The 63,704-nt window shown below is 35.3% G+C and overlaps 3 protein-coding genes across 3 annotated transcripts; 1 reads left to right on the top strand and 2 right to left on the bottom strand.

Moving 5' to 3' along the window:
- Positions 1-42,141: 42,141 nt before the first annotated feature.
- LOC141390751 (uncharacterized) lies at positions 42,142-43,584 on the top strand. Its single transcript, XM_073963705.1, has 3 exons — positions 42,142-42,488; positions 42,543-43,068; positions 43,293-43,584. The coding sequence occupies exons 1-3, from the start codon at positions 42,218-42,220 to the stop codon at positions 43,495-43,497; spliced, it is 1,002 nt and encodes a 333-aa protein (XP_073819806.1). The 5' UTR covers positions 42,142-42,217; the 3' UTR covers positions 43,498-43,584.
- A 3,739-nt stretch (positions 43,585-47,323) lies between these two features.
- On the bottom strand, positions 47,324-49,354 carry LOC141390752 (uncharacterized). Its single transcript, XM_073963707.1, has 2 exons — positions 47,780-49,354; positions 47,324-47,705 (listed from the first exon to the last, which is right to left on the bottom strand). The coding sequence occupies exons 1-2, from the start codon at positions 48,905-48,907 to the stop codon at positions 47,697-47,699; spliced, it is 1,137 nt and encodes a 378-aa protein (XP_073819808.1). The 5' UTR covers positions 48,908-49,354; the 3' UTR covers positions 47,324-47,696.
- A 3,732-nt stretch (positions 49,355-53,086) lies between these two features.
- On the bottom strand, positions 53,087-57,423 carry LOC141404228 (BRCA1-associated protein). The gene is made up of 6 exons (XM_073987613.1): positions 57,138-57,423; positions 56,678-57,059; positions 56,442-56,612; positions 54,421-54,587; positions 53,725-54,349; positions 53,087-53,657 (listed from the first exon to the last, which is right to left on the bottom strand). Exons 1-6 carry the CDS (start codon positions 57,202-57,204, stop codon positions 53,342-53,344), a joined length of 1,728 nt encoding a protein of 575 aa, XP_073843714.1. The 5' UTR covers positions 57,205-57,423; the 3' UTR covers positions 53,087-53,341.
- Between the last annotated feature and the right edge of the window lie 6,281 nt (positions 57,424-63,704).

The following is a 63,704-nucleotide window of genomic DNA, read 5'->3' on the forward strand; positions in this document are numbered from 1 at the left end:
TTTAAGAGAGTGAGAGAGAATAGAGAGCACGTATGCCTTTCTCTTCTACCACAGGCTACCAGCAAAATTTCTGCAGGTAAAAAATGGTAGAACTGATTTTTCGACTTTTGTTTGACGATTATTTCACAATGAAGAAAAAATGGACGAAAACCAGAAGAAAAAGTCGAACGCTGACAAAACTGAATTAAAAACTGTGAAATAAAAGACGAAAATTGATTTTTTATGTTTCTTTTTGACATTAGGTCTGTACGATAACTCAAAAGTTTGTACAAACTTTTACAAAATTCTGTTCGATAACAAACTTGTTCAGTAAAAGAGAAATGAGAAGTGCTTGCAAGTAGTTGCAAGAACTTGCAAATACTTTTTACTTGCGAAGTTATCGAACAGGCCTATCGCTACCATTTGTCCGTTCCTTTACTTTTCTGGTAAAAATGTTCATGAGAGAGCAATTTTGAGAAATTTTGACACTTTTCACTTTTACCACTGTTACCATTAAAAAAGTAAAGGAACAAAGCTGTTACTGTGATTTAAAATACAAAGCAACTTAAATCACAATAAATGGTCTGTTCCTTTACTTTTGAAAATGGTAAAACCGGCAAAAGTAGCAAAAGTTGTAATCTGTTTCCATATGAATTGTATGGTGTCTGAAGTAAAGGAACGCTTTTCGAGTAAAAAGTTGTAAAACTTGAAGATTCTTGCACGTAAAGGAACAGAGCTAATGTAATGTAAAAAGTTGTTAACAGAACTCTGAATGGCCGACCTTCTATAGGCCTTGCAATCACCCTTATAGCCCGTTTCCACGGTACGTCGTTCGTTCTCTATTCGTTGTTCGACCCATAACTACGAATAAATTACTTATTTCCCCACACAAAATTCTATGAACGAACCACGATTTTTCTACGTTGTTCGATTAGAAATACAGTGGCTCCAAGCGAAAGTCGTACACCTAACGAAATTTTTTTAATTGACTTATATCTCCGGCACAAAAAGGGATATGAAGAAAGTATTTACGCAGCCTTTTAGTGCATTTAGTCGACAATTTAGAAACACGATATCATAAAATAATCAACCCGTTTACATTGTTGAAAAATTAAATTAGCTAAAATACTAAGAATTTTAGCACCAAGCGAAAGTCGTACAGCAATTATAAAGACAAAGTATTTGTTAATATAATTAATTCTAGTACATGTTCCTGATTTTTGTTAAATCCTACGATCGATTTAGTGTAACATCTGTACTTCTTTACAATTGAGAGGGTCAATTCTGGAAACTTGTATCAGGTTAAATGGGAAAGAAGCGTAAAAATGAAACAAAAATTATTTTTATGAAACAACATGAGAAAATGATTTATTCAACTTTACAAAAACATTTTTTTTAGATTCAGCAGATATCGAAAATTAAAACTGCAAAGCTATTCAATACCTTGGTGTCTACTAATAAGAAAAAAAAAACACATATGAAATATTTAAAATAACTCAAACATTAAAAAAAAAATAATATTTTCTTTTGGATAGTTTAATATACGAAGTGCAAAATGAGTTGATTTTTAGTGTCCCGACACTCTAATCGATTCAGAAAAATATTTGGAAGCTTATTTTTCCAATGTGCAGTCAAATTTTTACAACATAAATACCTTGTCAATTGGTGATAAAAAAAGGCGTAAAAAAGCTATACATAAATTTATCCAAGAGCGATGTTTAGAATATCAAAACAATAGCGATGAATGCATAAATTTTCTTAAAAGAGTGTAATTTTCATAGATCCAACAAATTCTGTGCGAAACCTGACATTACATTGTGAAAAATCCCACAAATTGCTTCATGTCTAATACACGAATAATAGAACATAACGCATCAGTGTATTTGTGAGTGTGTGGGGCTTATCTTTCAGATTTGAATCTTTGTTTTATATTTTTTTTGAAGTCATTGGGAATCAAACTTTGATATTTTATAATTAAAATGAGTTCTCACTACCTGGCAAATAATGTATTGGTCAAGGTAAGCGTTGTTCTTTCTGCCAAAACTCTGACTTCAAGCATAAAAGCTTATTATTTGCGACCACTGGTATTAAATAATTGTTTCAATAACATGGCTTGGCTGGACTGTAGTCCAAGCTTGAACAATAAATCGTCTATAGTGGTTCTCTAAATGGAAATTGTCTCCAGACGACTTATACTTCCAGACATCCTTATAGGAGAGATTTCCAAAACAAACAGCGACATATTTTAAACTTCATCTGTTCAAAACTGGTCAAAAATATTCTAAATCGATTGCAGAATTCAACTGAAACCAGAAATATGCCGAAGGACGATTTATATTAATAAATATGTTGTCTTTATAATTGCTGTACGACTTTCGCTTGGTGCTAAAATTCTTAGTATTTTAGATATTTTAATTTTAAAACAATGTAAACGGGTTGATTATTTTATTATATCGTGTTTCTAAATTGTCGACTAAATACACTATAAAGCTGCGTAAATACTTTCTTCAAATCCCTTTTTGTATCGGAGATATAAGTCAATTAAAAAAATTTCATTAGGTGTACGACTTTCGCTTGGAGCCACTGTACTCTCTGAACGACGAATAAGTATGTCCCATCCCTAACAAATGAGAGAACTTATAGAAAAAATTAATTATGACATGCCTAAATTCAAAATTTAAAAATTTGTTGAAAACACAAACATTTTTAGAAAAAAGGAAAAGGATGAATGAAAATTAATGAACTAAACATTTTATATGGATGCAGAAGGAAGATGGTTGTGTTTCCTTCTTAATTCCACACACATTTCTTGTCCATTATTTCAAAATCGCGTAAAAAATCAGAAACAAAAAAGAAACAAATACCTGAAAGTCTGTATACACAAATATTGTTTTGACATGTCACGCTCTCTCTTTAATTTTGAAAATAGAAACATATAAAAATATACACAAAATACAAAATTATTCAGAATTTATGAAAAAATTAATGAAATGTATGTAGTTAAATATAGAAGATACATTTGAAGGAAAGTCTAATGCTTTTCCTATTCATTTAATTTATATTTTATGTGTTTTCGGTTAAAATTTTCGTGAAAACAAGGTAACAAAAATGAAGGAAATTTTGTTTATGTTTCTGTTAATTACGAATGGTGTCGTGGAAACGGGTTAATTCGTGTACGTCGTTCGACAGGCGAACAACGTAATTGAAACGCTCGTGTGAACATGACATTATTACGGTTGGCGTAGTCGTAGTTTACATTTTCTATATGATGAAAAATTATATACTACGAACATTTTTTCATTTTATAGCATCATAGGTCCATAAAATCTCGAAAGAAACACATTCATAATTCCCTGGGCGGATTTCTTGATTTATAAATAACATTTATTTTTTTGATACCACAAATCGGTATCACGTATGGCGTTGGAATACGAGGAAAGAGTCGTGACCGATTTTTTAACGACTGGATAAAATAAATCATCATCAAATTTCAAAAAATTTGTTTGGCAATGATTAATGAAATATATTGGAAAATAATTAAACATTTCACTTCTTTTATTTATTTTTGTATGACAAATTTCGTGTTTTTATCAGATGACAAACTTTCTATTGAAAATCTGTTATTGGTACTTTACACGATATGTTATTTTACATATGTGCTGTCACTTTGCATATACATTTTGTATATAAAAAGTGACAAACCATATGTAAAAAACATATCGTAGCTCTGTTCCAGAACTAAAAAGTTTTTAAAATGTTTACCACTTTTACACATTTTGCGTTCCCGTACACAAAATTTATATGAAAATCGTTTACGACTTTTACCAATTTATAAAGTACGGGAACAAGCCAATATCGTGTAAAGTACCCATTATTAGAGTCCTCGTATAACAATTCAAGCAATGTAACAGCCAGTTTCTGTATGTCGAAAGAACAATGTGTGCGAATGAAAAACGCCCGAACTTTAGTTTTTGAAATAGTTTTACCTTTGCTTTTGCTTCAAAACAAAAAACAAATTTGAAAAACACACAAGAGTTTGGACGTGTTTCTTTCGCACACATTCTTCTTTCGACATACAGAAACAGGCTGTTTCTTAAGGTAGAAACACAATGAAATACGCTCAGGCCAGGATAAAGGCCAAGTACTACCTAATTCAAATGAATTAGGCAACATTTGAATTTGGTAGTACTTGGCCTGGGTACATAAGCTACCTCGCCTGCTTGCCTTGCTTTGCTGCTTCATTTCTGACATAATAAAAATAAAAGAATAAGGAAGGCCGAGCAAATTTCGAACTGGGTTGCCCTTTTCTTTTTTATTCTTTTATCACAAGCAAACAAGGCAAGCAGACAAGGCAGCTTATGTACCTAGGTTTTTATTTTACAATTAAAAAAATATTTTTTTTTTTAATTTTGTATGCGAAAAAATTGGCGTTGCGTAAATTTTTCGTGAAACCATAAAATAACTTTACGACAACAACCAATTACGTCAATGACTACAAAAACGTCTACGCCAAACAATTATTTTGATTGTAAAAACTGTAGGGTTGGTTATTCTTCTGGATATAAAGTTTAAACATGATCTACTAAGTCGATGGTCAGACTAGCAAGGTTCCTTGAAACCAATTTCGTTAAAGTTTCTTTTCAAGTTTCGTTAGTGTCCACACACGTTAACGTGAAATTTAAGATTTTTGCGTGTCCTCTTTATTTTACCATTCGCAAAAAGTTTGCATCCGTGGATGCAGTTTAATCAGTATAAGTGTACAGTACATTTGCCGTTGGAGTACATCTTTTCCTACGAATTCACTTATGAATTTTACAAGAGAGCTCGCAGCTAGGATGCACTCCATTTTGCTTCCACAGCACACAGCAAGGATGCACTCCATTTTCGATCCAAATCACAGCTTAAGATGCAGTGCTTTGGATTGAATTTATTTTCATTCTTCGGATTGCGATTTTAATCAGTCTAAAGATGCAATAAAAATGCAAGCCATTGCGAAATATCCCAAAATTATTTGTGTAAAACAAGAACTCAAAGAACTTTATTATATAAACACAAATTTATCATATAAACACAAATTAAAAAAAAAAAGTTTCCATTAAATTCAATCACATTTGAGCTTACTTCCTCCGTTCTCAATTTAATCCAAGTGCATCTGATTTTGCTTCATTATCCAAAAGGTTTTTTTATGTGGACTCCAACTCCGCTACATGAAAAATTTCCGTCTCCTGAATTACCGCAAAATGAAAATGAAAAAGATCGGATCTTTCACGACTCTTTTCGCACTCATGCAAAAGAACCAATCATGATTTCACATGGAATCATTTCCATTTAATTCTGCTGGGTTATTATTAACTCTTTTTATGCTTGTTTTGTTGTTAACGTTTCCTTGAGAATATAAAAATCATGATTTCACATGGAATCACTTCCATTTAATTCTGCTGGGTTATTATTAACTATTTTTATGCTTGTTTTGTTGAAAGAAAATGGAAGAAAAAATCTTGCAACGAATAAAAAGAAGAGGCAACACAACAAACACAGAGAACCATGTACAGTATGCAAAGTTCATATTCGTACACCCCTAAAAAATTAATAAAATCGTTATAAATTCCATATTTTATGTGCAAATATGAAATAATTGATAGGAATTACCATAACGAAGAAAGATTTAAGAATTTTTAATTTATTTCGTCATTTAGTTATAGATGGCGCCTGTGTGGATGGCAAAGTTCGTATTCGTATATTTGGAGTTTTTAAGGATTTTCAAAGCAAAATACCGCAAATTTTTGTTATTTTCTTCTTTTGGAATGCCTCTGCTATAGAAATATGTAAAAATAACCGTAATTTTATTAAAAATTTTGCATGAAAAAAAAGTCGGACGAATATTTGGAATACTTAAAAAAAATGTGCTAGATGGACGAAAATAGCTAATAGCAGTCCTTCTGTAACAATATTCGAGGTCTAATATGAAAATAAATGCTAATAAATAAATCGTTTTATATTTGACATAAAATGTATTGAAGTTTTAGAATACGGTTTCGAAAATCATTTTATGTCGAAAACTGTGAGAAATTATGAAGAAAAATGAAACTGTAGAAGAAGTTGTCACACTGTCTGCGTACGACTGAAATTCTACGCTTACTATGAACGAGAGTTATGGCTGCCAAAATTGCGAAAAAAATGGTTTTTACTTCTTGAAAATTATATTTCTTTACCGAAGGTTCCAAAATGAGTACAAAAATGTCAAAAGAATGAAGTAAATTGTCCAGGAAAGAACGTGGGGTAACCTTTTGAAGAAATGCATTATTTTCTGGGAAATTTTCCTCCATAAAAATTTATTATTCATCGTATGTAGTTACCGATATGTCTTGACATAAAATGATTTTCAAAACCGTATTCTAAAACTTCAATACATTTAATGTCAAATATAAAACGAAACTTGCGATTTTCACCAAATAAAAACCAAAAATGTGTTTACTTTACCTAAGCCCGGATTACGTTTTTTTTGCATTTCCAAACGCTGACAACATTTATTTTCATATTAGACCTCGAATATTGTTACAGAAGGACTGCTATTAGATATTTGGTCTGTTCCTTTACTTTTGAAAGTGGTAAAACCGGCAAAAGTAGCAAAAGTTGTAATCTGCTTCCATATGAATTGTATGGTGTCTGAAGTAAAGGAACGCTTTTCGAGTAAAAAGTTGTAAAACTTGAAGATTCTTGCACGTAAAGGAACAGAGCTATTTTCGTCCAAAATTTTAGAATAATGTCATGTTCACACGAGCGTTTCAATTACGTTGTTCGCCTGTCGAACGACGTACACGAATTAACCCGTTTCCATGACACCATTCGTAATTAACAGAAACATAAACAAAATTTCCTTCATTTTTGTTTCCTTGTTTTCACGAAAATTTGAACCGAAAACACATAAAATATACATTAAATGAATAGGAAAAGCAATAGACTTTCCTTCAAATGTGTGGCAACCCGCTGAATAACTATCAGAGTGGCAGCACACAAATATAACCAGTTGATCTGGCATCTCTTATAAAATATATAAAAAAATGTTAGTTTTAGTTTTTCTATCAGAATCGTATTGTTTTATGTTTCTATTAAAATATTTAACTGAATTGGAGTAAACAATCTTGAATTAATTGTTAGTGTTTTATTTGGCTATTTAGGCGGTTGTTACAGTGGCGACGAGGTAAATATGGAAAAAAGGAAACAAACAACTCGCGTATGCGAATGAATGAAATTCTTTGGAAATGAAATCCGAATTGATGTGAATGATTTTATTTAAAATTTCAGATTGCCAGTTAGGCAAACAAATTCTGTGTTTTAGTTTAAAGAACTAAAATAAGAATAAGCACAAGCGGTGCGAGAAAAATCTGTGTTCCAAGTGGGAATAAGATCTGGGCCAGTTGGGCAAATGTACGATACGATCAATCGTGAGTTGTTGAATATAATGTCGCAATGACAGTGAATGTTTTATAAAAACAGTTTATTTGTTTGTTTTAGGAAACAATAACATTGTTTTCAAACATGAATGAGACAAATGGAATAAGGCCATTTCTGTGCGAAGCGATTGACAAGTCGCTTATTCGTACTGAGTGGGAAAAATGGCTCAGGTCATTTACTTTTTACCTTGATGCAGAGGAAATAACAGATGTGGTCAAGAAAAAGAATAAACTTTTGCATTACGGTGGAACTCAATTGCAGGAAGTTGTGTATAACATACCAGGTGCCTTGACTTGTGCAGAAAAAGAAGATGCTTACAAAATATTAGTTGACAAATTGACTGATTATTTTTCACCGGAGAGGAATTCCACATTTGAAAGACATTTATTTCGATCATTGAAAGCAGAATCTAATGAAAGCTTTAATAAATTCTTGTTAAGAACACGACAACAGGCTTCGAAGTGCGTGTTTGGAACAACAAAGGATGAAATTTTGGAAATAAGTATTAAAGATAAGTTGATTGACGCCTGGGCACCTGCGGATTTGAAAAAGAAGATTTTGGAAAAAGAGCACACCTTGAAAGAAGTAATTGAAATTTGCCAAATCCATGAACAAATTAATGCTCAAACACAATCAATGAATGCCCCAAGCACGAGCGCGGAAATCAATAAAATTTCTGATAACCGTGAATGTTTTAGATGTGGACAGAGCAGCCATGACGGAAACAGTATGAACTGTCCAGCCAGGAAAATGAAATGCAACAAATGTGCCATGTTGGGCCATTTTGCCCGTAAATGCCGTACTACCTCAAACAAACGAAAGTTTTCAACATTTGATAATAGAAATACAAAGCGCCGAGATTTTGGTTTTAACAAAATACGATATATTGATGGCCAATCGGAAGACGTGAATACTAATTATTCCAAATCAAATGATGACTGCTGTTTTAAGATATTTAATGAAGGAGAATCTGGGGCTGAGATAATTCAGTGTTTTATAGGTGGCAAGCAAATAAGTATGTTGATTGATTCAGGATCAAAACACAATCTGCTTTGTGAGGATGATTGGAATTTGTTGAAGGATGAAAATGCAGTCATGTGGAATATTCGGTTTGAGTCAGATCACCAATTTAGAGCATATGCTGGCAATGCGGCACTAAAGATAAAAGTGGTTTTCGAAGCTGTTATTGGGATTAAGTGTAGCTCGAATTTGATGTCAACTTTTTATGTCATTGAGCATGGCGAGCGATCGTTGCTTGGTAAAGATACTGCCATCAAACTGGGCGTGTTGAAGCTGGGTATCGGCATTAATCATGTTGAGAAATTGGAGCCTTTCAATAAAATTGCTGGAATAAAAGTAAACTTGTCTATTGACACCACCGTGAGACCTATCCAACAACCATTACGCCGGGTGCCTGTTGCGGTTGAGGATAGGGTCGAGGCGAAAATTAATGAGGCGTTAGCTCTGGATATTATTGAACCGGTTATTGGTCCTAGCGCTTGGATATCTCCTGTGGTAGTTGTCTTCAAGGAAAACGGCGACATTCGGCTGTGCATTGATATGAGACGTGCAAATACAGCAATTTTGAGAGAAAATTATCCATTGCCAACTTTCGATAGTTTTATGACGAGACTACAAGGTGCGAAATTCTTTTCGAGGCTTGACCTTAAAAATGCCTATCATCAATTGGAGTTAGAAGAGGAAAGCCGCTATATAACAACATTTATAACATCGAAAGGTTTATTTAGATACAAAAGACTGTTATTTGGTGTGAACTCAGCTCCCGAAATATTCCAGAAAGCTATGGAAAGTATTTTGGCCCCGTGTAAGAATGCGCTAAACTATTTGGATGATATAATAGTCTTCGGCGCAACTGAAGAGGAACATGATAAATATTTGCAAGAAGTTCTTAACACCTTTAAAAGCTTCAATGTATCCATAAATAAAGACAAATGCTTATGGAAGGTACAAAATTTAAAATTTCTGGGCCATATCCTATCAACGAATGGCATAAGCGCTGATCCTAATAAAATCGATAGTGTGCTAAATTTTCGAGCACCGAACTCACGTGAGGAGACTCGTAGTTTTCTTGGTCTGGTTACCTATTTAGGTAAATTTATACCAGATTTAAGCGATTTGGTTGAACCTCTAAGAGCAGCCACGAAAGCCAACGAGAAGTTTATTTGGACCACTAGACAAAACGATGCATTTCTAAAACTCAAGGAAAAATTGATTGCGCTTCCAACACTTACTTATTTTTCACCGAACCGACGCACGAGATTAATTGCTGATGCCAGCCCTGTGGCTTTGGGAGCGGTTCTAATTCAATTCACTGGAGACACTCCGTATGTTGTCTCTTTTGCAAGTAAGGCGCTGTCTGAAGTTGAGCGCAGATATTCGCAAACTGAGAAAGAGAGCCTGGCTCTGGTGTGGGCTGTCGAGCGATTTTACTATTACTTAGCAGGGATTCAATTTGAGCTGGAGACGGACCACAAACCTCTCGAGGCAATTTTTAAACCAACATCGAAGCCGCCGGCTCGTATCGAGCGTTGGGTTTTGCGCCTGCAGTCTTTTAACTTCAAAATTATTTACAAAGCGGGAAAACATAACATAGCAGACTCATTATCCAGACTCTGTAATCTGGATACAGCTGTTACTTTTGATAAGACATGTGAATTCAGCATTTGTTCTATCATAGAAAATTCAGTACCACAGGCTTTAACCGTTTTGGAAATTGTACAAAATAATAGCAAAGATGATGAGCTTTTGCAGGCAGTGGAATGCGTAAATAGCGAAGATTGGAGTAAAGCTACTAAGAACAGGTATTATCCATTTCGATTTGAGCTCAGTATTTTAGGAAATTTGCTGCTAAGAGGTACGCGACTTGTGATTCCTGCAAGCCTGAGACAGCGAGTGCTAGATCTAGGCCACGAAGGCCATCCAGGCGAAACTGTGATGAAGCGCAGAATTCGATCGAAGATTTGGTGGCCTTTGGTCGATAGAGATATAGAGAAATACGTGAAAAGCTGTCGTGAATGTATGTTGGTATCTCGGCCAATACCACCTGCTCCTATGAATAGACGGACCATGCCAGACAGTCCCTGGGCTTGTGTAGCAATGGATTTATTGGGCCCGTTGCCAAATCACGATTTTGTATTTGTAGTTATTGACTACTATTCACGATATCACGAGCTAAAATTTATGAAGAAGATAACGTCAACAGAAATTATTGATTTTCTCGAGGAAATATTTGCCCGACATGGATATCCCAAATCAATAACTGCAGATAACGGTCGCCAATTTGTGAGCGAAGAATTCAAGACTTTTTGCGGCACTAATAATATCAACTTGATGACATCACCGCCTTATTGGCCCCAAGCTAATGGAGAGGTCGAAAACTTGAACCGCTCTCTTGTAAAACGTCTTCAGATTGCTCATTCGCAGGGTTTGGACTATGAAAAGGAAATTCGTAAATTTACCCTCATGTATAATGTCACTCCCCATGGCACAACAGGGAAAGCTCCATCGGAACTTATTTTTAATCGGGTCATTAGAGATAAGATTCCATCGCTGAATGACGTTGAAGAGAATGTTATCGACTCTGAAGCCAGAGACAATGACATTGCAAATAAGGATAAAGGGAAACAAAGAGCCGATTCTGACAGAAATGCGGTCGATTGCAACATCAGAGTTGGTGATAAAGTACTGCTGCGAAATACTCTCCACTCTAATAAATTATCCACTACCTTTGGGCAAACTGAATACGAAGTAACGGAGCGAAAGGGCAATGATGTCGTAATATCAGGAGAAGGCAGAGTGTATCGCAGAAACATTACTCATGTCAAGAAAATTCCAACTGATTCATCGCTACCATCTTTAGCAAGACCCACTGGGACTTCGGTTGAAGATCCAGAACATCTTGAACTCCATCATGATCCGGGTGCCGCCAACGATTGTCTTTCCACCAAAGAATCATCACCGGAGCTATCATCAAAATCGCCTAACTTAGATACGGGAGGATCCAGGCCGAAAGTAACGATGAAGCTTAAAAAAAATAGAGGAGGGATGTGGCAACCCGCTGAATAACTATCAGAGTGGCAGCACACAAATATAACCAGTTGATCTGGCATCTCTTATAAAATATATAAAAAAATGTTAGTTTTAGTTTTTCTATCAGAATCGTATTGTTTTATGTTTCTATTAAAATATTTAACTGAATTGGAGTAAACAATCTTGAATTAATTGTTAGTGTTTTATTTGGCTATTTAGGCGGTTGTTACAAAATGTATCTTCTATATTTAACTACATACATTTCATTAATTTTTTCATAAATTCTGAATAATTTTGTATTTTGTGTATATTTTTATATGTTTCTATTTTCAAAATTAAAGAGAGAGAAACATGTCAAAACAATATTTGTGTATACAGACTTTCAGGTATTTGTTTCATTTTTGTTTCTGATTTTTTACGCGATTTTGAACTAATGGACAAGAAATGTGTGTGGAATTAAGAAGCAAACACAACCATATTTCTTCTGCATTATACAAAATGTTTAGTTCATTAATTTTTATTCATCTTTTTCCTTTTTTCTAAAAATGTTTGTGTTTTCAACAAATTTTTCAATTTTGAATTTAGACATGTCATAAATTGCAGTAGTTAATCATATCTAGCACATTTTTCTTAAGTGTTTCAAATATTCGTCCGACTTTTTATTCATGCAAAATTTTTAATAAAATTACGGTTATTTTTACATATTTCTATAGCAGAGGCATTCCAAAAGAAGAAAAACACAAAAATCTGCGGTATTTTGCTTTGAAAATCCTTAAAAACTCCAAATATATAGTGCATATAGGTGTACGAATACGAACTTTGCCACCCACACAGGCGCCATCTATACATAAATGACGGAATAAATTAAAAAATTGTTTTGTTTTTCTTAAATCTTTCTTCGTTATGGTAATTCCTATCAATTATTTCATATTTGCACATAAAATATGGAATTAATAACGATTTTATTCATTTTTTAGGTGTGTACGAATATGAACTTTGCATACTGTACATGGGTTTCACTACTTCGTACCCCTCGCCTATAAACTTGACGTTGCCATGTTGAAATCGTGTTAGTCTGACCATCGACTAACAATTCTATTAATTTTTTTATTTTAGCTTTTAAGGGCCAATAAGTCGTTTCGACACGTCAACCTGCAGTTTTGGATACGACTACTCCAACCGTAATAAGGCTGAATATTATTTCATAAAAATCTTCAAAATTTTATATGAAACCGACCGATTTAACGTAGGAAAAAAGGAAAAAACTCTTCGCGTTTCTGATTCCTGGGATTAAACTGAGCAAAAAACTCTACTGGACCATATGTCTACGATGAAAATCGAGCCTCTCGATTTAAGTTTTTTATCTACGTTTTTTGACATCTTGACATATATCAGCCAAACGATTGAGATTTACGAGCCAACACAAAGACAAAAATTGTAGCCAATACATCGCAAAAGCGTTGGAACGCTTTTTCAGGCAGTTTTGGTCTTAAGAAGGTGCAAACTTTTCGAAAAATGTCGATAAATGGCACTGTGCTACAAAAGTTGACCAGAAAAATATTCAAGCGTTCTGATGCAAAATTCCATCGTGTTGGGATCCATGGAGAACGAAAATGCTTTTAGTTCCTTTGGGTCACTTCCTTTTATTCTTTTATAACGGTAAAAGTAGTGAAAATCTGGGTTTCTTATATTTTCAAATTTAAACGGGCATATCTTATTTTTTCCACAACGGATTTCTTTTGATCATTCTTCCTTCTAAGGGGTGAATAATATCTTTTGAATAAGCTATTATTGTTTTAAATTGGTTAACAAATGGCTAAGTTATGGTGGCTTATGTCTGAAAACCCCCACAAAAAACCTATAACTGAATTTCCCACAATTTTCAAAATAAATATTGAACAAAACAAAACAACATTATATTTTTGAAAATTATGAGAAATTCAGTTATAGGTTTTTTGTGGGCTTTTTCGGACTTAAACCACTATAACTTATCCATTTGTTAGCCGATTTAAAACAGTGATAGCTTATTCAAAAGATATTATTCACCCCTTTAAAAGGAACAAGGATCAAAAGGAATCGGCTGACAAAAAAAATAAAATATGCCCGTTTAAATTTGAAAATATAAGAAACCCAGATTTTCACTACTTTTACCGTTATAAAAAAATAAAACGAAGTGACCCAAACGAACTAAAGGTTTTTCGTTCTCAATACCAAAACTGCCTGAAAAAGCGTTCCAACGCTTTTGCGATGTATTAGAGAGTTCTTAATTACTGTCTTGGCTACAATTTTTGTCTTTGTGTTGGCTCGAAGATCTCAATGGTTTGGCTGTTATATGCCAAGATGTCAAAAAACCGTAGATAAAAAAACTTAAAGTCAAAATCGGGAGGCTCGATTTTCATCGTAGACATATGGTCCAGTAGACTTTTTTTGCTCAGTTCAATTCCAGGAATCAGAAACGCGAACGGCTCATTAAGGTTTTCAAATCGCCCCGGCCTATTGTGCAAACACAATGAAATTTGTCGCTTGCTTCACGCTCAATTTCATGTAAACGAATAAAGGCCTGGTACTACCTAAAACAAATGCGATTTTGGATTTCTTTATTCCTTTAGACAAATTCAAGCTTGGATAAGCATGAATTTCTCATTGTGTTCTCACCTTAAGGTAAAAATACAATGAGCCCGTTGCTTGCTTTGCTCCAGTAAAATAAATGAAACAATCAACCTAATTCAAATTCATCGTGGCCTGTTCTTTATTCTTTTACCCGAAATAAAGCCACGCAAGTAAGAAAAATCCATTGTGTTTCTACCTTTAAGCTGAAAACACATCCAACGTTTGAGTAAAGTTTTGTGTCGTTTCTGATAGAAGAATAAAGAAAAATTGGCAGCACTTTGTCTTTTATTCATCTACCAGAAATTACACAAAACTTTACTCAAACGTTGGATGTGTTTTCAGCTTTATTCATCTACCAGAAATGACACAAAACTTTATTCAAACGTTGGATGTGTTTTCAGCTTTATTTTTCGCCGTCTTCTTCTTCCTCTTTTTTCTGATGTACGCGGATGATTAACATGTTCTATTACATTTTACTTTGTTCTGTTTTTTATTTTAAATTTTAGAGCTTTAAATCAATCTTGTTGATATATTGGACTGTGCAACGTTTGAAACCAACAATTCATTTCTAAAAAAAAACCTGAAGATGTCCAAGGATGAACAAAAACTAGTAAATGATGGAGGATCGACAATTTCAAATATTCACAGTCGCTATAATACCATAATAGAAAAATCTGATTATCGACATCTTTGGGAAATTAAAAATTGGTCTATATATGAAAACGATGAATTGTTGCATTCGCCCGAAATATATGCAAAGAATGGTGACGTGACTTCAGTATGGAATGTGCATATAAAGAAATCAAACACCATAGATATTACAATAATTCTGAATTCGGCAAGCAAATACTTACCTTTCTTTTATTTTCATATATCTGTACTGAATCCTGAAGGAAAAATAATAATGGCGTTTTGTTCTACGAATTCAGTGATAAAGGGTCAAAGTAACATCATGAAGATTCCATTGGAAAAACTGCAATCCTTTTCTCCTGATGCAATAAAGCTTCTTCTTGTGATAAAAAACACCAACGTATACCACGAAACCATATCAGTAGCACAAGATCTAGAAGAGCTTCCCATAGTATCAAACCTTTTAAATGACTTCTCCAAACTACTAGATACGGAAGAGCTTACCGACCTTACTCTTGTTTCTCGGGAAGGTGTTGAATTTAAAGCTCACAAAAACATATTGAGTGCCCGTAGCGAGGTATTCGCAGCAATGTTTCGGAACGATTTGCTGGAGGCAAAAACCAATCGAGTAAAAATTGATGACATGGATGCAGAAACAATACAAGAAATGCTTAAATTCATATATTCCGCTAAACAGATATCGAAGAATTTAGCAGCTAAACTATTACCAGCTGCTGATAAATATGCGTTGCTGGACTTGCGAGCATTGTGTGAACAACTTTTAATGGAAACAATGAGTGTAAATTCAGTAGCCGATATTCTTAGGTTAGCCGAACAAAATTGCCGCGATAAACTGAAGAAGGATGCTGCTAAATTTATATTAGACAACATCAGAGCTGTCAGTAATACAGTGAGTTGGAAAAATCTCCAGAAAACCAATTTGGAGTTATGTTTCCAAGTCTTACAACAAACCGTATGTGAACGTGGAAATTAAGGCTATTTAAGGGTATTGGGAGTTTTTATGAAGCTGAGTATACATACATGTTTTGAAGATTGTCTTTGATTTCTTATCCTTATTTTCTTACATGTAAATATATTTAATGACATACAGCTATATTACATTTCGTCTTTGATATGTTCGTATAATAAACAATATGCCTGTCTGCGTACTCGATAATTTGTAATAATTATTACTAATGTTTCTAAAATTGACAGTTGTTCAATGGAAAAGTTGCTGAAAAAAGTGTTTCAGCAACATTCAGTAAGTACGAGGACAAACCTAATTACTATATACCATTATATATAAAACTCAATTGTCGTTTGTTGGTAATTGAATCAGTTGAAAACGGCTAGAGCGATTTGGATAATTTTTTGTGGAAATGTTAGTCATAGTCCAGTTTAGGTTTTTATGCAAAGAAAAATTGGCCACGCCCACTTTTCCGCCCACTTTTATAAATATGTTATATCTACGGAACTACTCAATAGATTTTCCTGAAATTTGCAGGGAACGTAAAGTGATTGCCCCCGGTTGAAATAGGTCACATATTTGGTTGAATTTCGGATCGGGCGGGGTACCTCCCCTATGTCCTATTTTTGTAAAAATGCTATATTTGCAACAATTACAAATGTATCGCCTTGAAAATTAATTTCCGAGTCAATGGCGATTGTGCCTCCGACCTTACGTGGTTATTTGGGGCATTAAGACTGGACATCGCCCTTTTTTTAATATGTTATATCTACGAAACTACTAAATCGATTTTCCTGAAACTTTCAGCGAATGTACAGGGTTGGTCCCCGATAAAAATAAGCTACATATTTTTTGACTTTCGGATCGGGCGGGTACCTCCCCTATGCCCTATTTTTGTAAAAATGCAATAATTGCAACAAATACGAATGTATCGGTTTGGGAATTTATTTGCGAGTCAATGGCGATTGTGTCTCCAACCTTACGTACTTATTTTGTGACTTAAGATCCGACCACGCTCACTTTCTAATTAGGTTATATCTACAGCGGATTTTCAAGAAAATCGCGATTTGTCTAAACTTTTAAATCTTTATAAATAAAAATCAAATATCGTTCGTTGGTAATGGCATCAGTTGAGAACGGCTGGACCGATTTTCAACCTGGGTTTTTATGCAAAGAAAATTTGACCATGCCAGGGAATGTACAGAGATGGTCCCCGCTTAAAATAGGCTACAAATTCAGTTGAATTTCGGAAAGGGCGTGGAACTTCCCCTTACCCTACTTTTTCAAAAATTTACAATAATTACGAATGTATCTATTTGGAAGTTAATTTGCGAGACAATTGTGGTTGTGTCTCCGACCTTACCTACTTTTTTAGGAACCACAGACTTGACCATACCCACTTTTTAAAATATGTTACATCTACAAAACTACTGAACCGATATTCGTGAAAATGTCAGGGAATGTACAGGCATATTTTCTTGAATTTTGAAGAGGGCATATTTAAAAAAGCGCCTTACCTTTATGAATAAAAATCAAATGCTGTCATAACCCAACATAGGTTTTTTGGAAAGTAAAGTTTACCACGCCCCCGAAAACAGGTTACATATTTTATTGAATATCCCCTATGCGATATTTAAAAAAAACGTTATATTTGCAAAAATTATGTATGTATCGGAATAAAAATGTACGGATTAATCTACAATCTAGGTACTTCTTTGGGGCCTATAGGCCCAACCAAGCCTGTTTTTTTAGTATGTCATAACTCCAATACTACTGAAGGGATTTCCATAAAATTTGCAGCAATAGCTCAATTTTTGCCGTTGTTATGTGGGGTACCTTTCCCATGCCTTTCTGTTAAACGCTATATGTATAAGCCAAACTTATGATTATATCGGTTTCAGCATACATTTTGGTAGGCAATGAAGTTGTGTGCACCCTAGGACCGGACCAGGCCCACTTTTTTAATATGTTATATCTTGAAAACTGATGACCACGCCCACTCTTTTATTATTCCAAAACTTATTCTTAAAACTTATTATTTTTCCAAAACTACTGAACCTAATTTTCAGAAAATATTCAGGAATGTCCCGTGGTCCAAAATGCTATATATTTGTAGACGAATTTCGGGGCCTATTATTTTATAATCGGTGTATTTGTTAAACTTATGAGTGCATCAGGTCGGGTTGTCCCCCGATCAAGAAAAACTATATATTTACAAATGTACTTAAATGGTGAGGTTCAACGGTCCATCAGCCATGAAGAGCTAAAACATATAGGTCTAAATAAGCGGGAGAATTCGATTTAATCATTTTTTTAACTTTTATTATTAGATCGCTTTAGGATAAAGACAGTGACATGGACGATAATAAATCCTAAAAGGCACAAATTGGCGAAAAATCCGACAAAGTCCGTAAGAGAAAAGAAAGGTTACAGAAAAATCTGTTGATAAATTTAAAATCCTTCTCGGTTTGACAATGGACCGAAGAAGTGAGGTAGAAAATACCTACTTTTGAATTAAAACTCATTACGACGGGACAGCAACGCGGACCTGGGTCTGCTAGTTATACCAATAAAGACATGTACATTAGGGTTATAACTACTCTGAATTTTTTGCAAATATCAAAAATACCACCACATAGCCGTATAGAGCATGGAAAAAGTACTCCGCACATGGTACTGTCGTGGTATTTTTTTTTTTTTTTTTGTTATAGCCCTTATTTACTTATGCATATATTTAATACTGACTGACCCGGGTCCGCGTTGCTGGCCCGTTCTTTGGGTGTTCTGTGTAACCCTCAGTAATATATCTACAGATTTATATATCTACTATTGATAACTCCAGAATTTGGAATCGAATTGACGATAATTATGTATTCTTGAAACTTCATATAAGAAATCGATGTTTTTGTATAACCCTCATATCTCCAGATTTAAGATATCACGATACAGCTCGCAATATTTTAGACAGAACTGTATAATTGGTACAGAAGTTTATATTACTCGAAGAATCTTTGGTATTGAAAATGGATTATATATATCCATATTTTCATCTAACCCTATAAAACTGTACCTCTCGATTTCGGTGGTTTTAACGGAATTATCCTACCAAAATGGCTTAACTTTGGTGTTTAGTAATCCCGCATGGAATAGTCGCTGCAGGTCCAAGTTTTTATATAGCCTCCACATAGCTATACCTCCCGATTTTCGGTGTTGTTTGGTTTTAGTATCATTATCCCACCGAAATGTCTACAATTTTGTATTTATGGGCCGATTCCGTACAGCGAGACGAGTCGTGTCGCCTTGCCAAATGCAATTTTTCGATTCCGTATGGCAATATCGCCTGACGTCGTCAAATTTTGTCACCGAAATGTTCATTTTCCGGCGACAACAAATTAGCTGTCGCCGTACATTTTTACTAACGAATAAAATAAAAATAACTTGTTATCGACGATTATTTTCTATCGCTGTACGTAGTGCATTTTTTAAATTTTGTCACAGAGACGATAGACGACGCGAAATGACTCGCCTCGCTGTACGGAATCGGCCCATTAGTCTTCGTTGTGGGTATACAACATTCCAAATCAATATTCATGGCATATTAGCTGTCCCACTTAGTAAATTTAGAAGTCTTATCTGTAAGTATCAAGTTTTAAAATATCGGACGCAATCGCGGTATTCTACTTCCAAAACACCCATTAATCATAGAGGCCGCAATTGCTATTGCATTGCATTGACCAATACGTCTAATAATCTCTGCGATTTTGCGATTTGTTAAAACTAGTTGTGGGGAGGCCCCCGCCCCATCCATTTTTCGTTATTTTCACACCTTATGAACCTACACACAACATTTCATCAAATTCGGTCCAGCACAATACATGCACAACGTTTAGCCTTTAATTGTGATGGTTCGCAAATATGATTTAGATAGATTAAAGATACACCACGTTGTGGGGCCATGACAAATGCACGATTTTTAGATGTTCTTGTCAGGGTTTCGGAGCCGAGCCATTTTTCTTTTCGGCTCCAGGCCAGTTTTTTCACGACTCTGACTCCGAGAGTAATTTCATATACCGCTGAAAATGAATAAAACATGCACCATTTTTAATTAGTTCCTATACTTGGACCATACATGCTTATATGTTGTTTTCCATACGGTATTTTGTAACGCATGTTCCATATTAATTCTGCTGTATATTACAACAGAAAAAAATGTAAAGTTTGAGCCGGTTTTGACGAAATATTAATTCTGCTGTATATTACAACAGAAAAAAATGGAAAGTTTGAGCCGGTTTTGACGAAATATGTACATATCGCTCATTTACTCAAAGGGTGGCATAACTCAAAAAATGCGTTTTCTGAATTAGCAATTTCTATTTTTTCTACGATTCCTACTTTATCTTGTGTCAAACTTTCATGCTGATATCTCTAAAACTCAACGAGTTACAGCTCATTTACTACGAGTATCGCATAATTCAACACAAAAGTTTTTTGAGTTTATGGAGCACTAGAACATTTCAAATCATGGTTGGTCTTGTACAGAAATTTAGCACTAATATATGGCTAGCTATTTGTAAAATATGGTCCAAGTAGTTATCTTAGTTTTTATGTAATAACCCTTTTACGTTGGGAAGTCAAATTTCAATCGCCAACTTAAAACGCGTTTTTCTCGAAACTGAATTTTTTGAGATGTGTCACTCTTTGAGTAAATGAGCGATATGTATATGTGAGGATAAATACGCTCGGATTATCATTTTAAAATTTGGTTGGAAAAAAGTCTGTGTCAAATTTGAATAACCTACCTTATGTCATGTTCACACGAGCGTTTCAATTACGTTGTTCGCCTGACGAACGACGTACACGAATTAACCCGTTTCCACGACACTATTCGTAATTAACAGAAACATAAACAAAATTTCCTTCATTTTTGTTTCCTTGTTTTTACGAAAATTTGAACCGAAAACACATAAAATATACATTAAATGAACAGGAAAAGCAATAGACTTTCCTTCGAATGTATCTTCTATATTTAACTACACACATTTCATTCATTTTTTCCATCATTTCCGAATAATTTTGTATTTTCAATGTATTTTTATATTTTTCTATTTTCAAAATTAAAGTGAGAGAGACATGCCAAAACAATGTTTGTGTATACAGACTTTCAGTTATTTTTTTTCCTTTTTGTTTCTGATTTTTTACGCGATTTTGAACTAATGGACAAGAAATGTGTGTGGAATTAAGAAGGAAACACAACCATCTTCCTTCTGCTTCTTTATAAAATGTTTAGTTCATTAATTTTCATTCATCTTTTTCCTTTTTTCTAAAAATTTTTGTGTTTTCAACAAATTTTTCAATTTTGAATTTAGACATGTCATAATTAATTTATTTCGATAAATGCTCTCATTTGTTAGAGATGGGACATATTTTATCGTTGTTCGGAGAGTATTTCTACTTGAACAACGTAGAAAAATCGTCGTTCGTTCTTAGAATTTTGTATGGGGAATCAAGTAATTTATTCGTATTTGAGGGTCGAACAACGAATAGAGAACGAACGACGTACCGTGGAAACGGGCTATTAAAGCTCTACACTAGACTTTTTTGCCGGGTTAACCCACTTCGAGAGGATTTATTTGACGTTTGCGCTATGGAATTGACATTTGAAATCCAAACCCACTAGGTTAATCCGGTTAAGTGTAACCGAGGTATTAACGTGCTCGACAAAGACCCAATTGTGCTCAATCTTTTTAATGACTCCGAGAATTCTAGATCATCAATAGGTTAAAAGGAATATATTGAAATAAATAGATATAGGGTTGGCTGAGCAAGATTCGGGTAAAAGTGAAAAATTACCGCTAAAACGAGATCATATCGGTTTTGTGTGTTTAGGAACCGTACCTGAAATCTTCCGAGCGGTATTTTTGCAGAATATTCCGAAGCTGAAAATATCATCTTGTAGTACTTTTACTGCCGTTTTTGAAATAAAGGACGAAAAGGTCATTGAAAGAAGCGAGTTAGAAGGTCAAAATGTTCTACAAAAAAATCCTCATTTGATTTGACTGAAGACACGTCATCTTAAAAATAAGCTAAAGTAACTGCGAACAAAGATATAACGCTAAATATTCTTCCCGCCATATCGCGTATGTATGTTCGACTGACGGCGGATCTGTCCTTCGGGATTCCTTATATACTCAACAAGGGCTTTCACCCCCAAAAGGAATTTTCCACACCAAAATTTCGGGTCACAGTGTAATGTAAGCCATTTAGGGCCTGTTTATGTATGTCGATAAAAAAACGAATTCGGAAGAAAAACTACCAAATTTGAGTGTGTATTTCAATTTTGTTTTTTGTTTTGAAGCAAAAGCAAATGAAATCATATTTCAAAAACTAAAGTTTGGGTGTCTTTCATGCGCACACATTTTCGTTTCGAAATACATAAACTGGGGTTTATAGAAGTTACAATTACCTGGATTTTTACTTTTTTGTGAATTTGGTTTTCAAAACGTAATAGGGTCTACTCATGAAATTCGGAGCTTCGAAATTTGTTACCACAAAATAGTTCTTTTCATCCTAAAAATGACCTACGACAGCTCTGGCCATATGTGTATGGCCAAAATAATAAGTACATCATAGTTTATGTTTGATGTTGTGTTTCACCATCGGTATTTTCTCGAATAAGATGTGAACTGCTTTACATTTCGAAATTTATATTTGTAATCGATTCTGTGGCACCTTTGTCTAAAATTTCAAAATTGTCTATCTATTTATGTTATATTCTACTCTTTTCATTCATGTTTTCTATTTTTTCTTAAAATTGTGAGGTTTTCGACACATTTTTCAAATTTTCTATTTTCAAAATTAACGAGAGAGAGACCTGTCAAAATAACATTTTGGTATACAGACTTTCAGGAAGGTATTTGATTTTAGTTTTTAGATTTGCACGCGAATTTGAAACAATCCAGAACTGCAAGAATCTACTAATTTTTACTATTTTTCCCGATAACATAAAGGAAAAAATCTTATCGTAGTAAAAAATAGTAGCTTCTTGCAGGTTCTGGAACAGAGCTATAATTTGGGCTCGAACAACGAATAGAGAGCTGATTACCATCAGTATGAACAAGGCATAAAGGTTGGTTGGTAATTTAACTGTGCTAATAATATTAAACAAAAATAAAATAAAAATTAATTGATGGATAGGTGGAAATGAGCACTATTAACCTGAAGAGAGGAGATTGGCGACAAAATTATGAAATTAAGGGAAAAAATCTTCGATAATACCCAAATCCGTGGAAAGGCCGGTGGGTATTTTACTAAAACACATTGAAACCAAAACAAAACTGAAAAACGCAGTAGGCCTAAAAAGACAACAGACATCAATCGATAGTCACATTGTTGCTGTCGCTAAAGAGACCTATTAAACTCATCTTGGGTAATTACTGTTGACATAGGTAATACTATATTCACCCGAATAGCTCGGAGAATACTAGGGGCTACCAAGTTACCAGAACAAATAGGAATTTCAATCTTAAGGGTGAGGAATTTCATATATCTAATAGTTACAAAAATCCAATTTAACACGGAGGTAGCAACCTAATGGTGTGAGGCTGATTATTTTTCCTGGTATGGTCTTTATCCAATATATCACATTTAGATGCTGGGATCCATTTCCAATACAAAAACATTGTTGCTACAAACAGAAGAAAATATGCTTTTTATATATAAATTCCCAAATGTCAAGGATTGGTTCCAGGACAATATAATAACGTTATTTGACTCACCTAGGTAGGCAGTAATCGGACATGAATGCAATAGTAAACCTTTGCGGACACTTAAACAGTGCATTGGTACACAATCGTTCCAAAAGAACATTATATTTGGAATTGTATACAAAAAAATGTGGTTTAAATAACTTTTGAGAATTACAGCAAACTTCTAAGCAATACGCCAAAAATAATACAAAAAGTACACAGTCTTACATAAGTATACGTACGCCCCATAAATCTCGGGTTTTAGAAAAAGTAATGATATTTATGAAATTCCAAGTAAACAGGTTTATTTCGTCTCACTAATAAACAATATTTAATACATCAAAAGTATATTCCATAATATAAATAACGGTAAATTTTACAAAAACCAAAAAATGATACAAAAGTATACATACGCCCCAAGGAAATATGAGTATTATCGTACAATTTATGGAATTAGCAGCAAAATTTATACATTTTATTGTTTTGGCGAATGTGTCTGGGTGTCCGAGATATATTTTAGAAAAAAAAAATTATTTTTGGGTTTTAAGTATCTGATTCAATTGGTGTCCAAGGATTATATAACGCCATATTAAAACACAATTCAAGGTCTTTTATATGTAATTTGAGCCAAGAATTCCGAGGAAACTATTAATTTCCTGAGATATCCTAGGAAAAATGTGAATTTATCGACACCCAGGAAGGTGTGTTATGCACAATGTCAACTAAAAAGCTTTCTAGGATCTCAAAATCTATTATCTGACACTAATATTGTGGCTTTTGTATACTCAAATACCTAAAACGGAAAGAAATCAGCAAGGGTCCGCTTTAACGAGCTATACAAGAAGTTTGGCATTAAATAACGGTACTTAAAACCCAAAAATAATTATTTTTTTCGGACACCCAGACACATTCGCCAAAACAATAAAATGTATAAATTTTGCTGCTAATTCCATAAATTGTACGATAATACTCATATTTCCTTGGGGCGTATGTATACTTTTGTAAGTATCATTTTTTGGTTTTTGTAAAATTTACCGTTATTTATATTATGGAATATACTTTTGTTGTATTAAATATTGTTTATTAGTGAGACGAAATAAACCTGTGCACTTGGAATTTCATAGATATCATTACTTTTTCTAAAACCCGAGATTAATGGGGCGTACGTATACTTATGTAAGACTGTGTAGTTCAAAATAAAGTTGGTAACACCAAATATTAATAAAATAAACATCCTAAATTACAATAAATACTAAAACAATTGAATATACTAATATTAATTAATTATTTCCAAAATGTACTTATTATTTTGTCCATCAATTTTATGACTTTTTTCTTAATATCGCATTTAGAAGTTTGTTTTTCTTGAAGATCCCCACAAAATTTTATTTTTAAGCGTCATTTATGTTGCAAAACTTTGTTTTACAGTGAATATATTTCCAGAATTGAACGAAAAATATGCATACTAATTTTTGTACTTATTATTTTGGCCATATGTGTATTTACATTTTGATTCAAATTTGTTCTATTTTAGAGGATTTTCAAAATGCATTTATGTTTTTCCTGAGAAAATGTTTAGAACGACCCTATTATTCAATGATTTTTTTGACATTTAATTTTCCTGCTAAACCTAAATAACGACGGGACCATGATGAAATAATAAGGTGGCGTAAAACGACCAGCTGATTGGTTTCAATCTGTCAATTTTTTTGTTATTGTGAATAAATTGTATGAAAACGTACACAAACATTTTGACATATTGAAGAATTTTTGGCCAAAACAGGGTTGTATTAGTGCTACTTACGTGACCTGATATATAGATCTTGCGACGGGGCGTACACAAATATTTCACCAACCTACCAAAACAACGCTCTCTGAGCGTCCGTATTACCCAAATACATACATACGTTGATTCCCAAATCACATTTAAAACACAAAATCCGCGATCGAAACTTACTTAAATGTTTTCATTCGTAAGTTGTTGTAAATCATGCGTATACCTTATATAAACATGCCTTGATTGAAATAAAAATAATGGTTCAGTTCGCGAAGTTTACCGCAAGCTCTGTCCATTTTATGGTCGACATAATTGTCCATCGGAGCAATTAATTCGGTTAACCATGGATCGTTTTCGCACTACGTCATGGTAGAACAAATATAAGCTAAAGTTAATACTACAACAAATACAACTCGAACAACAACCACAAAGGAATTTGTTTTTGTTTGTAACGTTACTGCCAGTTGTATTTGTAAACAAAACAAGGAAATGTCTATAAATTATTGGAATTTAAAAAACTAATAATTTTTCACATTTGGTTGAATATTTTGGAAAACATGAATGGAAATTCGTTACATTTTCAATTTGTATGTTTCCACATCATTCCACTAAATGCACAAATTCTCGCTGAAAGTAGAATTCTTGCAGAAAAGTTTGGGGTCGCTGGAAATTCATAGAAAAAGGAGAAGCTGGTTCAATGTTTAGTTTTAGAAATCAAAGAAGCACATGTTTATTAGCGCTTTATTTTTTCAAATTTTAACAAAATACCTCACATATTAACAAACGTTGTATCGCCTCTACAAGCGGGGATTTACAGCGCTGCTTATCGTTCGAACTTGGAGGAGGTTACATATCATTGATATGAAGAAGTCTTTCTGGGAAATGGTTTTTTCCGAAAGATATATTTTTTTCTCAAAAAATATATGTCCCTAATGTACATCGAAATAGAAATAAATGTATAAAATGTCATATGAAATTTGACACTAACGTTACAACCCAGTTCAGTCAGCTGTGTATTGCTGCTACCTTTTCTTATTCTACCATGCACTACGTTTACTCTATATGATAATACGCATCCGCAGAGACGTCGAACAGTGCGCACCGAAGAAACAATTGCCGCTGTAGAGCAAAGTGTTGAAGAGGACCCGAATGAATCGATTCGCCACCGTGCACAGCAATTGGAGCTTTGTCCATCAACTTTACAAGATCCAGCTTGTGCAAGAATTAAAGCCGCGCACGTCACAATCGATTTATTGAAGGCCAGACAGCGCACGTCACAAGGAAACATTCGATGAGCGCATAATTTCGCGGAGTGGACCTGTCAATTGGCCACCAAGATCGTGTGATTTGACACCATTGGATTATTTTCTTTGGGGATATGTGAAGTCGCTCGTCTACGCCAACAAACCAGAAACGTTAGGGGAATTGGAAGCCAACATTCGTGGCGTTATTGCCGACATACGGCCCCATTTCCTCGAAAAAGTGGTTGAAAATTGGACCTCTAGAAATGGCTTTATTCGAGCCAGCCGCGGCGGCCACATGCCCGAAATCATCTTTAAACATTAATGGCATAAAATTATCCTTCCAATAAAGCCAAAATGATGGACATTAAAACGATTTTCTTGTGTTTTATTTCAATTCGAAGTTCTATACCACCCGATATAACATCTGTCTTGTCAACCTCCCACCTCTTATATGTTCCCACAAACACCTTGTAGAGAAGTTTTCCATGGCTGAAGTACACAGGAAATGTAAGCCAGCGTTATGCCAAGTTTACACTTACGCTCCAAAATCCACTGGATTTCAAGAAATCCTGAAATACACCCGGTGTTTATACTTATTTTTTGTTGATATCAAACATATCACAATTATCAAGGTAGATGCATATGCGCAGCTGATCGAACATGAATTTTCAAAACAAGCTGTTGTAAATTGAATTAGTCATCAAAAAAAAAAAAAAAAATGCGACAATATAGAACTTTATTGCTTTATTTCGAAAATTATCGTAAAATTATCTGTATATCGTATTAATTGTGTATAATACTAACAAATGAAAAAAAAATAAAAAATTGATTTTTATCGTTGAGACATGATAATAATAAATTTTGGTTGTGTTCAGAACGTGGAAAATATTACTACTTGCCGTAGTTTTCCCGTTTAGTGCTGCAAATGCGTTCCCGTACTCCGAAATCTGGCAAGACTTGAACTTCTCTTTAAACGAAAATTGCGCTGAATAACAAACACCCACTTCTCATGTTTTCTGCCACACAAATTTGGCATAGTAGAAACTAGCAGCATGTTTATTGGCATCTAAATATGATAGCTGATAATTTGATTTTGACATTTCTGCTGGAGTTTTTGAAATTTCCGCCATTTTTCCGTTCCCGTATTTTTTAAGAAATTTGTATGGGAAAGCAATTTTTGACAATTCGCCCTTTTTCTAACATTACCGTTTAAAAAGTACGGGAACACAATGGAAAATATCATTGTAACAAAGTAACTTAATATTAGGTGTGTACGATAACTTCGCAAGTGAAAAGTACTTGTAAGCACTCAGCAAGTTCTCAGTAACCTCTCTCCACCAATTTTACTCTTTCGAAGCAAACAATTTTCAGATTGTTATCGAACAGCAATTTGCAAAAACTTGCAAGAAGTCAGCTGATTTGATAAACAAGAAGAAGTTGGCGGAAAAGATTAAATTTAACAATTGAAGGTGTCTACCATTTTTTTTTATTTTCCATTTAAAATTCTTCTTTGATCCATAAAATCTTGTACACACTTAACAGCTATATTATTTGATTTGACACAAAATCAAATAATATATAATAAATATAAGATATAAATATAAGATATAAAAATAATCTTCTCTCCTTCTCTCGCCTTTCCTTCGTCTTTTTCTGAGTGCGAGAATGCGGATTGGATTATGACAAAAGTTTGTGAGATAGGGCAACACGGAAATATATAGTGTTGCTACAACTATAATTCCCTTTCCAATGCACAAATATAAAACATATTGGAACGCAGTGCGATGTTTGGCATACATATTTATTGATATCGTTGGGAATATCTGGCCGTCTACACTGTGTTTCTCCTACTCATTGGATGCACCGCTTTTTGCAGGGATTTGATACCTTAAAAAAAAAAATAAAACAATAGTCAACACAAACTACAAAATAAGCTATTTTACTTACATTATCGTTTTCCATAATTTATTTAATATTTTTTCCCTTTTTTAATCTATTTATTTTAATAGCCAAACGCATGGTAGAACAAGAAAAGGTAGCAGCAATACCCAGCTGACTGAACTGGGTTGTAGTGTTAGTGTCCAATTCCATACGACATTTTTGGTCTGTTCCAGTACTGCAAGAATCTACTAATTTTTACTATTTTTTCCGATAACATAAAGGGAAAAATGCTATTGTAGTAAAAAATAGTAGCTTCTTGCAGGTACTGGAAAAAAGCATTTATGTATTTATTTCTATGTTCGATGAATATTAGGGATATATATTTTTGAAGAACAAATTTATTCATCAGAAAAAAAACTATTTCCCATAAAGACGGCTTCATATCATTGACATGTAACCTCCTCCAGGTCCGAACGACATGCCGCACACTAAAACACCGCTTATAGAGGCGGTACAATATTTGTTAATATGTGTGGTATTTTGTTAAACTTGAAAAGAATAAAGCCCTAATAAACATGTGCTTTTTTGTTTTCAAAAGCAAACGATTGAAGCAGCTTCTCTTTTTTCAATGAATTACCAGCGACCCCAAACATTTTTGCAAGAATTCTACTTTCAGCGAGAAGTTATCCCAGCAAAAAGTTTGCATCCACGGAAGCAGTTAAATCACTGGTGCAAGTGTCACGAAGTGCTTCTTTTTCTATGAATTCCTCAGTGAATTTTACAAGGGAGCGCGCAGAAAGGAAGCACTCCATTTTGCTTCCGCAGCACGCAGTTAGGAAGCACTCCATTTTGCTTCCGCAGCACGCAGCTAGGAAGCACTCCATTTTTAAAATTTTTACCACTTTTACGAGTTTTGCGTTCCCGTACACAAAATTTGTATGAAAATCGTTTACGACTTTTACCACTTTGTAAAGTACGGGAACAGGCCATTAATAAGACATTTTAATTTTATTCTTATAGGCCGTTTATATATAACAAGGTTAACCCAGTGGGTCTGGGTTTCAAATGTCATTTCCATTGTATATACTTCAAACAAATCCTCATAAAGAAGGTTAACCCTGCAAAAAACTATAATATAAACGCCGTATTACTTTAATTCCATTTGTTGAATGAAAATTGAATTTTTTATCGTTTATACATAAAAGTGCTTGTTGGATGTAATCCAAATGTGAGGAAAAGGATTGCCTTTTTCATTAGTCCACTGGAAGCGCATCCATGCATGTAATGAAATCCTCACTCCAACTTGCACCACTTCCATTTTTTTTTGCTGGGTATGCATTTAGTGGAATGATATGGAAACATTCAAATTGAAAATCTAAAGAGTTTTCATTCATGTTTTTCAAAATTTTCAATCAAATGTGAAAAATTATTAGTTTTTTAAATTCCAATAATTTATAGACATTTCCTTGTTTTGTTTACATGTACGTTGACACTAAGGTTTATAAACAAAAACAAATTTCAATGTGGTTGTTGTTGAGTTGTATTTGTTGTAGTATTTACTTTACCTTTAATTTGTTCTACCATGAGCCAAACGTTTGTTTATGTTTTTGCCAAGAAGTCCGCCACAAAACATTCGAATTTAAATCAGCTGATCAAACTTGCAAATTCTTACAAGAAAAATTTTCCTTGCAAAAACTTGTAAACAAAAGTCTCCAAAACTCTCCAATATTCTCTCACAATTGTCTCCAAATTCTCTCTCTTTTACTTTGCAAGTTTGTTATCGAACAGCATTTTGGGTTATCCTACAGACCTATTTTTTCACATTGTTTACATATTTTGATAATAATTTTTTTTATTGCCGCAATTGACCATCTACCTTGTTTATTGTGATACGTGAAAATTGTTGCAACTTTTGGTACTTTATTAGGTCCCTGTTTATACAGGGAAAGTTGATGGGAAAGAAAATTGAGTTTATGGGCAAGGGAGTAGAGAGTAATAAGAGGGGGTACACACACCTCTGTACTGGCAAATTCTGTTTTGTTTCGTTTTTCTTCGTATACAACCTGAAGTTGGCAATGAGAAAATGAGTGTGAAGAAGAATAAGAAAAATAAAATTGACACAAACATGATTTCCGTGTCTAAACAAGAAGGAAATTTTAAAAGAAATTGAGAAGTAAAATGTTCTTTCCAGTTTGAATGTCTAAACACGGTCTAGGCAAAAACAGGGTTGTATATCATGAGTACTGTGGTTTCAATATTGATTTCGCTGAAATCACGAAATGAGTTGATTTTATGCCAAGTTTACACTTACGCTCCAAAATCCACTGGATTTCACGAAATCCTGAAATACACCCCGGTGTTTACAATTATTTTTTTGTTGATTTCAAACATATCACAATGATCAAGGTAGATGCATATGCGCAGCGCATCGAACATGAATTTTCAAAACAAGTTGCTGCAATTTGAATTAGTCATCAAAAATATACAACAATTGGTCTGTTCCAGAACTGCAAGAATCTACTAATTTTGACTATTTTTTCCGATAACATAAAGGAAAAAATGTTATCGTAGTAAAAATTAGTAGCTTCTTGCAGGTTCTGGAACAGAGCAAATATAGAACTTTACTGTTTTATTTCGAAAATCATCTATATATCGTATTAATTGTGTATAATACTAACAAATTAAAATATAAAAATTGATTTTATCGTTGAGACATCATAATTAGTTTTGATAGATAAAAGTTGTGTTCAGAACCTGCAAAATATTACTACTTGCAGTAGTTTTCCCGTTTAGTGCTACAAATGCATTCCCGTACTCCGAAATCTAGCAAGACATGCACTTCTCTTTAAACAAAAATAACGCTTAATAACAAACACTCTCTTCTCTTGTTTTCTGGTATACGAATTTGGAATAGTAAAAACTAGCAGCATGTTTATTGGAATCTGAATATGATAGCTGATTCGTTGATTTTGACATTTCTGCTGGAGTTTTTGCAATTTCCGTCATTTGTTCGTTTCCGTATTTTTAAGGAAATTTGTATAGGAATTTTTTTTTTTTTAAATTCGCTCTTTTTTCTAACATTACCATTAAAAAGTACGGGAACACAATGGAAAATATCCTTGTAACAAATTTATTTAATATTTTTTTCATATTGTTTACACATTTTGATACCAAAAATTTTTGTTGCGGCAATTGACCATCTACCTTGTTTATTGTGATACTTGAAAAGTGTTGCAACTTTTGGTACTTTTTTAGGCAAAATCAGGGTTGTATACCATGTGTACTGTGATTTCTATGTTGATTTCGCTGAAATCACGAAATGAGATGATTTGATTTTTGTATGCGAAATCATGATAAATTTTGCTTGATTCCGCGCGAAATCACGAAACGCCTTCGAAATCACGAAACGACGCCGAATGTAAACCAAGCATTACACTGAATGGATTGGCCACCACCGAAAATTTTGATGTTCTGGTCACAGATTGAACCGCAGACCTTCTGGGTACAAGGTGGGCGTGCTTATGGCTATATCACACCATATGCTTTTTCACATGTATGACATCAGCTGGTCTGTATATTAGTATACCCAAAGTTACAACATACATGTGAAAAAGCATATGATGTAATATAGCTATTACCACGGTGGCTCCCTTTATCTACTATTAACTAAGGGGTAGTTTACACTATATGTAAATGTCATATGACATGAAATTTTCCATCGTTATATATTCGCTAATATGTGCAATATTGGAGATTTTCCTTACGCCATTTACTCTGTGCGTCCACACCAGCACAAATGTAAAAAACTACGTCTCCACATTGCCTCCGTGGGTAGATATGGAATATTTTTATTTCGTGTCATATGACATTTACATATAGTGTAAACTACCCCTAATAAAATACAAAAAATCTATGGGGGTTATCATGAATGAAACTTCCCCCGTGAGTTTTGTTTTTCCGCCGTTGTAACTTAAGGGAGAAAGTGAAAAAATTCACGGGGAATTGCCGTTCATGATAACCCCCTATATATGTATATAAAAGAGCTCAGTGAGTGAGTGAGTGACTGACATATCATCGCCCAGACGAAACCGCTGAAGCTAGAATCTTGAAATTTTGGGTGTGGGTTGCTGTTGGCGTGTAGGCGTGAGATAAGGCTGGGTTTTTGGAAATTCGACCTAGAAGGGTACGAAAAGTACTAAAAGGTACTAAATATGGTACCCTTTGAATTAGGCAAACGGGAAGAGCTAGAATTCTGTAATTTGGAATGAAGGTAACTGATTGAGAGTTAAAAAGATGTGCCAAAGGGTTTTTGGAAATTCGACCTATAAGTGTACGAAAAGTACTAAAATTTACAAAAATTTAGTACAAATTGTATATTTTGAACGGATATAGCTAGAATCTTGGAATTTGGTATGGAAATCAAGGTTAAGAAGTGGTGCTTCAAAAAGGAGATGGTTTGGAAAATTCATACTAATGTGTACGAAAAGTACTAAATGGTACTAAATTTGGTACAATGGGGATTTGGTGAACGGATAGAGCTGGGATCTCGAAATGTGGAATTGAGATTTCTGTTGGAGTGTAGGATTGAAGTAGTTTTGGAATATCGTACTTATGGGAACGAAATGTTATAAATGGTACTAAATTTGAACGGATAGAGCTGGTATCCCGAAATTTGGAAATTAGATTGCTGTTGGAGTGTAGGATTAAGGTAGTTTTGGAAATTCGTACTAATGGATATGAAAAGTACTAAATGGTACTAAATTTGGTACAACTTGGATTTGGGTGAATTAATAGAGCTGGAATCTTGAAAATTGGAATTACGATTACAGTCGAAGAGTAGGATTCATGTAGTTTTGAAAAATCGTACTTATGGGTACGAAAAACACTAAATTTGGTAATATTTGGATTTAGGTGAACGGATAGCGGTGGAATCCTGCAATTTGAAATTATAATTATTGCATCCCTGTTCCATTGAGGAAGTTTTAAAAATTCGTGCTTATGGGTACGAAAGTTCTAAATTGTTCCAAATTTTAACGGATAGAGCTGGAATCCTGAAATTTGGAATTAAGATTACTGTTAAAGTGAAGGATTTAGGTAGTTTTGGAAAATCTTACTTGTGGATACGAAGAGTGCCAAATAATAATATATTTGGTACAATTAGGAATTAGACTAACGGATACAGCTGGAATCTTGATGTTTAGAATTGCAATTACTGTAATTATTTTATACTTAAAGTACTTAATGGTACTCAGTTTGTTTTTGGGTGTAGGGGCAGTGCTGAAATCTGTATTTTTTGGAGTAAAAGTGAGTATTGGTGTGCAACGTTGATCTCGCTGTTAATGTGTAAGGATGAGATACGGTTGACCTTTTTGAGAATCGAACTAAAGGGGTACGTACAGTACTAAAATTAATATTGATTAAAATTGGTATTAGTGCACCAACATTTTCAGTGTTTGCAGTTTCCATATTATATATTGTTTATATTTTTTATATCCTTTCCGCATACGAAGTTGCGGGCACTTTGCTACTTTTGATATAAACGTGTGCCTCATTATTTAAAGTTAAAATTTTACTGCTGGTGTCCCTAATTAGCTGGCTAGACTAATATGGAGCATTTTTAGAAAAGTGGAATTTCATTCCCATTAATCTCAGAATGTTTTGACTTCGCTCGATAAATCCTGTAAACTATTGAGACGAAATCCCAATCAACGTTGGAGTAAAAGAATAAAGACAAATTCGAACTTGGATGTCCGTTGTCTTTTATTCTTCTACCAGAAATGAAACAAAACATTACTCAAACGGTGATTGTGTTTTCGGCTTTAAGCTGAATTTAAGGGGTGTTTACACTATCTATCAATGTCATATGAGCTGTCACTTCTTTTATCCATTCGACATCCTTTATGTTTGTCAAAGTCCATACCACTTTTATTTTTTCCGCTCACACTAGCATACAATTTCATATGACCACAAAATATAAATCACGCAAATAACACAATTTATATTGTTAAAAACTTTAATCGCACTCACATTTTCGTTTTCTTTACCAATTTCTTTATTTTTTGGTAAAATTGTTTTCTTCAAACAATTAATTTCTCAACTGCATACGAAAATACATGGCCGAATAGAGCGCTCCCTAAATGAAAAATTTTCATAAGATAGACACGATGTGAAATTAAGATGAAATCATATTCAAAGTACAAGCCCTTTCGACTGTATTGGTACTTGTATTTGGAATGTCATAACAAGATGATAAAAGTGATGTTGAAAATGATGTAGTACATAGAAGCCAAATATTTGGTCTGTTCCTTTACTTTTGAAAATAGTAAAACCGGCAGAAGTAGTAAAAGTTGTAAACTGCTCCCATATCAATTGCATTGTGTCTGAAGTAAAGGAACGCTTTTCGAGTAAAAAGTGGTAAAACTTGAAGATTCTTGCACGTAAAGGAACAGATCTATTGTTTCATTGTCGATTGCACAAGTATGAGTAAAATGGTGATATCGACATCTCCAAATAATAGTATGCTAAGTCTAAAAAGTGAGTTTTGCAGGACAAGCTCTAAAAGTTTGGAAATTTCTTTGACCTTCAGTACTATGCTAAGTAAATATTTGTTTATAACTTCTGTTCGGATTGACCGATCATTACCAAAATTTGACAGAATTTAAGTTAAAGGACGTTAAATATAAAAATGTAAAGAACTTGAAAACATGCTAAGTCGACTTAGCATACTATTGTTTGGAGGCGTCGATATTGTGATAATCTACAATGTACTAACGTTTGAAAAGAATTAACTTGATTCATTGAAATATATGAATGATATTTGTTAAACATTGCTAAAGATAGATCGTACTGTCCCTTGTGGCAACGAAGATTCAAATCGAATCCTGTGTCATTTACACATTAACTGGTGGTTAGGTAATGGCAAATCACCCGAGTGAGAAGAAGATATTGGGAGAGTAAACGTCACTTGAAGTACAACTAAATAAAAATAACATAAAGTTTCTAACCACTAGAGGTGGATGCAGAAGATGAAATATCATATACAATTAATTAATAATATCGACGCCTCCAAACAATAGCATGTTTTCAAGTTCTTTACATTTTTATGTTTAACGTCCTTTAACTTAAATTCTGTCAAATTTTGGTAATGATCGGACAATCCGAACAGAAGTTATAAACACATATTTACTTAGCATAGTACTAAAGGTCAAAGAAATTTCCAAACTTTTAGAGCTTGTCCTGCAAAACTCGCTTTTCAGAATTAGCAAACTATTATTTGGAGGTGTCGAACGTCCTTTACCTTAAATACTGTCTAATTTTGGTAATGATCGGTCAATCCGAACAGAAGTTATAAACAAATATTGACTTAGCATAGTACAGAAGTTCAAAAAAATTTCCAAACTTTGAGAGCTTCTCCTGCAAAACTCACTTTTTAGACTTAGCATACTATTATTTGGAGGTGTCGATATCATATACAATTAAGATGCAAGTACTAGAGATGTCTGCAAAGTAACAAACACATAATATCCACTAGAGGTGGTAATTAAATAAAACAAAACAAAGTCACTAGGAGTGGCAAAAGAACAAAAGAAAAACAAATAAAAAATCATGATTAAATACACAGATGACAATAAAGATGGATAGTATACCAAATCTTAAAGATGAAATAAAATGAATTGTCCACTTGGTGGTAATTTCAAGAAAGTTTCTATAAAATAATGTATTCGTGAGCCACTAGAGGTGACTCATAAACAATTTTCACTCGAAATAAAATTAATATTCAGAGAATGTTTCCTTCATATTTAACTTCCCTTTATGGAATCATTTTTAGATTTTTGGTCTGTTCCAGAACCTGCAATAATCTACAATTTTTTACTACGATAACAGTTTTTCCTTTATGTTATCGAAATAAATAGTCAAAAATAGTAGATTCTTGCAGTTCTGGAACAGAACAATTGTTTTACAAATATATGTAACCACTAGTGGTGGTAACATGGAAATACTGAGCTGATTCCTTCCGAATGAACATGGTTTCACTTTAGCCAGAAAAGTGTAATAACAATTTTGGGTTTCATTTTGATTAATAATATGGAGTATGGTATTCTTTTGCTTAAAAGCTTTGCAGACTAACTTCTATGCGATACAAAGCTGGTGACAAGTTCCACTTGGAGAAGGCCTGACTACACATCGAGATACACCTAGAAACGACGTCATATCATTCCTATAATATTTGCGACCATAGATCATACAACACAGACTAGTTCCTATTTTATGAAGAAAAAGATAATTGCGCACGTAAAAATGGATTTTACCAATACCTGAAAATCAATATACCAATTCCTTGCGACGCATCTTACAATGTTGCAACCGTGCAAGGGGCCCGAGGGTCGAGGTTTGGAGCCTATCGGATGTCAGTATCGATAACCTCGATAATTTCTATTTATTGGCGCCATAAAAGCTGTCACAAAATGTCATATCATCTCTGTCAAAACTAATAACATTCATCTGTCAATCATTTGTAAAGCTTTGAGAGCAGAAGCAGCAATTTTGCCGCAAAGATTATAAAACATAAAAATAAACCAAAGTTAAGACCGCCAGCGTCTTTAAATTTAACCTAGTGTTTTATTTAAACCTACACCACCAGTTTACCAATAGCAACACGTAAGTATCGCCTGAACACTTGTTGTGTTGTCTTTAGCTCTGTTCCAGAACTAAAAAGTTTTTACAATTTTTACCACTTTTACACATTTTGCGTTCCCGTACACAAAATTTATATGAAAATCGTTTACGACTTTTACAACTTTTACGACTTTTACCACTTTATAAAGTACGGGAACAGGCCATTTATTGATAAAAGTGTTGTTGTTCGTCTTTGAGCAACTATTAATTTCGGCTCTAAAACTACTCTGTAGATTTAGAACCCCTACAAATTTATACGCCTGTATCGGAACTCGTACACATCATTTTGATAGGTGAAAATTTTCATAGTGGTCACACTATGTGTACAACATTCACAGGTAGCAAATTTGATATCCCATACGACATTCATAGATAGTGTAAACACCCCTTTAGTGTTCCTAATTAGCTGGCCAACACTGTATATGTACAAAAAATACCCGAAATTATTGAAAGAAATTCTCTGTTCCTTTATGTTATCGGAAAAATATTAAAAATTATTAGATTCTTGCAGTTCTGGAAAAGACCATAATTCTTGTAGCAATTTTTATTTAATAATCTATTCATTAAAAAATTCATTGTTTGCAAATATTTTGTTGTCAAACTGTGTCTCTGCCTCAACTTTTCGTCGTCTTCTTCTTCCTCCTTTTTCTAATGTGCGCGGATGATTGACATGATCTATTACATTTTACTTGGGTCAGTTCTTTATTTTAAATTTTAGAGTTTCAATCAAACTTGTTGATATATTGGACGGTGCAACGTTTAAAACCAGAAATTCATTACTAAAAATAATAAAAACTGAAGATGTCTGTGAATGACGAGAAAATAATAAATGTTCGCGGGTCGACAACTTCATACTTATCAGATAATCAAGGTCGTTGTAATACTATAATAAAACGCTCTGTCTATCGATATTTTTGGGAAATTAAAAATTGGTCTTTTTATCGCAAAGATGCATTTTTGGATTCTCCTCTAATTAATGCGAAAAATAATGATGTGACATCAACATGGAAAATCTCTTTAAAGAAATCAAACACCATAGATATTGTTCTACATAGTATTTCTTCAACAAACCACACACCATCATCAATTTTTGATTTCAATTTGTCTATATTGGATCCTGATGGCAAAAAATTGTTTGGGTTTGTCAATAATAAAACGGTGTCAGTAGGTTATAATTGCAAGTATCAGTTTTCATCGGAACAACAACAATTGATTCAATCATTTCCTTCCGATACAATAAAACTTCATCTTGAGATAACGAACACCAAGGTACACAACGAAAACATTGCAGAACAGCTTCAACAGCTTCCCATAGTATCAAACCTTTCAAATGACTTCTCCAAACTACTAGATACGGAAGAGCTTACCGACCTTACTCTTGTGTCTCGAGAAGGTGTTGAATTTAAAGCTCACAAAAACATATTGAGTGCCCGTAGCGAGGTATTCGCAGCAATGTTTCGGAACGATTTGCTGGAGGCAAAAACCAATCGAGTAAAAATTGATGACATGGATGCAGAAACAATACAAGAAATGCTTAAATTTATATATTCCGCTAAACAGATATCGAAGAATTTAGCAGCCAAACTATTACCAGCTGCTGATAAATATGCGTTGCTGGACTTGCGAGCATTGTGTGAACAGCTTTTAAAGGAAACCATGAGTGTAAATTCCGTAGCCGATATTCTTTGGCTAGCAGAACAAAATTGCCGCGACAAACTAAAGAAGGATGCTGTTCAATTTATTATAAACAACTTTAGATCTGTCAGTAATTCGGAGAGTTGGAAAAATCTCCGAAAAACCAATTTGGAGCTATGTTTCGAAGTCTTACAACAAACCATATGTGAACGTGAAAATTAATACTATCTAAGGGTATTCTATTGGGAGTTTTTATGGAACTGAGTATAAATTTTTTCACGGTTGTCTTGGTTTTTTTAATCCTTATTTTGTACATGTAAATACATTCGCATAATAAACAGTTGCCATAATATTTATACCAATAAACACATGTATTCTATATTTTTTGCAAATATTTAAAATACTACCACATTGCCGTATAGAGCATGGAAAAATATTAAGAAATGCATTCTCACTTTACCCCTACCGTAAAAAGAGTTTCCGCACCCATTGCATACAAGGGCTAACTTTCCTTTTGCCATTTTCTTTGTGTTGTTTAAACTTCGTCAAAATATTTCAGTTGTTGTTCCTCGAAAAAAAAAAACAACTAAATGTATCAGAAATAAAAATGATACATGTTTGCGTTTTAACTGCGTTGAACATGCGTATTTTTGATGTTTTGAAACACGTAGTTCGTACTTAATTGCAACGGCGTTAAGAAACATAATACTTCGCAGATTTTCAGTCAATTGTAAAGCAACTGACGACACGGAAGTCAGCCAAGTTTTTCATTGCAGTTTTTTGTCGAATATGTATGTTTTCCATTATAATACCATATCGTTATTAAATAAGCTATTTATTATTGAAATTGAATATAATCTTCAATATCGGAAAATTCTATACACGTCCAATACATACGGGCATTCATTTCACATCACACATGCACTTCACCTGTGAAAGCAATTGCGTTTCAGTATTTCACGTAAAAAAGGCTTTCATATTTCACGAAAGAACTTTGGAAAGCTTTATTAGAGCTTTCAAATTTCATAGCACGTTATATATAACCGGATTTAACAAACCCACTGGGTTTCAAATTTCAATCCCATTGCTTATATTTCAAATAAATCCTCATAATTAGCAAAAGGCCATAGTATACACTTGGCCTTATCATTAACAATGAAAAAATATCAGTCTGTGTTGTCGCATCAACGAATACACATGCGTGTGTGTATGTACGCTTTGTTCGTTTAAACCTCCGTTGGACACCTGAGTCTGGCCAGGCCTTTTTTACTTTATTTTGCATTTTAAACTGGGTTACAGTAAAGATATGGACCCAGGTAGCTTCATGTAATTTTCTTACCTTTCCTACGAACGAAACATGAAGTGAAAAGGATCACCAGAAAAGGAGCTACAAGGATTTTTTGACATACTTATCACATGCGTAACACATGAGTCCGGAAAGACCCCACTCATATTTTATTGAAAAATTTCCGAAATTTTTATTAAAATTAGATTTTTTCCTGCATTATTTGACAAAATGAATACCCTTTTATGAAATTTGTCGCATTTCACCCTACCATGTCTTCAAAATTCCACATAAATAGGTCGCAAAAGTAGGAGATGGGTTTGAAATCAGAAAATGTACCACAGCCTAAAAAAGTCCCTTCCAAATAGGGTTACACTTTTATTTCAGACAATTATACACGTAACTGGACAATCATGTTAATCATACTATAATTCACTATAATTTCAAATATCAACATTAACGACGTAAACGAAATCACAAATTTCTTCTAATAATGTCCTAAAAGTATTAAACATTTGGTCTGTCCCTTTACTTTTGAAAATAGTAAAACCGGCAAAAGTAGTAAAAGGCGTAAAATGGTCCCATACGAATTGTTGTCTGAAGTAAAGGAACGCTTTTCGAGTAAAAAGTGGTAAAACTTTAAGATTCTTGCACGTAAAGGAACAGAGCTATAGATAGCGACGTACAAGGACATGTGCTGCATTATCTTCAATCATACAAGGTCAATACTTCTTGTGCGACAAGCAAAGAAAAACTTTCAAACGTCCCAAAATCATAACCTTCGAAACGAGGTGATGGAGGATCCTTCGTACAGATGAAAGCGTAAGGACTTTAGGTGCCATCCAAGACGTCATTCTATCTGAGGTCAAACGATTGCTGATAGCGAATTGCATGAACCATCATACATACATATGTACATATATCGAAACAAAACCATGAATTGTTACAGATCCTACAATGTCCTAAATCAACACCCTCAAAAAATTTCGGATAGAGAGCTGCATTATCCAATGCAAAACCGTTCAATACTGACATAACAGCAACTCATCTTGCTCATTTGCTAGTCCCGTCGCATCCGCTGGGAAATTTGGTCTGATTTCGGGTATTCTACCAGTAGATATTGGCGAGAGGCCGCAGCTGCGATAATGTCCTGGAAAATTATCTCAGCTACCCGAGGATCTGAGGGAATATGCTGCTCTCTGAAAGGGGAATTGGTAAATTCTCTGAAACTTTGTCAATCAGCATTTCCGTGGCGGTCAGAGGTTAAAAAGACGGGACGTCTGTTAACGGAGGCGATGATCGGAAGATGGTCCGAACAAAACAATTACGGGTTGCCAGGACGCGTCTCGTATTCCGGTGACGACGAAGGCCAGAACAGCTTCGGAAGTGCACCCATTCCCTACATCCATTACATCGTATCGACGTTGGCATAGGGTGGATGTGGGTCTGGCAAATAGAACAGATACATGGCCCGGAGTTCTCTATCCTGGCACGGATCAAAAGAGCTCTGAACAGGTATTCCGGGACAAATTGCCGCTCCCATTGTAAAAAATATACGCTCACAAAAGCATAATTATTCAGATGACGGCACATGGTCGAAAATTCATTCGAGTCAATCCATTGCATATAATCGGCCACCGTGGGATTGAATCATGATTCCGGACTACATACTTTACGGGGAAGAAAGCGAGAAGGTGGCACGGCTAGAATGCGGTCTATTTCCCGTCTTTAGCATGACTGTATGGAAATTAATAAAGAAGCACGCTCAAAACCAAGCGTTTATTGTGTGGTTTCGGCTTAATTGTATCTTGTGTTCCTAATTTTTTTAAATTTATTTTCTACAGTTTATGATTATCACCAGCTAAAGTGTAAACATAGTTTTTGCACGAATTTCCGACACAACAACTAAACCCATTTTAATTATCCTCAATGAGAAACATATTGCTATATTAGCGCTTATTAGAAACAACATGAACATTTATCAAAAAATACTTTCCCATACAGATTTCTTCAATGTTATTGGAATTTAATATGCTGTTTATATATTTTTTTTTTACTATGTAATGGAATTGACCTTTGAAACCCAGTGGTTTTACTAAATCCGGTTATACATAAACGTACTAAATGAGAGTACATCACGCCTGGTCTTTTAATCTCTGTTTATAAAAATAACTGTCATCTCTTCTATTGTCATGAGAACTTGTGATTATTGCGCCTTTTTAAATTGTTTCGGTTTATTGTTTTAGTGATTAAAAAGTAATAAATAATAGTTGAAACTAAATAATGCCTTTGACATACACCCATATTAAAGAAGATTCCACAAATGAATTCCATTCTTATAGTTTGCAATGCGATAAAAATTCAGTCTCCTGTATGCAATGTCAAGTGTCCGAATTGTTATGGCTTTGTTTGGATTGTGGTCACATTGGATGTTCACGGCGCAAAAATAAACATGCGTTGGAACATTACAAAAACACTGGTCATAAAACCTCAATGGATTTGAAAACTTTTCGTGTGTGGGATTATAAAGAGGAAACATATGTGGCTGTAAAGTGTAAGTTACTGTGATTGTTATTATTTCCGTAATAATAATAATATATTTTTTCAGCTCCTACCCATAACAGCACACATGAATGTCCACCCTGTACTTGTCCTGTTTGTGAATACTACAAAATATCGAAATTAAATAATAAGGATACAACCACATCGTGTATGTCTTGTGAAGAAAACGACAGTCTTTGGCTTTGTCTCAACTGCAAACACTTGGGATGTTCACGCCGTAAAAACAGACATGCTATTATCCACTATCAACAAACTGGTCATAGTCAAGTTATGGATTTAATTTCGTTTAGTATTTGGGATTATAGTGAGGGCAAATATGTTCATCGTGCAGCCAATTGTTCTTGCTTAAAGAACACAAATTCAACCGATATAGTGAAAGAAGATACACTGAAAGTTGAAATAAAGCAGGATCAAAGATATGATGAGCGTATTAAACGCCTGGAAAATGAATGGAAAACATTTTGCCAGCTAAAAGAAACTAATCGTCAAATGATCTCTATTGAACAGCGTCTAATTACACTTAGCGAAGAAAAGAAATTGTTGGAAAATAAACTAATGGAACATGATAGCAAGTAAGTTGTACCTAATATGTCTGTTCCAGAATTTACTAATATTTACCATTTTTTCGATATCATAAAGGAACAATTGTTATTGTAGTGAAAATTTGTTGATTTTTGCATGTTCTGGAACAGTCATAATATTCCTTTTGTTCCCATAGGTTTTAACATCGAATTCAATTTAATATTCCCTATCATCGACATATTTTATTATTTCCATTTTTATTTTTCAATTACAGATTAAATGAATTACTAAGCCAATTTAAGGATGGCAATCAAAACGATTGTTTTCCCGCTGTTGTTGCTACTTCCACAAAATCAAAAGAAATAACTATATCCTCCTTAAATATGGATCACACTCAATTGATATTTCTCTTTATGTTACTATTATTTCTGTTTAGTTTTGTTCAGTTAGTTATACAAGCTATTGTTGGCAAAAATTAATTTAATTAAATTTAGAATTCCAAAATACAGTAAATTGTTAAGCTTTACTTTCTACTCAACAATTTGTTTTATTCAAATGGCTTAGTAGTTTACCAGATTTCAATAAAAATATCACAAATTGTTATTGTCTCTATTAAGAATATATCATTAATATCTTGTTGTTGCCTATTTTATGTAACTGTAATTAGCCATTAAAAGTTAAAATTGTTGAAACACGTCCGTTCAGTTTGCCGATCACACAATGAATGTCTGCATGACGCGATTATTTATTCTTATCAACCCTTATTATCTACTGTACAATTATCGATTACTTAAATACATGGTTGTATTCAACCCAATAACTACTATCGATATGTGTTTTACTTAAACTAGGTGTGTTCATTACTTTATTCGACTACAGCTCGGCCAACCTGATAGGTGTGACCGCCCCGGTCACATGGGGGTTAAGTTAACTACGCAAGTGTATAGTGTACTTAAACTAATGGACTAAATACTTAAACTACTTAACAACTACTATGTACAATTTATTTACAACTATATACATCGGGCAGAGCAGCCCTAGGTCCCATTACCGGGGTCATCGGTCTTCCATAATCTCATATTACACGCTTCTATCACCCCATCATAAGGAATCTGGGTGATTTGACAATTTTCTATGTCGCCCACAACATATCTATCATGTGGCAACACCTTGCGCACGGTGTAAGGCCCTTTGAATTTTGGTATCAATTTTTTATTTACGCCCACTGTCGTATCTACATTTTTGATTACTACAAAATCACCTACTTTAAATGAGTTTACTTTGATACCTTTTTCCTCGGATCGCTGCTCGTTATATTTTTGCGTCCTCGCAATAGCTAATTCGGCTTTGTCTCTAATTTCTTTGATACCCCCCCCCCGGGCCTGAAAAGTTCTCCTCTAGGTATTCTGTAAGCTTGTCAACTATTTCTCCTCTTTGGTTAACTCCAAAAAGTACCCTACTCGGAGTTTCCCCGATCGATCTATTCACCGTATTATTAAATGCGAATTCAATTTTACTAAGCTGTTTCACCCAGTCGGCATGTGCTACTGGCTCACTAAGTTTAGCCAACATTCCCACCAAGGTTCTGTTCACTCGCTCAACCTGACCATTTGCTTGGGGCGAGTGGACAGCCACCTTAACGTGGTCTATGTTTTTCTCTTCCAAAAATTCTTCAAATTCCTTTGAGGTGAAACAACTTCCTCTGTCCGTAATGCATCTAACTGGCCTACTATAGTAATCGAAATATTTTAATAATGCTGCCTTGACCTCTTTGGTGCTCGTCGTCAATACTGGGTAAAGTCTAACAAATTTCGTGAAAGCATCTATAACAACCAGAATGTGCTTTCTTTTTGATTGAAGGGATGGTAAGGGGCCCAAATGATCCAAATGAACCGTGTGGAACGGTTTAGGTTCCTTCGGGATACTGTGTAGCGCCCTTGCGTTAGGCCTATGGGGAGCGGAATACATGATACACTTGATACAAGTCTTCTTATATTTTTCTATCTTTTGCTTCATTTCTGGAAACCAATAATGCTCTTTCATTTTCAAATAACACTTGTCTACTCCAAGGTGTCCTAACTTCTCATGCATGGTTCTAATAATCTCCGTTTCCATGTCCTTCGGGACGAAAAATCGCAAATCTTCATTAATTTTCCTATAAACCACCCCATTTACCATATCATATCCATTTACCGGTCCTTGTTCTAGTTTCACCTTCAATTCACTGACTTCTGCATCCCTAGCCTGCGCTGCGCATAGCTGAAAATCAATATCCTCTACTTCTATAGTTGCTACCACCTCGTCCCTATTACCCTGTTCTATTCTTGACAATGCATCCACATGGGCCATTTTCTCGCCCGCTCTATGGACGATGGTATAACTATAGTTCTCCAATTCTAATGCCCAGCGCGCTATTCGGCTATTTATATTCCTCTTTGCTAATGTTAACGCGAGCGAATTACAATCTGTCACTATCTTGAATTGTATTCCTTCAAGGTATGCTCTAAATCTTCGTAATGAATATATAATTGCCAACGTTTCTAACTCGAAGCTGTGGTATCTTGTTTCCGCATCTATCGTTCTCTTCGAAAAATAAGCTACCGGATGAAATACACCGTCATCCTGTTTCTGCATCAGGATAGACCCAAACCCTATTGCACTCGCATCACAGTGCAGTTCCGTTTCCCTACTTGGGTTATAAATCGCTAAAATAGGGCTTGAAGTCAAATGACGCTTCAAAATTTCGAAGGCCTCCCTGCACTCGTCGGTAATCTCATATTTTGCCCCATTTTTAGTTAATGCATACAAGGGCTTTGCTATTAATGCGAAGCCTTTAACGAACTTTCTGAAATATGAACATAACCCTAAATATGCTTGCATTTCTTTTACATTCTTAGGCATCGGGTACTCCTCGATTGCCTTAACATGCCCGTCTGAAGGTGCAATACCTTTTCTCGAAACCTTATAGCCCAAATATTCAATCTCGGTATATGCAAACTTACACTTCTCTATCTTGAGTTTCAGTCCGTACGTGGCTAGTCGGTCCAGTACCCTTTTCATCAATTGGATATGCTCTCCTAATGTCCTTGATGCTATCACAATGTCATCCATATAGATTACCATTTCGTTCTTTTCCAAAAAGTCGTGAAAAATTCCCGCAATGAACCGTTGAAATACCGCTGGTCCATTTTTCAACCCAAATGGTAACCTCAAGAACTCGTACTGACCGTTTGGCACTACAAATGACGTATACTTGACCGAGTCCTCTTCTAGTCTCACATGATAAAAACCGGATTTCAAATCCATTATCGTGAACCACGATTTTCCCTCAAGGTATTCTAAACAATCCTCAATTAGGGGTAAAGGGTAATTGTCCCTTACGATCATCTTGTTAAGTGCTCTATAATCCACGCACATCCTAATCTCCCCACTTTTCTTCTTGGTCAACACTATTGGTGATGCATAAGGAGAGTTACTAGGCCTTATGATCCCTTTCTCTAACAGGTCCGCAATAATTTTGCTAACCTCCTGTTTCTCTGCAAAGGACAGTCTTCTAGGCGAACAGTAGGTTGCATTCCCTGAGTTCACCAAAATTGACGCTTTAAAGTCCGAAGTCTTCGGTTCATTTTTCATCTTCTCAAAATAATTCCTCTTAATTAACTTGCCAAGCTCCTTTCTTTCATATTCATTTAAATCTGGGTTAATGTCCCACCTTTCCTCAGTGTCTTCGGTGTTTGCACTACATTCATCCCCCTCTTGTATTTCTTTAACAACATACACTCCTGGTAGGGGATTATTTTCTCCCACTAGTACCTCAGATACATTAATTTCCTCACAATGATGAAATTTTCCACAATCCACCTCCCTTTCGGGATCATTATGTTTGTACTCTATTTCTTCTATAGGTTTGAGTTTCATATGCTGTATTTTATTATCATTCACTTTATTTATGAGTTTTAACTCCGCACCCTGTTCCTTTTCGTTATTATTTATTTCCTTTAAACGTTTTATTTCCGTACCCTGAACTTTCCCATTGTTCATTTCCTTTACCAGTTTTATTCCCGTACCCTGTACTCCTTTAAGTCCCAATTTACATTGGGCGAGTTTACTTGCGGCAATTGTCATTTTGTAGGAGAGAGAGGTGAGGCATATGGTAACCCTTTGCCTCTCAGCACCCTCTCTCACCCACAAACTGACAATTGCCGCAAGTAAACTCGCCTAATGTAAATTGGGACTAACCATACTCACTGCCTTTACAGGGTTAGGCTTTTCTCCTTTATTGGGATTAGAAAGAACACCACACAGTTTATGATTCAATTCATTTTTTATTAGCGGCCTTTGTTTCTTTTCATCATTTGGGTCCGCTTTTAAAATCATTTTAACAAAAGTATTCCCGGTATTTTTACATGATTCACTGGGATCCGGGTCCCCTTTTCTTACACATAAACTAATTGCAAATAACTTCAAAAAATCTCTTCCGAGCACCAAAGTACACGGAGCCTTATCTACTAAAATTTTTAAATCAATCATTTTTGTTTTTCCTCCAAATTCAAGGGCTGCCTTTATTTGGCCACACACTTGTAGTCTCCCTCCATTCAGGTCCCTAAAGCGAGAGGGCTTCTCCTTTTTCATTCTATATTTTGGGCATAGAGACCTAACCAGCGCCTGGTTGATGAAGCTACATGGGCTACCCGTGTCAAGTAGGGAAGAAATGAGATAAAAATTAGACCCGGAATCTCTGGGACCTAAAGCTACTCTTACCTTAATATTCCAGTCGACCTCCTGCTCCTGCACCGCTCCCACAGCTCTGAGTGGACAATGTATTTTTAAGTGGCCCGACCGACCACACTTAAAACAGGCCCCCTTGGGCCGTTGCTCCTTTTTACAACTGGACTGATAATGTCCGAACCCCTGGCAATTGTAGCATCTGGTTCCAGCCGGGGCTGGACTGATCATGTTGCTTCTTGCCAGCCGCTGGGCCTTCTCGGCTACCATCTTCTCGTACCGTGGTATTAATCTCTTAAAGGCACCCACCGTTGCTGCGTGTAGGAAGACTAGGGATGCCGCCGACTTGTCGCACATTCCCTCTACGATATACTCGACTAATTCTGCTTCCGTGATGGGGGCCCCATCTGCCAATTGCTGCATTTCCAATGCATATCGATGTAGGCTCTCCTTGCCTCTCTGCCACTTGCGGTTGTCCAACCGCCGTAGTATTTCTTTAGTTCCAAGTGGCTTCTGGAACTCATCGCATAACTCCTTCTTTAATGCCAACCAGCTTTCCGCCTTTGCTCCGCGCACGAACAAGCCTGCACTACCAGCCAACATTCGACGTGCATACAAAAATTTCTCTGCCTCCGTGCAGTTCAAAACGTTCGTTATTTTTTCATACTCTGCTACCCACTTAGTAACAGCATACCCGTCGTCACCAGTAAATTTTGGCAACGCTGCTTCTATGTCCGCAAACGTAACCACACTTTCCTTCTTCTCTTCCTCTTCATTCTGCAACTTCATTTCTTTTAATTGCGCCTTTAACTTCTCTATTCTATCAACGGCTTCGTCGTTTGTCTGTGCATGCATGTTTGTGGCTACGTGCGTTTGTGACGTAGTTGTTGTTTCTGCTTGTTGCGATGGTATGCTGGCTGGTTGCTGTACGTGTGTGTGTGTATGTAACGGCTGGCTTGCTGGCTGATGAAATTCTTGTTGTACGTGCCTGTCGTCGCTTGCTTGATTTTTTGATGACTCACCATCTGGCCGGAGTGCTGGTGGCGTTGATGAATTAATTTCACGGATCTCTTCCAGCAGATCCCGTAGTTGTTGGACAGTCGGCGTTTCTGGGCAATTAATGCCCATTTGCTCCAGATGAGCTTTTAACTTTTCATTCACCATTTTCCTTTTATAGTTTTGTCTTTTACTTTTTTAAACACTTTTAGGTTTAGTTTATTTTCTGATTTCCTCAGTTTTTGTTTAGATTTATTTTTTTTTTTTTAATAGCCTCAGTTCCTCAGTTTTTTGTATTTTATTTAATTAATTTTCATTAACTTTTGTTAAAATCGCACTTTCATTGGTTGGCTTGTCTGATTTCACAATTTCACAATTGGTGGTTGAGCGTCGTTCTTTTATACACCTGAAGTTGTTGAAACACGTCCGTTCAGTTTGCCGATCACACAATGAATGTCTGCATGACGCGATTATTTATTCTTATCAACCCTTATTATCTACTGTACAATTATCGATTACTTAAATACATGGTTGTATTCAACCCAATAACTACTATCGATATGTGTTTTACTTAAACTAGGTGTGTTCATTACTTTATTCGACTACAAAATATAGTAAATCATATTTAAGTACAAAATACGTAATTATCAAAATGTCATTAAACATATTTTTTTAGAAACATTGTGGCGTTTTTATTGGGATAGCGTTTGCAATTTTGTCTGGCTTAATCCCATTGTTGTTGTTTTAATATTTTAAAACAACTGGTTTATTAGTGGAAAAGATTTGTTGTGGAAGATTTGTTGTGATTAGTGGAAAAGGTTTGAATTGTTTTCGCAGACACTTTCGTCGGAGTTGTGTGAGGTTGCCAAGGAAAAACTTCTCATTGAACTTTTTTCTTTGCTTACCTTTATACTTCGAGCTGACGATTGATGTTTGGGTATAACAAGTTTTTTGTTGAAGAAGTTATTGAACAAGTAAAAAAGTATCAGTCGGCTTTGCCGACAGAGATATACCCTCAGCCTGTGTATATTGAAACAATTTTTTTTCCAAAATACGTATGTATATAGGGGGTCTTAAAAATGTTGGGCGTTTAAACAGACAAAAATGTTGATTAGGATTAAAGATCAAATGTTTTGCGGAGGAGATACTAAAAGGAAAGGATCTACATTGACCATTATGAAAGTGGATCTCCAGCCACTACATATGGTGCCATAGGGGGTTTTTACACCCTTCGGCTGGTGTCTCAAGAAGTATGGACTTGCCCTTGAAAAAACGTTTACCATCGTAATTGAGGCAGCGAATGCAAGTTGCTTCAACAAAAATCAAAGTGATTCGAGAGCAGGTCTTAAAATGAACTTATCCGAAATTTTGTGTGGGAGGTACCGGATGGAGTGGACAAATATAGTCTATATTTAAACCTGATCTATATCTAGTAGATATATTAGGATGTGTAAAGTATAGACCAATTCGGCCACTCCCTTCAGTAGTTACCATACGAACAATTTTTCCGAAAATGTTTGAACTTTTGTGGAGAAGGAGTGGACCGATATGGCTTATCTTCAAACTTAAACTATGTTTGGACAAAATATTACTAAGGCCATATTTTGGACCGAATCGGCAGATCCGTTCGGGAGTTCTCTTGCGCTCCAACCACCTCACACGGTGTCATAGGGGTTTTTGTAACTTTCATGCTATTTTCTCAGGAAGTATGGACTTGCCCCTAATAAAACTTGTACCGTCGTATGGAGGGCAGTGAATACAAGTTGCTAAAAATCAAAGCGATTCGAGAGATGGCCCTAAACTGAACTTTTCCGAAATTTTGTGTGGGAGGTACCCGAAGGAGTGGACCTATTAAGACCATATTAAAACCTCATATTCCTCTGGTAGAAAGTTTACGCTATACAAAGTATGGACCAAATCGGTCACTCCCTTCAACAGTTATCGTGCGCACAAACTTTCCGAACATTTTCGAACTTTTGTGGGGGAGGTACCGGAAGGAGTGGACCGATGTAGCTCATCTTCGAACTTAAACTAAGTTTGGGCAAAATATTACGAAAATTTGAACCGAATCGGTTCATTCGTTCGAGAGTTATCGTGCGCTCCAGCCAGCAGGACAGACAGACAGACGGACGGACATGGCTAGATCGACTCCAAATTGTCTGAAACACATTTCGTCCAAACATACTTGGGGTCTAAAACCATTATTTCGATGAGGCACATTTTCATCGTATCAAAGTGTATATACCCTTCTTATCCTAAAGGCTGAGGGTATAAAAATAACTTCGGTGGAGAATATCCACAAACAAAAAAACAAGGGAACTATAGTATTCCCTGCCTTACCCCTTGGCGAACAATGCCAAATCTTTTCCACTAATAAACAAGTTGTTTTAAAATATTAAAACAACAACAATGGGATTAAGCCAGACTATTTTGAAAAAAAAACATATTTTTTTTAACAAATTGTCGCTTAATAATGACCATTATTATTATTCCTGTAGAGAATTCCAAAATGTTTGAGGAATGATCTCCCTAGATCAGCATTCAAAATTCATATGTATATCGTTTAACTGCCTCTGCATCAGTGTAAATGCTCTTCATGTCTGCCTTATAGGCTCGTTGATCTAGATGTTCACGTTTGTACCTTTGAAGTAGCCTTCCGAGGCAGGACGCTATTGTAGATGGCACTCCGACCAAAATTTTGTCGAAAAGGCTCACACCATCTCAAGCAGCTCTGAGACTCGGTTGGCAAAGGGGAAGACGAGAGGCTATCGCAGATCTATAAATTACCTCAGCAAGTTTATAAGCAGGAAACCTTCGTCCATTTCAATGAAGGAAATCAAATTAATCTCAGTGTGGTTAGCAAGTTTAAAAGTAAAAATACTCATTTACTCAAGTGAAATCCTAAATTTAATTTTATTTGGAAGCTATGGTTGATTGACTCAGCGCCAAGCGAACTCCCTCTTCAACTCCCTTTTCAAAGGGAGGTCCTGCCCAAAACAGATTACCCCTCAAAGTCGAGAGAGCTGTACACAAAAGAGGTGAAGCAACCCCAGAGCGTTGGGAAGTCGGACCCGGAATCGGTCTATGTTCCTGGACCACAACCAACCCTTTTTATAGAAGAATACGGCAATGAGGTTTAGTTCAATGGAAGAACCCCAAGGCCAAGAGACTTTCCCCGAGCAGGGACTCCAAACCATCTACATCCTCTGCCGGCTATCAAAAGAAGAGCTAAGCTATGGCAACCCCTAACTTGAGCCAAAAGGTGTCATCCGGATCTTCTCTCACGGGTAGCGGCGCTGGACAGAGGACAGGCAGACCAATGGTACCAAATGAACTTCGAGTAGCAATCATCAATAGATCTGATCCTGATGGCAAGCGATAGTCGATGGCTGCAAATTGTTGTTGTAACAGCATGAAACCTACGTAGAAGCATAGGTTTGGTGCTAGGTTGCCAGCCGCTGGCCGAAGCACTTTGGTTTCGAGTCAATACGGTACGAAAGAACCCGCTGCCGTGGGATTGCTACCGTGCTGCTGTTGATTGATGCTGAACTTCTACTTGCTCTCACGAAGTATGAAATTGATATCGCCTTAGTCCAGCAAACCTCGCGCCTTTACGCTACCGTAAATGGAACATTCGCTTAAGTTTTGTTAGCACATTCGCCACATCCAATGGAGTCAACGTTAGAACTTGTATAGTCGCCAAAAAGAATCTGAAATAATTGTATCACTCTAAGTTCAACGGAGGAGATATCACGGCAGTAAAGATGGAAGGTAGCCTAAACAAGGACACCATATTCGTATCTTGGAGAGTCAGGACATTCGAATGGCTACATGCCATTCGCCAGACCAAAATGTTGAGAGGCCCGTTAGGGAGATGGGAGCTCATGCCTCATAATCCTACCATTTCAACTGGGGTAGCAGTGACATAAATGCCAGGGGACGAGTCCTTATTCGAGTTTATTTTGAGATATAACAGGGAAGATGTTATTGATAAGTTAACAACTTTTTCTCGGAAAATGTTTTGTATGATCCATGCTGCAAGAAAAAAAATTCGCCTTCTATAAAATCCTCATTAACTAAGGCGATTCCCTCATGTACCTGTGTCAAATGCAACAGTTTAATGTTTCACTTTTTACAATTTTGAAATGTTCACACCCTGTTTTTTCATTTCTTCGTTGTATTTGGTTTCTGTGGATAAAGGCCTGTGGTTTCGTATTAGGGTACGATGGGCTCTTCCGCGCCTAAAAATAATTTAGAACTATGAATTGTGTAGTTTTTTCCGTATTATGGTTTCGTATTATGGAAACATTGCTCCTAAAAATAATTTAAAACTGTAATATATGTATGTTTTTTTTTTTAATTCAAACTCATTTTAATTAATAAATATAAACATATAAAAAAGCTACAATACATTGTTGTGTGTAAGTAAGAGAAGAGAGGTCGTCTCTATGTTTAGATGTAGTGATTTTGCATGCTACTTTGATTTGATAGGCAACAACACATGAACCATTTAATAAAACCACCAATGACAAGACGCGCAAAGGGCCGCACACCAATACCAATGAAATTGTTTAATACCAATAAAATTGCATTATTATCACTTTAATGCTTCTTTTTACGACGTTGCTTTTGTGATGAACTACTACTGCTTGTTGAAGGAGCCTCTGGCAATACTACTGTACCACCGGCTATTTCTTCCTTCAATTCAGATTCGGCAATTTGACTTTGGGCCGTCATATAGAACATAATATCACGCAATTGTTCCTTAATGGAATTCAGTTCGGTTTCTTTTGATTCCTTGTACTCCTTGTATTCCTTTTCCAATTGTTTGTATTTGGTGTGCCATGAAGATTGATTATTCTGTAAGGCACGAGAAATTTCTTGTTCTTCGACCAATTGTTTTTGGACTTCTTTGAGTCTGTAAGAATGGATATACGTCCCTTTTTGTAATAGTTGTTAAAAACTTTTCAAATTTCTTGACTTACTTGGTATTATTTTGTTGCAATTTCCTCTCGAGTGCCTGTTTTTCTTTGGTTAGTGTTTGTATACGTTGATCCATATCGGTAATTTTGCCATGGGCACCATCAAGCGTTGTGCGAAAATCACGCCATTCTTTCTCCAAATGTTCCATACGCTCCTCATAATACTTACGCTGTGTATCCAGTTGCGAGGTAAGTAGATATGTAAATTCCAATTGTATGGAATCGATTTTTTCTTCGCCCTCATCATTTGGTGCTTGGGTGGCAACCAATTTACCATCAGTTTTATTTTGAAAAAGCCGATGTACAAAATTATCCCCTGCATAATCCCATACCGACGAGGTACCCAATTGCATGGCAAAGGTGTGATTGGTGGCACGATAGTGTGCCGCTGCATGGCCACCCTGATAACGACCACATCCAACATGACCACATATTAGACAAATCCACAAGGAATCGGTACCTTCGCATTCCATGCAAACGGAATTTTCCATAAGTTCAGGAGTTTGTACATGGCGACAAACGGGACAGGTGGAATCACCCCATTTGATAAGACAATTGGCGTGAAAAGCATGATTACAAAGTATGGTAAGTACACCATCAACGCTCTCATCCATTCGCTCGAGACAAACTGGAAATAGGAAGACAGAATAATGAATAAATTGATATTTGAAGGGGTTGGAGAAACTGTGATTAACATACCAGGGCATGTGGGTAACTCTGTGTGACCCAATGGTGGCAAACCATCCTCGCCTTTTTCTACTTCTGATACCCACACAGCATGACACAACGAATCCGGCTCCAGTGAGTTATACGCAGCCCCGTTGTAGGTTTGATAAAATTCCAGTGCAGATGAATTTGAACGAAATCTAAAAAACAGATGGAATAAGGAAATAACGAATTAAATATTACATGATTAACAAGATAACTCTTGTTGGACATTAGCCAACTACTGGAGTTCACGCTTCTGCTTGCGAAGCCTATCCAACATCTCTGCGCCATCACATTCCGGAGGTTACACTCATATTTCAGCTGTCACCCTGCTAAACGAACGACATGGCTGCCAGTTCACAGCTTTCTAAAAGTTCGTTCGTGCTGTTTATCGTCTGGAGGAGGAAATTCCGAGGATTTCTTCTCATGGCATTTCACAACATGAATGCCTTTGAAAATTGCTGACCTACCAAAGCCCATTTCACTATCATCATCTAATGAATGAACATACGTTTATATGGCTGCAGTGACGTGATCTGATGGCAATGGGCACCCTGTTTAGTGATAGTAAAAACCTCTCCTAAGTATTTTTCAGACATGAAAAACTCCTCAACTCGCCGATAAAAGAGTTGGCCTCTTTGAGGAGGAACCATTGAGAAACCATGTTTTATCATTGTGCAGTTGGCAAGATTTGTCTCTGTGACTGTATTTCTTGGTCATCACTGTTTGAATGCTATTTTCTATCTTGTGACGGATCAAGTTCTAATAAGAAACCGTGGAACCCGTATGGACATCAACACATTTACATTCGAATATGGACCCTCGAAGCTCCGTATTCTTTTTTGGTGGAAACGATCTACGTTCGACTTCAAGTTGTCAGCTTGCTCAGAGGTTGATTGTCTTTAAGTTGTGATTGTAGCTGTATAGGTTTGATGCTGAGTTGCCAGCCTTGATACACTGCGGCCCTGTAGTGACCTATTTACCAGTTCTCCTTCGACAGTCATGGCAACCACCACATTCTTTGTGCTACATCCGAAATAGTTAATGTTATCCGTTCAATCGGTACTTTGGGAGGGCTCTGCAAATTTCTTTACCAACTTAAGTTTAAACAGAATTTTCGAATTTCAGCTTCGAAATCTGTTACAAACTTTCCTTTCGAAAAGGTTGTTGTTTTTCGTTTCTTTTACCTTATAACTTTTCTTGGTTAGGATCTGTGGTTCTATTTCGACTTATCCCAAAAAAATGTTTACAACTTTCCTATGCCCGCGGGAATACGAAACACACGTACACTATAAACACATTCGTTAGGTTGGTGGATTGTTTCCGTTTCCACTCACACTAGCGCAAGTTATAATCTGCAAATGTGTGTTTTTGGCGTAGAGATGCTGCAAACTTGCTAATCTGGATGGTCTTAACTACATTTCAACTCCAAATATTGGAATCAATTCCGTTTAGACCCTTCAAATAATCGGATAATGCCGGCAAATACCATTCATTCATCGAGATGGGTCCGGGCGGGTTTGATGAGCCAGAAATGGAGTAACTTAAGACCACCTGAATGATGGTGAAAGTCTTCGTTCGCAATAATTACGGGAACAAATTGAACACTCTACCAGCTGACGGAAAAAATTTTAAAATTTTTTTAAGTTGTAAGTTTTTCCTAAGTAGCCGGCCTTCGGCAGGGGATTTATGACTTTCTCCTATGGACAGGAGCCAATTTAGGGCACGAAAGCAACATTTTTTTTTAATTTAAAATTTTTTCTTACTTTAACAAGGGAATTTTCGGAACTTAAGAGGCCCATATCTCGGGAAGTATGGACTTCCCCCGGAAAAGTTTATATATTTGTGATCAGGACAACAAGATCTACCTGTGGTAATTTTTCCAGATTTTTCCGCCAGGTGGGAGAGTATTCTATTTATGCCTAATTACGAATTCCAGGACATTCTCGCATTATTTGTCAACTTCTGCATTGTTAAAACTACTTAGTTTTTTTCTACCAACTCCTACTTACTCCAATAGCACCATAAATTGATTAGGACAACCATCGCGAACAATGCGAATATGTTGGATTTCGGTGTGACATGGAGCAACAAAGCTCAACAGATCATGACAGCTTAAACTGGCCGGCACAGCCAGAAGACATAACTTATTTGAGGGGGCATCCTTGATTTCTTTGCGTTCACTACAAATAGAAAAGAAGCTATCTTAGTAGTCTTCTTCATATGCAAATACTGCACACACACATACTTCTTCTTGTACAAATGTATTATACCATTTGTAATTTCGACACTGGGATTACCGGAAAAGAAACCAATTTCTTTGGGTAATTCCGATGCACACTGGCCCTCTTCCAGTGGTGTGGTTTCACGTGATGAACTGGAGGTGGGCATTTCACGTTGACGTTTTTCGCTCAATACTGCCGAAGATTTCTTTTGATCCTTAACTGAACTCATATCGTCTTCGGTACTGCCGTTGTTGTCGTCACCGGCAACAATTTCCGACCACAATTTATTCGTATAGGTTTCAATGATGATTTGCGACGATTTTCTTAGGCCACGATCTCGTTCGCGTTCCTTAAGGACACGCGGATTATGGGGATGTTCTGATGAAACAGCTCCAGCTGTGTCCTCTGCAAAATGAACAAATATAATCAGTTATTTGTTTTGTTGGCCAGGTAATTTATTTTTTTCTTTGTTGCTTTACATACCTGAATCGTCGGATGATGGTGAATCGATTTCGATTTTAATAACACAAAGTGAAATATTTTGGAGCATTACACACAACTATTATTATCATTAGATTTGTAATTTATTTAAATTTTTGCACGAAACATTTCATTAACTTTGGAAATTTATTTTTTTCTTTCTAGATTGTTGTTGAGTCTCTATTGTTTCTTTGTGTTGTTGTAATGATTACTTGAGTCTTCTTCTTTTCGTTCGAGCGAACATTCAATGCGAGTTGTTAAACTGAAAGAGTTTGCAAAAAATTAGCACAAGACCACAGCTGATTGAATAGATTGACATATCAACAATTTCAAGGTAAATTTATAGAAGATATACATATGCATGAATTACAACGACTAACAAATTTACAAAAACAACATGGTTGTTATCATGACAGAACTACCAGCATGGTACAATAATACAGGTAGCATTATCATGCCAGCTGATGGTAACATAATGTGTCAATTGCATTGAATTGATGTCAAATTTTGACATCCTATGTTGCCAACAGTTGCCGATGCGGCTACCTGTGTATTTGTACCATGACTACCAGGTAGTGGTATCACACCAGCTGATCGAATATGAAAAGTCAAATCCCTTTATAAAAAAATTATTTTTGTTGTAATTTCCCCAACAACATAAAGAACATTTTGACATAACATATTCAAAATTTTACGATGCCACTACCTGGGTAATTGTGCCATGGTTGTTATTGAAAATTAATTGTCAAAGAAAATATTGAATAATAGGGTCGTTAAAAAAAATTTCTCATGGAAAACATAATAGAACAAATTTGAATTGCAATGTAAATATAAAGCATTCAGAACTGTCGTAGCTCATTTTTTGCTCTGTTCCTTAACTTGTCTGAGGTTACCATTTCTTACCATTTTTAACCTGCAAAGTGTTCCCTCACTTTGTCCCAATTTACATTAGGCGAGTTTACTTGCGGCAATTGTCAGTTTGATGGAGAGAGAGGTGAGGCATATGGTAACCCTTTGCCTCTCAGCCCCCTCTCTCACCTACAAACTGACAATTGCCGCAAGTAAACTCGCCTAATGTAAATTGGGACTTTAAAAAGCATAAAATTTATATGGGAGCAATTCACCACTTTTACCATTTTCTGCCACTGTTACCATTTTTAACAGTAAAGGAACAGGCCATTTATTACACGTTTAGGAAGAGAAACAGTATTTTATGGTAGCAAATTTCGAAGCACCAAATTTATTGTGTAGACCCTATTACATTTTGAAAATTAAATTTACAAAAAAAGTAAGAATACAGCTGATTGTCACTTCTACCTTCTATAAATATGCCTTGAAAATTTTAATTCGTGGAGCAGGGGCTGGATCATGGTACAATTAGATAGGTAGGTGCCTCAGCCCAGCTGATCGAATCTAAAACGTCAAAAAACTAGGAATTCGCCATGAAAAATCAAAACAAAAAACCAATGATTCGGCAAGTAAGAGATAGCATGTCTACACTTTACAGACAAACACAAGCGATACAAAGAGACAACAAGAGACCATTTGGCGAAAATTTTGACAGTTTACATTACAAAAAAAGTTGCTTTGTTGTAGCAATTCGCCGATGCATCTACCTTTCTAATTGTACCATGCCAGAACGCTATAATAGACCGTTTCCACGGTACGTCGTTCGTTCTCTATTCGTTGTTCGACCCATAACTACGAATAAATTACTTATTTCCCCACACAAAATTCTATGAACGAACGACGATTTTTCTACGTTGTTCGATTAGAAATACTCTCTCAACGACGAATAAGTATGTCCCATCCCTAACAAATGAGAGAATTTATCGAAAAAATTAATTATGACATGTCTAAATTCAAAATTTGTTGAAAACACAAAATTTTTTAGAAAAAAGGGAAAAGATGAATTAAAATTAATGAACTAAACATTTTATACAGATGCAGAAGGAAGATGGTTGTGTTTCCTTCTTAATTCCACACTCATTTCTTGTCCATTAGTTCAAAATCGCGTAAAAAATCAGAAACAAAAAGGAAACAAATAACTGAAAGTCTGCATACACAAACATTGTTTTGACATGTCTCTCTCTCTATTTAATTTTGAAAATAGAAACATATAAAATATATTGAAAATTCAAAATTATTCAGAATTTATGGAAAAAATGAATGAAATGTGTGTAGTTAAATATAGAAGATACATTTGAAGGAAAGTCTATTGCTTTTCCTATTCATTTAATGTATATTTTATGTGTTTTCGGTTAAAATTTTCATAAAAACAAGGAAACAAAAATGAAGGCAATTTTGTTTATGTTTCTGTTAATTATGAATGGTGTCGTGGAAACGGGTTAATTCGTGTACGTCGTTCGTAAGGCGAACAACGTAATTGAAACGCTCGTGTGAACATAGCATAAATCTGTTAGGAAAATCTGAACTATAATAAAATAAGGGCCATTATTATATGTCTTCTTTTACAATTGGATGGATTTTAAAACGCAAAATAAACCAATTTGCAGTCATCAAAAATATAATTTACACATCAAAAGTTAATGCCATGAATGTCCTCCATGAAACTTAATGATCACATTTAACTTAAAGTTAACCGGAACGCTATAAATTTGTTCGGAAAATCCAAACTTAAAGTCCCAATTTACATTGGGCGAGTTTACTTGCGGCAATTGTCATTTTGTAGGAGAGAGAGGTGAGGCATATGGTAACCCTTTGCCTCTCAGCACCCTCTCGCACCAACAAACTGACAATTGCCGCAAGTAAACTCGCCTAATGTAATTTGGGACTAACAAAAGAAGACTTATAATAATGGGGGATATACAATAAAGACAGTAGCAAATGTATTTTCTAACAAATAAAAAAAACCGTTAAGTTCGGCCGGGCCGAATTTTAGTACCTTCCACCACCATTACATACATATATTGCATTAAATATGAACACTTATTAACTACTAAGCTCTTTCTCTAGGTTAAGTATAATTCCGTGGAGGAGAATAATATCTTAACTTACGATAATAACTTTATACAGATAATTTTCTGTGTGGATGTTTTCTACCCATTAAAATTCCAAAGTACCAAGTTACATCCACTTCAGAAGGAAAATATAGTAATACCTCGGTTACACTATTGAAGGTTAACCCACTGGGTTTAATAGACCCAGTGGGTTAATCTTTGCTGGTTACACTTAGCTTTTCAAGGATATAAACTGTCAGCTGATGTTTGTTTACGTATACATACAAAATAACTAATAAAGTCGAGTGTTACACTTTTACAATTTCTCGTATGAGATATCGTCCCCTCTTTGCTCATATTGGTATATTTTACACACAGGGATACATTTTTGTATCATGGTATCAATCGTACTTTTTGTTAAAAAAGTGTCTAATGTAAAAAAAAATAATTTTATGATTTTCAAATAACTTTAGATTTATTAACTCCATAAAATCTCATGCGACCAATCGTAAACGTGTAAAACACGACTTACTCTGTTGCAAAAACAGTTGCAACTTTTGGCACTTTTTAAGTAGAGTTGGATTTTTTGCACAAATACCAGATACAACACTGTATTTTTGGTGGATTTGTGCCGGATTTAAAATAAACCCAGTCGTGAGAGGATTTAATTTTGGTATGGCAAATCTGGTCAGATTTGACCAGATTAAGCAATAAATCCTCATGAATTGGGTTAACCCGGCAAAAAGCTGTAGTGTAACCGTGCTATAACACTCTTTAAAAGAGTTCATCGTTGTTCTCTGACTAAACACAACACGAAATTACAGAAAAAATTTGACAAAAAGCCTTCGAAATACATAAAATTGTGCAATACCGGTTCAGGGGTATATTTAGTGGGGTTAGCTGGGCCGCTAAACAAATGCAATGAGTCGTGTGGTCCTAATCCACACGTGTTAAGTATAGTGGCATCAATTCAGGCCCAATACGAATTGAGGCAGCTGCATCGTCCGGATCTTACTTAACTGGGCTAAAACCACTCGTGTTTGCCTTGGCAGCTGTCGTTCTACTGCTGCGATGGATGAGGGTGCTCCCCTACGGCATTCACACCGTATATCTGTACTGCCTGCGCAACCGTATCAGTGTGAATGCTATCTAAGCCTGCCTCTTCTTCTATTCTATTTTATATCTTTGGACCTCTATCTATGGATCATGAAGATCTGGGTGGGGAAGCCTGCCAATTAAATCGTGACAGGGATGCTTACTGCGGTAACACCCAAGCATGTATTGCATCCTTTGTCCCCTCAGGCACCATCAGGACGGCATTCAATGTTTGTTGCCCCTGGCTAAAACTTTCAAAATATCGAAAATACGTGTGTGCCGTTTTATGGGGGCTATATAAAAACCTATACCGGCCAATTTCTGGTGGAATGTTTTATCCCCCAAGAAAAGACTAAATACCAAATTTCAGCCATTTCTGTGGGATATCGAAAATCGGGAGGCACCGTTCTATGGGGACTATATGAAGACGTGGACCCATGGCGACAAATTTCAGGTGGAAAGTTTTATATCCACAACGAAGACTAAATACCGAATTTCGGTGAGATATAAAGGCTAAAACTTTAAAAACACCGCGGATGCAAACTTTTTGCTGGGAAGAAGCAAGGTAGATGCATCGGTGAATTCCCAGCAAAAAGTTTGTAGTGTTTTGGATTGAATTTAAAGGCACTCTTCGGATTGCATTTTTAATCAGTCCAAAGATGCAATTAAAATGCAAGCCGTTGCGAAATATCCCAAAATAAATAAAATGCATTTATTATTTGTTTAAAACCAGAACACATAGAACTTTATTATATAAACACAAATTAAAAAAGTTTCCTCCGTTCTCGATTTAATCCAAGCGCATCTGATTTTCTTTCATTATCCTAAAGTTGTTTTATGTTGCCTTCCCATCACTAGTTCAGCTTTCAACATGGACTCCAACTCCACTCCATTAAAAATTTCCGTTTCGTGAATTACCGCAAAAATGTTTGCAACTTAGTTGTTATTTCTTTATATTATAACAAATTCTTCGAAATGTATACACTATTGTTTATCTTTTGAAGAAATGTGTAAGGATCAACCAACTGTTTTTTCTGTAGGGATCTCTACAGCAACTGCTTATAAAATGTATCGAACGGAGTGCATTTTTCATAACTCTGTTGGACTACATCGAAAGATGTTGTGAAATCATAACTCCAATTGCACAACTTCCAAAATTTTTTGCTGGGTTGCTACACTAAAAATAATTTAAAATGTAAAAATTTGTAAACAAGCGGAAAAATTAACACGGTGCTCTTGAAACAATTTTAAATGGAAGGTGCTTACACCTCGGAAGTTTTTGCGGATTCTGAAACTACAATGTTCATAGATGAGAACAATCAAAAAACAAAAAAAATCGCCGGAGCGCTTTTTAAATAAATCGCGATTTAAGTTGACATTTTTAGGGGTTGTTTAGGTTTTCGCGATTTTGCTTAGAAACCGCATTTTCTATCAAAATGGGACTAAAACAAATATTGTAGCTATGAAAATTCTCTACAAGATCGACCTTTATGGTATTTCCGTAGTTTTTACCATTTTTGAGATATAGAAGTTCAACTTGGAACAATGCACTGACTGTATCGCCCCCTTATAAAACAATGTCATGTAGGGTGCGCCTTAACTAACTTTTGATGAAAACCGCTTACACAGGGAACGTTTTTGTGAATTCTGAATCAGCAGTGTTCATAGATGAGAAAAATCCAAAAACAAGAAAAAATCGCTGTAGGGATTTTTAAATAAATCGCGGTCAAAATTCACATTTTTAGGTGTTTTTTAGGTTTTTACGATTTTGCTTGAAACCCGCAAGTCCAATCGAAATGGAGCTAAAGAAAATGTTGTAGCTGTCAAAATTCTCTAGAGGATTGACTTTATCATTTGTTCCCAGCTTGTTCCATTTTTGAGATAAGGAAGCTCAGTTTACATTTTTAGTTTTTTTTTTGTTAGGGTTTCGCGAATTTGCTTCAATACGGTAAGTCGTATCGACATGTGACCTGAGAAAATCTTAAAGCTGTGAAAATTCTCTACAAGACTGGCTTAAGTAGCTTATCCTTAGTTGTAACATTTTTTTAGATATATAAGTTTAAGTTGGGAATTTGCAGTCATGACATTGTTTTATAAGGGGTCGATATAGAATTGAATTGAATTTGAATTGTCCAAATTTGAACTTCTATATCTCAAAAACGGTAAAACCGACGAGAATATCATAAAAGTCAATCTTGTAGAGAATTTTCATATCTACAACATTTGTTTTAGTCCCATTTTGATAGGAAATGTGGTTTCTAAGCAAAATCGCGAAAACCTAAACAACCTCCAAAAATGTGAACTTAAATCGCGATTTATTTAAAAAGCGCTCCGGCGATTTTTTTTTGTTTTTTGATTGTTCTCATCTATAAACATTGTAGTTTCTGAATCCGCAAAAATTTCCGAGGTGTAAGCACCTTCCATTTAAAATTGTTTCAAGAGCACCGTGTTAACTTTGTTTTGATGTACAAAGTTGAGTTTAATCATTTACGATGTCTGAACAATAAAATAATTC

Source organism: Musca autumnalis, unplaced genomic scaffold (assembly GCF_047663935.1).
Source record: "Musca autumnalis isolate F117 unplaced genomic scaffold, ASM4766393v1 scaffold_1, whole genome shotgun sequence".
Lineage (NCBI taxonomy): Eukaryota > Metazoa > Arthropoda > Insecta > Diptera > Muscidae > Musca > Musca autumnalis.

What these genes read in the sequence shown, in the direction of transcription:
- LOC141390751 (XM_073963705.1), top strand. Translation starts at nt 42,218, where the DNA reads ATGCCTTTGACATACACCCATATTAAAGAAGATTCCACAAATGAATTC. An exon ending in AACATATGTGGCTGTAAAGT is followed by an intron (nt 42,489 to 42,542) that starts GTAAGTTACTGT and finishes ATATTTTTTCAG; the next exon opens with CTCCTACCCATAACAGCACA. An exon ending in CTAATGGAACATGATAGCAA is followed by an intron (nt 43,069 to 43,292) that starts GTAAGTTGTACC and finishes TTTCAATTACAG; the next exon opens with ATTAAATGAATTACTAAGCC.
- LOC141390752 (XM_073963707.1), bottom strand. Translation starts at nt 48,907, where the DNA reads ATGGTGAATGAAAAGTTAAAAGCTCATCTGGAGCAAATGGGCATTAAT.
- LOC141404228 (XM_073987613.1), bottom strand. Translation starts at nt 57,204, where the DNA reads ATGCTCCAAAATATTTCACTTTGTGTTATTAAAATCGAAATCGATTCA. An exon ending in CAATTTATGGTGCTATTGGA is followed by an intron (nt 54,588 to 56,441) that starts GTAAGTAGGAGT and finishes TCTGTTTTTTAG; the next exon opens with ATTTCGTTCAAATTCATCTG. An exon ending in AGAGTTACCCACATGCCCTG is followed by an intron (nt 54,350 to 54,420) that starts GTATGTTAATCA and finishes TCCTATTTCCAG; the next exon opens with TTTGTCTCGAGCGAATGGAT.